The sequence below is a fragment of the Ostrinia nubilalis genome, chromosome 17 (genome assembly GCF_963855985.1).
Source record: "Ostrinia nubilalis chromosome 17, ilOstNubi1.1, whole genome shotgun sequence".
Classification (NCBI taxonomy): Eukaryota; Metazoa; Arthropoda; class Insecta; order Lepidoptera; family Crambidae; genus Ostrinia; species Ostrinia nubilalis.
Genome location: NC_087104.1, coordinates 5,769,688 through 5,829,700, shown reverse-complemented (window position 1 = coordinate 5,829,700; position 60,013 = coordinate 5,769,688). Strand labels below are relative to the sequence as shown.

The window sequence follows — 60,013 nt, the reverse complement described above, 5'->3', positions numbered from 1 at the left end:
AAGACAACATAGAGTTTTTCTTCTTAATTTCTCTAGAGGTTTTCCGCGAAGGTTGGCTCCTGCGAAGGTGCTGGCCCCGAATCCGATAAACAGATTAGTGGGAAACCATCTCATGCAGCTAGATAATTTTGAGAGTTGGAGCCACCGAAGAAACGGAAGATAAGAAAGTTGGACATAGGCCCAACCACTATGTTTAATGAGAATGAGACTATAGTTTTCCATATTAAGTGTAAATAATCTTCCCTATAAAATACAGCCTACTTTAAATATCGGCAATTAAAAAGTATCATCTAACTTCGAACATAATATAACCTCCTCCTTTTTTTAAGTCGGTTAAAAAGTAGCATTGTTCACCTAGATGAATTAATTCCTAAGTGAACAAAGGCAAGGTGATATCACCCAGGTGAAATGGTTCCGAGGGAAATGAGGACACTATAAAAAATCTACTTTGTTCAGTCAGGTGATATCACCCAGGTGAACAAAGTGGAAAAATCCGTTCACAACGACAGGTCCTGCGCTGCCCGCATCCAGATGCTTCCCGCGGCCTTCAATAGATCGTCGGTCTACAAAGTGGGAGGCCTGCCTAGCTGCTAACACTAGATACCGTATTCCGATCCACCTTTATATGTATATCCGCCTAAATTTTGTATTTATTGAAGAACGATTTTAACTCCCTTTAGGTACCGATAGATGTCTTTCCCGAAAACTATAATCCGGGCCTCTTCAAGGCGAGAGTGAATAAGCACTTACAGGGCAGATATGTACCATCCTAGACTGCATCCCACTTAACATCAGGTGCGATTGTGGTCAAATACCTGCCTTGTTATGCATAAAAAAAAAAAAAAAAAAAGATTGTTGATAGTTCCCTAACCCGTCTTGGCAAAGATGATGATGATGACATTAAGAAGTTTTTCTAAAGGGGCAAAATGCATAACTAATTATGTGACAGGAAAATACTACATAGCATAAAGTGCGGTCGTCTGACTGACATGTTTTCATAGCAAATGCGCGTTTAAGTGACATGGCTAGTAATATAAACAAAGTAAAAAAGAACAGAACTTAGCTTTCTTTAATTTAAACTAGCTTTTGTCCGCGGCTTCGCCCGCGTGAAATTTTGTCTGTCACAGAAAACCTTTGTCGCGCGCATCCCTGTTTCAAAAACCAAGGTTGTCCTTTCCGTAATTTAAACTGTATCTATGCCAAATTTCATCAAAATCGGGATAAGCGTAAAAGCGCGGCAGAATAGAAAGATAGAGTTACTTTCGCATTTGTAATATTAGTAGGGATAGAAGGGGGTTGGGGATTAATAATAAAATAAATAAATAAGTTTATTTGAACAAATTAATACATCTGTTATTATCACAAGGTACAAGTTGTTGGCCACATAATGATGAGATACGGTTTAACGTTAACGCCTGTACTAGTTTTATTGAAAAACTGTATGACAATCGTTAGCGCCCTCTACCGGACTTACAGGACTCAGGTAAGGTATTGCCATTTTTGTATACACAGACATAGGTGTTTTTACATTATTCTACAGAAAAGGTATGTTTTTTTTTTGGTGTGCATCTGACTTTATGGAAATTGATGAGCGCTAGTAGAAGCGAGCCTTTGGTAATTTTCCCTTTTAAGTTTAACGTAACAAAATGTATTAGTATAAACTTCTTAATGATTAGTAAAAAATTAAGCTCTTTTAGGTTAGAAAGCTTTATAAACTCAACTGTTAATATCAGTCCATACATCTCTTCAATATATAACAGTATTTTGTTACTTATGTATGACACCACACTACCGTAACCGTAACGGTTTAAAATTTCGACAGCTTACTAAAGTCATAAGGTCAAAGTTTACGGTCGCGATATTATAAGAACCTACAAGTATGTAAAAACCGGTAACGTGCTTACCGGATCTAAACAGAATACAATATTGTTTTTTTTATAAAAAGTAGACGATCAAGAGACAGATACAGGGAAGAAGAAGATGAACAATATAATCATGCAAAGAATGTTCAAAAATCTGTGCCTTTTGACAAAAAGGCATCTCAGCATACCCACATAATTATTATTATAGTCTCGACTGACTAGATTTTCACCAACGGACCCCAGCAGGGGTCCGTTGGTGTCCGTTGTGTGTGACCATAATAATCAAGAATAAAAATTTTCTTTTTCTTTGATATTCGGATATATTGGTCCGGCACGCGAACCCTCATGCCAGGTAGGTACCCGTTTTTACAGATGTAACTTTTTTTTGTACACAATCAAATACCTACAAATCTAGTGAATATCGCACGATAATGACCATGACGTAATTATATGATGGTTTTATATAAAAAGTATTATAAGTCGACAAAATAAAATTAATTGTGCGGTTGAACATCGCTGTTTAGGTTGTTCAAGGATGAGCTTGAAGATTGTATTATAATTAGAAGGAACTTGTTTTTATTTGGAGGCAGCCAAAAGATACGTCTCTCAGTCGCAACTTGTTATAGCTGAGAAATATACATGCGATTTACCATTTGTGATAAAAAACGGAAAAATGGAAAGTGAAACAAATAGTGATGTGAACAAAACAAATGCTGCCCAAATTAAAAGTGCTAACGGTAACGAACAAAAAAGTGACGGAAAGAAGGAACCCTTCAGATTATTGAAACGAATGAAATCTCTTATCCTATTGTTGACTGTGGAGCCATTTTTGTTTTGCTACATCATACCAACAGTCCTTTCATCGACGGCTATGCAGAAATTTAATTTGGAAAAAGCATGCCGAGTTGACTTAAATCAGACAGAGGAGGTTTGTAGGAAGGTAGTGGAAGGCATTCAGGATGACAATACTACCATAGAGGCCCTGACGAATGCCTCAGTTCTTGTAGCAGACATGACAGCATGGAGGGATCCTATAACATTCGGAATACCAGCTCTAGTGATATTGTTTGTTGGAGCATGGAGTGATAAAACAGGAAACAGGAAATACTTATTACTTATACCTGTCATTGGAGAAATCGGATCATTAGTAGGAATTCTTGCCGGCACGTACTTCTTTCTGGAGTGGCCCTTGTGGGTGATGGCACTAATAGAAGCAAGCTCATCCACGTTTACTGGAGGTCTGTCTGTAATTTTGATGGGGTCATATAGTTATTTGGCTGACGTCACCACCCCCGAGTCGCGTACCTTCAGAATGGGTGTAGCGGGTGTTTTAGTGTCATTGGGTATACCTTTGGGAACTGCAATAAGTGGCATACTAACTGTAAATCTCGGCTACTTTGGAATATTCGGAATTTCACTGGCTATGTATATGTTTTGTTTCTTCTACGCACTGATAAGAATTCAAGATGTCAGAAGAGTGGAAATTGAAGGAAGTTTCTTTCATAAACTGATAAGCTTTTTTCACCCGAAGAATGTTTGGGACACACTATCGTTAGTGTTCACAAGTCGTGGGAAGCAGCTATTGAAGATTACTTTAGTAATTTGGGCCCACATTGTTATACAAGGTCCTGTTTCAGGTAAGACCTATAGTTAAGCAAACAAAAGTACCAACAATTTAAACTACTTTTAAAAACGCAGTAGGTTCCTAATTCGATTCTATATCTTCATATTAATATTTATCACCTCCTTCGTCAATTATGAAACTGACTTGAATGAACGTTTGAACTAAAGAACACTAGACATGAATGTCATATAGACATATTTTTTTTTTATTATATTTAATCGTCTATTAATTTAAACAATAACAAACCATATTATTTACTTTCATTGGAAACGAAGCCTGTCAAGATTAGTCATAAGAGACGTTATACATAATTATGTATTAACAAAGTTACTAATCATGCAAGTAACATCATACAATTAATTACATTTTTTTATTTTGTTTGTAAATTGTATATACTCAATACTTACTTAATCCTAAGAATAGTGAAATGGTAAAGCTTCTCGTGTATACATACCCATTATTTCTAACATAAACCCACTTATGCACTTTTCAGGTGAATCAGCATGCCTGTACCTCTACACATTGAATAGGTACCAGATGGATCTAGTGGATCTAACTCTGTATATAACGTTTGCTTTGATCATGGGAATCGTCGGTAAGATTTTATATTTAATTAAAAAAATAGAAATAAATATTTATATTCACAAAGTTCATTTCTACGGTTCCTTACTTTAAAAGGTAAAAACGAACCTTCACCTTCTGTCTGTCCAACCAATTTGCTGACCAAAAAAAATATATTGATCACAAAATCTAAAAACTGTTTGTATGCGATTTCCGGTATTACAAAAGTAATACGATAGAGAATAATACAAAGTAATAAAAATCACCTGTTTTATAGGGGCATTTTTGGAGAAATTTATCAAATAACAAAAAAAAAAACTTTTTTTTTTCTGACGAATTGTTACTGTTTTTATAATATCAGAATATACCTCTTAGTTTAAAAGTTATTACGTTTTCTTTACAATAAGTAATGGAAAAAAACATCTGTATTTTTTTTAAATCTCAGATGTTTTTTTACCTTTTTTTGTCGATAAAAATAGGTCTAGTGTCACCTATTTTTTATATGTGCACTTTATCAAGACTCACACTGTATATTAAAGGCAACAATACTCTCGGGTCACTGGATAATAAATAATAATACTCCTCGTAGTTCGTGAAACCAGTTTTCAACATAAGATCATCGCGTCTTTTTAAGATAAATAAAATTGAAATATTTCTACATGGTGAATTTTAGTTTCCAAATGAAAACAGACTTGAAATATTTATTCAATTGTATTCTAGTATTACCACATTTTTTCTTGTTAAACAGTAAAACCAATCTGGCTGTAGAATGGCAACTTTTTGCTTTTGTCAAATGTTTTCATGATAATTTTCTATTACCATTTATTGTATTACCGTTGCTATTTTCCAGGTACTACATTGGCAATGGGCATATTTGTGAAGTGGCTCAAGGTGCACGACGGTTTACTTGGTATCATCGCCACCACCAGTAACCTGCTATCTGCTTTGACCTCTGGTCTCGCTCCAACAAGAGATTACTTCTTTGCTGGACCCGTCCTTGGTATATTTGGAGGGCCTGCGTCTACTGCGGTACGATCGCTCGGAACCAAAATTGTGCAACCAGATCAAGTTGGTATGTTTCTGTTATGATAGCTACAGAGTTACACAAAGATTTGCTCCCTGAGGACGTTTATATTTATCAGTCACTCATAACATTAATATATGTTGTCAAAGTTACAAAGGTAATGCAATTGATAATAACACAAAATAATAAAAACTATCTGTTATGAGGCATTATTTGGAGAAATTTATCAAATAACCAAAAAAACACGAATTAAAATGCAGATGTTTATCAAAATGTATTTTTTTTATTATTTGTTGCTATTTTTCTGGATATTTTATGTATTTTTAGTATAACCTGTTATTTAGCATTATTATTACTGTTTTATTTTATCACGATATATCTCTTAGTATTAAAGTTATTACGTTTTCTTTACAATAAGTAATTGAAAGAAAAAAAAATTCTATATTATATTTTTTTTTAAATCTCAGAAATTTTTCTACTTTTTTTTCGTCAGTAAAAAAAAAATAGGTCTAGTTTCTCCTATTTTCATATGTGAACTTTATCAAGACTCACACTGTATAATTGTATATTGATTAATTAGAATATTCAAGCCCAGTTTTCCATACATAAACATACTTTTAACATCATAATGTGCCATGTAGTTCCAGCAGAACATAATAAGATTATCCCATTCTTCCCTACTACAAGTATGGAAACATAATGCCCCATTTTTAATTTTGTCCTTTAGTCGCCAGATCCCAATCTCGCCAATCCGTCTAGAGATTGAGAGGTAGGTAGGCCTAGGTCAAATCCTCCAATTTTGCTTTTGGGAAACAAAACAGGGTATAAAGCTCCTGCAGTGGAGACTAATATGACTTGATGATGAAATGGTGATGAATATTGTATTACATTTGATATAAATTAATATAATATTATCATTTGTGTTTGTAAAATATAATGATCATTTCTTTACAGGTAAAATGTGTTCCCTTATCGGCTTTGTTGAGGCGCTACTTCCTGTGATATACACGCCTTTGTATACAAAGATATATTCAAACACAATCAACACATTTCCAGGGGCGATTTATATTGTAGGGGCGATCATGACGGCCCCAGATATTATAATATTTGGGTAAGTTGTTGCTATTATAGCCTAAGCTAAGATACCTTATAGCCTAAGTCAAATGACGTACATCTTTTTAAACAATAAATAAAGCTGAAGATGTTGCTCTTTTTCTAAACTAAAAATGAATTAAGGTACAGCTCATTTCCTCGATAGCGATAGGTCATAATAACTAATAGTTAATAATTGTAAATAATTGCATCAGTTTTTTATTTTCAGTTCTTTCTACATTATGCATCGAAGACAGCAAAGAGATGCTGTTACACACCCAGAGGTGAAAGAGATGCATGTGTATGAAAACGACGTCACTGCTTTATAAAGTATTTTACATATTTTAAAATTTGATTTATAAAATAATCATTATTTCAGTTGCCATAAAATACAATACATGCTACAGAATTTACTGTAGCATGTATTGTACCTAAGTTACCTAGTTTTAAGTTTTGTCAATGTATTTTATTGCAATAAATAAATAATAAATTGAACCTCATCGACAGTACGCCAATACCGCTGGGTGACCGTCGTTGAAGTCAGGGATGTTCCCTGGACCCAGGTCGTCCCTGAGGATATTCACAACACAACGGATTACCTATTCCACTTTGTTCACCTGGGTGACATCACAATGCAAAAAGTCGCATCTATTCACATGGGTGAAATAATTCCTAGGTGAACAAAGGCAACTGCTTTAGCCAACCAATTCACCTGGGTGATATCACCCGGGTGTGAAATAGTTCCGAGGGAAATGAGGACACTAAACAATCTACTTTGTTCACCCGGGTGATATCACCCAGATGGACAAAGTGGAATAATTCGTTCACAACGATCGGTGCTGCGTTTCCCGCATCCAGATGCTTTCCGCGACTTTCAATATATCATCGCACATACGTAGATTTCAATGATTTAGGCGACCAAAACCCTGTTTTCCAAAAACAATCTATTGAAAAATAAACCATGTACGCGGGTAGTACACACTGCAAGCAATACCAAGGTACCTTTTTCAATGTTCAATGAGCGCAAATCTACCCTCTAGAGTAGTCTGAATGCGATAGTTCGCTTAACGTGTAGGTATGTATTTGTTTTCGGTCGCTCTTAAACTTACAACTTTTGTAAATTGCATATTTATTTTCAAAACCATTGTTTTCGAGTGACAGTGGTGGATTGCGATAATTAAGGATAGATCCTATGTTTTTCAACAGTAATTTACTTAGTTTTTGTTTTCCTAAATAATATTTAAAAATTGTCAAAGATATCTGTATCAGAAATGAGAGTTTTTTTGTATTTTTTATTTTAAAGTGGTCGTTTAACTAACTTCAGGGTCCGTCCGAGCAATAATTTCTTTATTTTTTAATACTTTACATATTGTTCTTTAAATCTTCAAAAAAGACTGCCGCGGAAACCCGCGCTTTTTTAAATTAACGGCATTTGAAGACTTTGAGAAAAAATTGAGCAAAATATCATTTTATTGCTACTTTGTATTAAATCCATTTACTTTTTATTTTAGGCCTGTCTGGTGCCTCGGGTACTAAACTCGGAAATACTTATTTGACCAGATACAAAGGCAAAATTTACCAAGTTTCAGTGAAAAACTTGATTTTTATGAAGATTTTCTTTTGAGTCGTTATGAAGACACAGAAAATGCTAAAAAAAGTTTGAAGCAGTTCTTCTTCTGTGAAAAGCTAATTCAAGTAGAGGCCAATAAATATGAATAAGTGTTTTTAAAAACAAACAAGCAATTACTTCATCTAAAGTCACTTTTAATATTTTCTTCTAAGGATTTTTTATTAAGTATGAAATTTTACACGAGTTAAACGACTATTACTCTTGAACTAACTGATCTATCTTAACCGTCATAGTTTTCCTTAAAAGTTCATGAAAAGCACTATTAATATAATATGAAAAAATAGTCTTAGAAACCACTAACTCATTTTAAATGACCTATCCAACGATACCACACACGATGGGGTATCAATAATAATAATGAAACTTTTTAATATATATTTTTTTAAATTGCTATATTTAATTGAAAAAATGTTTTATTATCAATAATAATAATATAAATCAGTCAAAATAGTTTATTTTAATTTCAATTTGTACTTATAACTCATTTCAAGCAAAAAATATTTTTGGCCGCCTAAATCATTGAAATCTACGTATGTGGGTCGGTCTACCAATCGGTCGGTATTCCAATCCACCTTTATATTTCCGCCTAAATTTTGTATTTACTGAAGAACGATTTTAACTCCCTATAGGTACTGATAGATTGTTGATAGTTCCCTAAACCGTCTTGGCAAAGATGATGATGATGACATTTAGAGGATTTTCTCATAAAAAACTCATGAAACTCATTTATTTTTGCAAATAGGCTTTTAAAAAGCACTTTTACACGTCCTAGTATCCCTACCACTGCTTCGGGACAATAAATGGGCCAGTGCTGAGAAGAAGCAGCACAAGAAACTCAGTCACTATTATCAGCCTCCTTTTCAAGAGTTTACAGTCTTTAAAATATACAAATTATAGTCATAAGTATTGATGCGAGCTAGGTAGTTAATCATTCCAAACATTTTTATCTTTTACTAGCTTTCCGCCCGCGGCTTCGCCCGAGTGGAATTTTGTCTGTCACAGAAAAACAATATCGCGCGCGTATTTGCTCACTGTTTAGACCTACCCTGGACTACGACAAACATTTTAAAACCAAAATCAGCTCAATCGGCCCAGCCGTTCTCGAGTTTTAATCAGACTAACGAACATTAATTCATTTTTATTTATATAGATAGATAGATAATAGATAATATAATCATCAACTTTATAGTAGCCCTTTTTCATTAAGGTGCTTTTAAATGTGCTTTAAATTTATGAATGCGCAATTCTACAACAGTTTGTGGTAATTTATTGAAAAGTTTAATCCATTTCCCCATAAATTAATTACCAATCTTATACAGTCTGAAAGGAACGGCAAGTTTATTTTTGTTTCTTGTATTGAACTTATGTAAATCACTCTTTCTAGTAAATTGCTCTATATTTTTGCAAACATATAAAAGGTTTTCATAAATGAACTGTGAAGCTACTGTCGCCTACTGTCAGTATAGGTATTAATCTCCTAAAGAATTCTCTCAAGGAAAATCGGGGTCCAAGGTTATAAATGGCCCGCACTGCTCTCTTCTGTCTCAAATGTGGTTGCAACATCTGTATCAGAATTTATAACTTCATTAACACCAAATAATAAATAACTAAAGGGGCAAAATCTCAGATCATAGAAAGAGAATAGATATGAAGTCGCGCGTAACTACAACGAGAACCAGTGTCCCCACATTTCCCCCACCACAGCTCCCACACACACATTCAACTGTGTAAAAACAAAGCGACTGAGAGTCTACGACAACATGTGCAACCGGCTTAAAAGTGCTGTGATTGGCCAGAAGGCGTGCCTTATGGCCAATCAATGGCCGCGTGACGTGACGCACACTTTGAAAAAAGCAATTAGAGAGAAGAAAGATAAAATGGAGTCGATAAGATATCGATACTTTAAATCCTGGGGGCAAGGCTCGAAATTGGTTTAAAAAATGCTTGTATGAAAACCTTTTTATTATTATACGTTATTATTATGTTCTTTAACGATTTTTGCATAAAGGAGTCAGTTCCATTTTGTATGGACGAAAAACTCAGAATCAATTATAATCTGTGTGAAATTGTCCAAAGATTTAAAAAAAAAAAAAAAAAAAAAAAAAAAAATATTGGGACTAAATGAAGTTACCTTATAATAATATTAATTTACCCCAACCAAAGCTCAATGTCGTTATCGATGGAGTATAGAAGTTATAGACTGACAAAGTTTGTATGAAAAGTCATGGGTTAAGTAGGTACTTGCGATTTTTACCAGTATTTACAATATTGGTAATATATTATTATTTACTTTAATAATAATAACAGGATCACTGTAATTATTATTAACTACTATCGCGCATTAACTTTTTAATTATGGCGAAATTCGTACCGCCTATGTTTATCAAAAATAATGCCTATATTAGGCTTTCAACTAGCTCTTATAGTAATTACATAGTTGACAGTTACTAATCCCTTCTACTATTGTTATTGTTTTTGTAAAAACTTAAAAATCCCAAGCAACTCATGATTTTTTCATTCAAAATTAGAAAATAGAAAATAATAATTTACTTCTATTTATCGATAATAGGAAACCGTATTAGAACACGAGCCCTGCACTATGTTACGACCGGCACATGCGGCCGTACTGTGTATTTTCACGCGTCAGTGGATATCGGAAGAAATAAAATACATTGCGCAGTAGTTACGCATGACATAAAGTGGTTGCTAACTAAATCGTCAATGTACAACGTGTTTGAATTTTTATCACCATTAATTTCGATATCGCAGTAAATGTCACGGCACTGAATTCGTTCGTAAAAATGTTTAGTTTTTTTTATTTATAAGCAAAATACCAATGGATTTGCAATACTTACATGTGGTAAATGACTTCATTGTTCCTGTAGTTCTTCGTTTCACTTATGTTATTGCACGTTACGACGCATTATCCAACAATATCGGAGAACATTTCCTCAGTACGACTGAATCGCGACTAACCTGGCGTCGCGGGCGATGTTCGTTTCTGGGCATATCGCGGAGACACGCGCCACGCCCCCGTTTCACATCTATTCCCTTCTATGATCTGAGGGCAAAATGTATAACTTATTATGTGACAGGAAAATACTACACAACACAAAATGCGGGTGCGATCGTGTGACTGACATTTTTCATAGCAAATGCGCGTTTATGTAACATAGCTAGTAATATCAAAGAAGTAAAAAGGATCATTTAATTAAAACTAGCTTTTGCCCGCTTGATCAACCATTTGTTGACAATCGTGTTCAATCAAGGTTGTTGTTGATTGATCTACTTAAAGAAATCTCGCCATCTCACCAAGCCTATTGGAAGTTGACGAGAGCCTTTAAGTCTGACACCGTAGCGTCCACGCCACCGCTTTTACGTCCCGATCAAACGCTTGCGTTTGACGACGACGCCAAAGCCGAATGTCTAGCCGACAGTCTAGAAGCACAGTGCTCCCCCAGTACCCTCCCAGTAGACTCTGCCCACCTCCGCATGGTGGACAGCGAAGTCGAACGTAGAGCCGCCCTCCCTCCGACCACAACCCTAGACCCGACCAACGTCGACGAGGTGCGAACGATAATCAAAGGTTTCCGTCCCAACAAAGCCCCCGGCCCGGACCGTATCTCTAATAGAGTCTTACGCGCCCTGCCCGCCCCCCTAGTATACCTCTTGGTTGCTATTTTCAACGCGGCCATGTCTCACTGCATCTTTCCCGACGCGTGGAAAGAGGCAGAAGTCATTGGCATCCCGAAGCCCGGTAAGAAACTGGCTGACCCCACAAGCTACAGACCCATCAGTCTCTTAAATACCATGGGTAAGTTATACGAACGTATAATTGTCTCTCGATTAAGAGATTATGTTTTTTCTAATAATCTCTTAATAAACGAACAGTTTGGCTTTCGCGCCTCACATTCCTGCGTACAACAGGTGCACCGCTTAACGGAGCACATACTTAGCGGCCTCACTGCTAAGCCACCCGTAGGGACAGGAGTGCTATTCTTCGACGTAGCGAAGGCATTCGATAAAGTCTGGCACAACGGCTTGATTTACAAGCTTTACGAACTCGGTGTGCCGGACAGTCTCGTGCACATCTTACGTGACTTTTTATCGAATCGCACCTTTCGTTACCGAGTAGATGGCTCCCTCTCCTCCCCCCGCCCCATAAGAGCCGGAGTCCCCCAGGGCTCCGTGCTCTCGCCCATCCTCTTTTCATTGTACGTCAATGACATCCCCAAACATCCGCATACGGATTTAGCCCTCTTTGCGGACGACACCGCACTCTACAAGTCCGGACGTAATCGGAATTACGTCATCCTGGCGCTCCAACGCGCAGTCACACAATTAGGCGAATGGTTCAGGAAGTGGCGTATCGAGGTAAATCCCGACAAAAGTGCAGCAGTGTACTTTTCTAGGGCTTTGTCTGCGAAACGTCCTCCGGTTCGCACTCGTCCTAATGTCCCCACCCATCTCACCTTATTTGACCAAACTATTCCTTGGAAAAGTGAGGCCAAGTACTTAGGTGTCACCCTCGACCAGAGATTATCGTTCGCTCCGCACCTCAGACGCGTCTTGAGCCGTGCGAACCACTACATCCACCGACTCTACCACCTAGTTGGAAGGAAAAGTAAATTGTCACTTAGAAATAAGTTGACAATTTACAAAACCTGCATCCGTCCAGTGTTGACTTACGCCAGTCCGGTGTTTGCTCACACTTCCTGCACAGACCTTAAGAAATTCCAGACCCTCCAAAACAAATTCTTACGCCGAGCCGCGGATGCCCCGTGGTTCGTGCGTAACACGAATCTCCATAGAGATTTCGAGATCCCATCGATTGATCACTTTATGAAAGAAGCCTCTCGCCGCTACTTTGATAAAGCGATCAACCACAAGAACCCTCTTATCGTTAGCGCCGCCACGTATACACCCCAGAAAGATGTCGCTGCCCAATACCGACGACCTAGGCATGTCCTAGACGACCCGGACGATCCTATTACCGAATTTCTTAACACAGACATCACTGCCTTAAGCACGCCAACTACTCCACAACACAGTAGCTCGTTACACCGTACTCGCCGGCGAGTACGAGGCCCTGCTTTCCATTTCGGACGGTACAGACATGTACCGGGCCGGTTCTCCCCTATCCGTCCCCCGGACACGGCCTGAGCCGAGGTCCGAGCCTACCGTGGCGCCCTCAGGCCGCGTCCGTAGTCCCCTCGATCGGGCCCACTTAGAGTGAGCCCGCCGTAGGCTGGACTTTGGTCCAACACCGCGGTGGGCAACCCTCTAATTGGGTTCGCCACTGATCGGGCGCCTTATGCGCTCGATACGGCCCGATCGCGAACGTCGGTCTGCGACCGACGCGGACGAGCCTGGGCTTCGCTTTGCGAAGCCCACACTCGGCCTCGTCGGCACGCGCACCGACTATCGCCAAACGGCTAGAGTACCTTCTGTACTCGCCACTCTGCCCGGTGAAGCTGGAAAAGCTCCTCAAGCTACCAGCGCGCGTCCCTTCAAAAAAAAAAAAAAAAAGCCCCGCACCCCGCTCACGTGCATTATACTCGTAGGTAAATGGCAATGTCGCATCGCTGCGCACGTCAACGTTGATGACGTCTTATTATCTCTTAATTAATTACAAATTAACGTTCTTTCGTTTAAAATTGCATATAAATTGGATACCTAAATAAATAAATTATTCGGTGGTAGTACAAGTCAAATTTTTAATTGACTGAATTTGACCGTTTTTGACCGGTCATTTATGGTATTTGACCATCGTGACCGGTCAGATTCAGTCAATTTACATCTCTATTTCTGACGTTTGACGTATTAAAAACACTCTCCCGTGCCCTTCTCATACCTCAGACACTGAGTTAAGCACTATACCTTTAACGTATAATCGACATGGCTCCTAAGCTATTTGGGACGATTATTACGTTAATACATTTTACGTTTTAACATTTGGATTATGAGCCAATGAAATAAAAAATGTGGCCGTTAGAAAGCAGGGGCCTTAGAGCTAGATTATTGAAACATAAAATGAGGTTGCTGACCTCCTTATCTTACGTCATGATGTGCGGCTTACATTTTTTCCTAAGAAGCACAACAGTGCACAGTGAAGCAGTAACTTAAGTATAAATAAACTCGTAAATTTTTAGTTGTAACTATTTGGAGCACCTGGAGTTAAGTTTTATTTATTGTAGAGTTACGATGGTTAATTTCGTTACGGACTTGAATGACTTGTTTTTCTCTTCATTAAGTGTTTTTTCTTGCATCATTGTTTCAGCCACAGGACGTCCACTGCTGAACATTAGCCTCCCCCAATGATTTCCATATTGCCCGGTTGGTAGCGGCCTGCATCCAGCGCCCTCCTGCTACCTTTATGAGGTCGTCAGTCCACCTTGTGGATGGACGTCCCATATTCATTATCATCAGGTTACTAACGCTCGTATTCACAAACATTATTATGTGGTCTCACTATGTGTGTGGACGCACAGGGTCACATACGAAACAATCACAGAGTTCTATTCAACGCTGTGCGTTTGATTTGCCACTTCACTTAAGCAAGCATCGTTTGTGAATACGGGTGTAAGTCTCCACTGCAGGAATACGATAATTTACCAGGGACAATTTTAGAGGTATTGGCTTACACTTCCCACACTGGCCAGACGAGTTGGGAAGACCTCATGTTCGCATAATTTTTGACGTCTTCTAAAACGAATAAATAACATGATGTACGGGAAAATTTAGATGGATTCTATTCTAATCTCTGGTCTCTGCTGGAACCACAAGACCAGTAATGTAAATGCGATCAATTACTGCTAGTTACTGTTGCATTATGCCACTTATACCGTAAAACGCAACGGCGGGAGGAGACGCTGGAATGCCACTCGAGCTGACGACTGTACTACACCTGTTCAGGCTTGCAACCACAATAAGCTATAATTTTTGTGTTCAAATTGTTATCAAGACACTGTTTGTATCAAAAAGATGTAGAACACACAAACTCGCAGCTATCGACAACAAATTCAAACAAACTATGAAGTAAAATTATCACTTCACGGGATTTATTGCAACAATATCTTTTTTAACGGTAAATAAGATATTTACCCTCCTGACGTCGGGAGGTAAAAAATGCAACATAATAGTTTAAAATATTAACTATGAAGTAATAAAAAAGTACGGCTTCGGAAGGCTCTAGCCTTTTGCGCTTCACAATCCTGTTGCCGGTTGCCTTTAGGAGTGCCAGAGCCGGCAGTCATTTTGACTGCCGGGAGCGTATCACGTGGTATCACCGCCGGTTCCCATTGGCCATATTTTTGGGCAGCGAAGGCTGTCCCTAATCTAATTATTACACAAAAAATCATTTTTTTAAATGACAGCGAGTTAACTAGCGAAAACAGCCCAACGGTGAAGGTGTGTGACAGGGATGTAATGGATATCCGTAACCATAACCAAAACTTTCGGATATCCGAAATTAAAAAAATATCCGAAACCGTAACCGATTCAAAAGTTTCGGATAGTTTCGGATGTAGATAGTATAAATTGATTTTTGTATAGCATTAATGTAAAGGCACAACAGCCTGATTTACCTTTATAATGCCATCTAGTATCAATTTTAAATTTTTTATTACTTTTTATTCGATGTAAAGTGTACACCATTTTTGCCTGTGAGATAATAAGCTCATTAACCCTTTTATAATGCGAACAGCTAGGGACTGGAATTCGCTGCCTGCTGCTGTCTTTGCCGAACACTATTATGCAGGCAACTTAAGGCGCGCGTGAATAGACACTTACAGGGCAGGGCAGGTATCCCACCAACCTGAACTGTATCTCGTTTAAAATCAAACACCTGCCTTGTTCTGCATAAAAAACATCGAATAGCTATCGCCTAGCACTGGAATGCTAGCATACGGGTCAAGTATTGTACTTACTATGTTTTTTGTCGAATCTGCTCGTTATACTTGGAGGGTTTTCTCGAAACTATGCATCGCCTTTTTGACGCTTACACTGATTTTCAAACTCCATAGCTAGGAACACTTATCTGAAACTATTAACTTTTTATCAGTTCATTACCATAGGTATGACGGACCCGTTAATCATTCTTTAACAGTCTACGAGTTCGGCGTTTAGGTAGTTGGTAGTTAAACTAATCCAAAATTCATTTTACTATAAGTTCTATACTATAAGAGCCGCTTTAGCTAGCTGAAATGGCTAAACTAGAGATCTATCACAAACATGCAACGAATTCATAATGTTCCATTACAGGTAAAAGTATAGTAGGTATATACAAGCAAAGAATCATTTATTAACCTGTGTAAATATTGGCATAGACGTTTTTATCCGCTTGTTTAAGATAGTCACTAACATGACAATGTGATAATGTGAAAGAAAGATGATGGTCGTAAAAAAGAATGTTACCTACAGGTTTATTTAAACAAGACTTTATAAACCTCTATTTTTACTGATGAAACGTCCATAATATTGCAGTCACATCTTTATGGTTTCCACCAAACCGTAAAGGAGTGGAGATTTTTTTGAATAGCTATCACATTTTGTTATTTCAATATCACCTCTTCCTTCAGCTTCGGTTAACAGCAAATCTGATAAGTAGACCTGGCCTACTTGGCGACAACGAGGCGAAGAAAATCGGCAAGACCTGCAGCGAGATCAAACGCGAAGTTCAAGACCGAACGCGATGGAGGACTGTTTTGTGGACGCCCTTTGCCTCACCTAGGGGACATATTATGACCTTAAGTAAAGTCAAGTCACCAGTAAGTATTAAACAAAACATTAGCAACCATTAGCATTAAAACATTAACGCCCGTATTCACAAACATTACTATGAGGTCTCAGAGTGCGCGTGCACTGGGTGACACACGAACTAATCACAGAGCTCTATTCAACGCTGTGCATTCGATTTGCTGCTTCACTTAAGCACTTCGACTCGGTGGTTGTGGGTTTGATTTCCTGCTATATTTTGTGTATTTGTTCTGATCATCATGAGATCAACGCGCTCAACCCATCTGGACAGCTAAGTCCTGATACCACCATTGTCCGTAGTGCATAATCTTTTCTTAAAGGTTTTAAACCTTTGTTTGTCACCTGTCATCCGCTTTGCAATGGAGGGAAGTCGAACCATAATTTCGAACTCCTCCTATGTTCTTCTGATTAATTTCGTTGCGAGTCCAATGACAGTTTAACTTTCCCTAGGGACAAACTTGACCTTCATTGGTTGGGTTTTTGTGGCGGTCAAGCTGTAGATCCTGGCTACACAGGAGTTGCAGTGGTGGGAACGAGAGGTGGGAATAGTCCCGTTAAGGCCTGATAAATGAGAGGGCCGTATTTCTGTTGTGGAGACATGACCTGATGATGAAGATGATGATTAAATTTGATATCATATTCTAGAACCCGATGTATTCTCAAGCGTAAATTGAGGCTACTTTTTGGTTGAATATATTCAACCATCAATATTTAGAGCAATAACAGGACAGAAGTAAAAAATAAATACATTTTGAACTTTTTTGATCAAGGTACTCGTAACATCGGTGAAATTGAATTGTGGAGTCATAATCAATCAACTATCAATTTTCAACTATAATTACCTTGTTATTCAGTTCAAAATGTATTGTTCTATTCCTTCGTTCGTTCGTTTCAGCCAAATTTAAGAACCTAGTAAGTGCAGCGGAGCAAATTTTACAGGAGAGCGAAAAAACGCATTTTCATTTGCCCTGCTAAGATGCTTAAAGATTTGGATAACTTCCGATGTTTATATTAAAGATTAGTTACTAAAGTATACTTTATGGAATAAAAGAATATATTTAGTTAAAAATTGCAAGTTTTATGCTCTTTACTAACACTAAAAAATATTTTTTTGACAAAAGTGCCTCGTAAAAATCAAAATGAAAATCGAATATGAATCAGTACTCATGTAGTCCCCAGATTTTGATATGGTTACCGAGTGTCAGCCAACAGAACTCGAAATAATATTTAAATTACAGTAGCATTTTACCTCTAGTAAGTCACATTGACCATTTTGAAACCTAGTAAGTCCATGCACTTACTAGGTTTTAAATGGTCATTGTAATTTGCTAGGTTTTGATAATGGTTTTTGCAGATTTGAATTGGACTTACTAGGTTTTTAGCAACGCGTTTCTCCGGTGTTAAGTGTAATAGAGCGATTTCTGTCTTCACATCCTGTGGAGACCTTAATTCTAAGGTGATTTATAACAAAAAACGAAAATCTGCAAAAGTGTCCCTTACTAGGTTCTTAAATGGTTCAGCCGTACTGTACAAAGGCCACTTCCAAGGTTTTCCACAATGCACGGTCCTGCGCTGCCCGCATCCAGGCTCTTCCCGCGACTTTTACCAGATCGTCAGTCCTTCTAGTAGGAGGCCTGCCCACGCTACGTCTTCCAGCCCGTGGTCGCCACTCGAGAACTTTTCTGCTCCAACGGCCATCGTCTTTACGAGCTATGTGCCCCGCCCACTGCCACTTGATTTTAGCAATTCTGCGATTGTTCTATTACGTATTCTAGATTCGCTAAACGGCATTTGGGTAAGCCTGGTACTAAAATCCGGATGCAAAGTATTGGGTTCAAGTGGAACATTAGTTGGTATTTGTACAGACGACGGCACTTCAGCGCAACGTTGTGGTACCTTATGTGGTTGGAATAAAGGCGATTTAGCAACAAAAATGTGAAGGCTGATGTGCTGTATGTACACCGGTCGAGCTACTTTACTTACATAATGATCGGAGCCTGCGCAACACATCAAAGCCACACTTCCAGTTCACCTCATTAAATGTAATTTTGTTTGCATAGGCAATTTTATTGTTGAAGCAATATCTATTAGTAAAGGATACCTACAAAGAATAAAGATGTTTCATAGGAGCCTAGTTTCCTAAAAAAAACTTTAAGTCCGTCAAAAAAAAAAATAGGACACGTAAATTTTTATTTGTCAATCAAACAAGTATCTACCAAGTTGTGGTGCATTGAAGTTTTGCATGACGTCACAAAGTGCTACATTTTTAAGCACTCCTTGACGTCACTAGCCTCTTCTTTTGAACTTTGGCGCGCTTTATCTTTTTTAATTTTTATTAGTTTGTAAAAGTAAAAATACGTATCGAGTAACGTATTTTTCACTTTATCAAATCAAAATCAAAAAATCAAAACAGGTACCAATAATTTTGCGAAATTACCAGTTTCTACTGGCGAGAATATAAGTTCATGTTTTTTTTTAAAACATAATTTTTAATAATTTACGCTTTTTTGTTTTAATGGCAATTTGGTGTCGAAGATTCAAAAATTCATGTGTGTGGAATTGTAATATGGCAATTAGGGAAATACGTTTTTAATAATTATGTTCATTAATAACGCTTTTTTATCAAAGCAATTATTCTTAGTCGTGCGGTCAATGGTGCGGCTATTTTTAAATAAAAATAAGAGAAACATATAAAAGGTTAATTATACCTACTCGTATGTCATACGATGCAAATATTATAAGGATCGAAGGTGAACGAATTTTTTAAGTTGTTATTTATTTAAATTCTCCCATAAGTGCCTAGATAAGTAAAGTTTTAAAAATAACAAAAATAATACCTACTCATTGTAATACAAATAAAATTAACCACCTTACAAGAGTGTGAACTCATAGAGCACCAATTTCAGTACCACAGTAACTTCTTTGCTATTGAATTTTCAGTCACGTTAAATTAAAGATTCAGTCATGATGATTCCACGGCTAAAGTGAAATAACAACTAAAGCCAAGCAAATATCATTGACAGTCTTACTTATTAACATAAAACCGGAATAATTATTCTTATCCAACGATAAAAAGACATTGGCCCACGCCACAGCCTTCATTATAACAATGGCAAGCTAACTCTGTTCACAGTAATTAGTGTAAAAATTTTATTCACGATTCGCAGCGTAAAAATGACTCCAGTAACACGAGGTGCAAGATAAATGAGATATTTATTTAAAAGTGGTGTCGTCGCCGGTAAGGCCCATGTTATCGCAACAGCGGCGATGCGAGCGACTCGTATGCACGCATAGCGCGCGACACCTACCTGAATTTTATAGCTCAAGATTTTGGACACATTCGGAAAGTCACAGCCCACTGGGCGGACACGGGGACGAAAAATAAAAAATGAACGCGAGCACTGAAAAAATATACAGCGTCTCAGAACTGACCAACTCGAAAATGCTGCTGACGAAAAACATCAAGAAAGGAACATGGATGGAGAAATCGAAAAGTATATTGAAAGGTCTGAAATGCTTCTTCCGCGAAACAACCGTGGAGCCGTGCTTGTTTGTTTACATGCTGTGCACTTCACTTTCATCGATGGCAGTGCAGAATATGCACTTGGAGAAATCGTGCCGAGTGCACTATGACTTCGGGGACGACGTGTGCGACCGGATAAGGGACCTCAACACGACCGGTCTGGAGGCGGAGCTGAATCAAGTGCAAGCGCTCGTAGCCACGGTGATGGCTTGGAAGTTCCCTCTGCAGACGGCGATACCGGCGGTTCTAGTTTTGTTCGTCGGCGCGTGGAGCGACAAGTACAAAAAACGGAAAATCTGCATACTCTTCCCGTTCGTCGGGGAGATTATAACGAACTCGGGACTACTTTTAGCGACGTACTACTTCAAGGAGCTGTCTCTACAGGCGACGGCTCTCATAGAAGCGCTGCCGGCCGCGCTGACTGGCAGCTACATAATTATTTTTATGGGAATGTACAGCTTCATGGCTGACCGGACTACAGTGGAAAACAGGACGTTTCGTTTGGGGATAGTGACGATATTTGTCAGTTTCGGGACTCCGACTGGAACGGCTTTGAGCGGTGTTCTGTTACGCGCACTGGGATACTACGGCGTGTTTTCGTTGTTATTGTGTTTACATGTTTTTTCTTTTGTTTACGGTATATTCAAACTCGAAGATGTGGTGACTGAGGATAGTAATGTGGTGCAAGATGAGACAAACAGAAACAAGTGTGTGAAACTATTCAGTGATGTGTTCGGGCTCGTGTGCAATACTGTTTTGGTTGCCCTGCGACCTAGAGCTATGAATGGACGTATGCAAATATTTTTGGTCATCGCTTTATACCTCATCATGGTGGGACCACTGTATGGTAAGTACCAAATAGCATGTTGGTTAATTAAATATTTTTTTAATAAATTAACTAAACATATTACTTTCAAATAATTCATGAAGTTGTTTCGCGAGTATGTAAAACCTAATCAGTGTTGGTTATCAAGCACAATAAAATAATGCACTAACATTATTGTTAAATAAAATACTATTTAATCAAGAAATGCTTATGAAAACGTACTTACTTTAATAATTTTGAGTTATCCAGATCGACAAAACAGAGTTCAAATATTTAGCGATGACTTTATGACGAATTGTATTAGGATTTTAACCGACTTAAAACATTATGTCATTCAATATCACAGGTTAAAGAGTTTCTAATTTGAATAAGGTATGAGAGCTTTGCTTAAAAAAAACATTTCTTTACTTTTAATCCACAACGAGGATGCTCTTGGTCTGAATCTCTCTCAACTTATGAAAAGTAATTTTTATTTCAGTAGTAGACAGTTTGACACCATACCCCAATAATTCGATACCACAACTTTTTTTAAAATACCCCTCATTCTGGTCTTAAAAACTTAATTAATTTTAAATTAACTGTAAATTACGATTTTTGGTCGCATTGTAATTGAAAAAAGTAGTTTAATTGAGTTGACAAAATAGTGACGTCACTTGCTTGTAGTGCCATACAAAATCTATGGGAGAGTTTCGTTTTGACAGTTTTAAAAAGTACGTCAATTGATTGGTGGTGTCAACATGTCTATTGTAAACAAACACTATTTATTTTTAACGCCCGTATACACAATCATTACTATGAGGTCTCAATGCTGTGCGTTCGATTTGCTGCTTCACTTGCAAGCATCGTTTGTGAATACAGGCGTAAGTTACTTTTTTAAGTTACGTATTATTTTAATGACTTTTAAATAACATGTATACTAGCAAAATTAAATATAGTACTCTCAAATCAGAGTCCATGTCGAAACGAGCATAGAACCTTGTGCTACTCAGTATTTAGGTGAGCTAGTCACTAATATGCAATTCAATTAGGTGCGCATGTGAATTTTAATAGGTAAATCTGCGAATGTAATGCCGAATGAAAATTGTCAGGCCTAAGTTTGCATATAAAGGATAATCTTTATTGCATAAATTATTATGGTGATTTTTACAATAAACGCTCTTGCAGTTTTCAAATCAAATCAAAAATATTTATTCAATTTAGGTCAATATTTTGGGCACGCACTACAAAAATAAGTAAAAAAGCCCAAGGGGCACTTTACATGTCTCCTTATTTTTGGACCCTACCAGCGCTTCGAGACAAAATTGGCAAGTGCAGAGAAGAAATGCCGGAACAAACTCATTTCAGTCGTAGATTCTGTAACAACGCTGAAATCTGGACCCAATTTCATAGGTTCTAAACAAATATTGAAATAAATTTAATTGTTGAAATTAAACCAATCAATTGAAATGATTACAGTCCATGTTTTCACTTGAATTGTGTTTTGAGTTTCTTTCTGTGAAAGATAATTATTTTTTGAAGTAGGTGAAAATGATGAAGTAGGTGACAACTGAAAATGATCAGCTGATAATCCGTTCTTAATTTTTTTGCAAAAATTGATTCTTAGATACTTAAGTTTTATTTATATTTTGTATAAGTAGGTTGGTAAAAAAAGGAAACTTTTTTTTCATTAAAAGGGTTTGATACTGCATTAAAAATAAGGTTTTCGCTTATACAGAATAGAAAATGTGCATACTTATACCCCCTTATTACAAAAAGTTAGTCTCAGTTTGAACCCCGGTTAAAATTGACAGGGTTTAACTTTTTTGTAATATATAGAGTTTAAACACCCAGAAACAACATCATTACAGTACATTGTCAGTATCATTGATTACGTCCTTAGAAAAGACTTAGGGTTTTTTTTATTATTAAAAAAAATATATTTTTACCTTATTTTCATAACTGTACATGTAAGATACCTACCTAGCGGATATACCAAAGGTAAACACGTACCTACAGGTGGTTGACTAGTTCACCTTGCCCATCATGCACTAGTGAAAGGTAATTCGCATTGCAATCGAATATTTGTTGGACAGCCTTGTGATTGCGGGTTCGAATCTCACTGGGAGCAAATGTTAGTGTCATGAGCATATCTAGTTTTGAGCTCTTCATAACTAAAAACTAGTTATAGTGTACTTAAGCTCAGTTGCACCACCTAACTTTGACCGTAACTAAACGATAACCGGTATTTTTTGTGTGAAGTTTGACAGATTTTTGACGTTTGTCAAAGTTAAAGTAAGATGGTGCAACACAGTCTTAATCTGCAAAAATTTCTAAGCAATTGTAAGTCAATAAATACTGACTTTGACATTGAATTTTTGCGGCCTTGTGTGTTTTTAAAGGAAGATTCTCGTATCTCGTTTATTATAAATACCTACTTACTTGTTAAAAACAAGTGCCATTGAAGATACCAACATTACCTGCTTATCTTCAAAAACGTTTACCTATTCTACCGAATTTAACGAGGAAGGAAGTTCATTGAATGCCATATACCTTCCAATGTCGACCAACTTGTTGTTGTAGAAAATACAAAGTAGGTAGATAGTAGACCTTCTTAACAAAAATAAAGATTTTAAGAAGAGACGGGTCGATGTATGCTGACTCATAAAAACGACGTATTATGTAGGGGAGACCTAGGAGAGTTGTGACAGAGGTGAGTTGTGACAAGGACGATTTCTCCTTACTTAATATAGTTAGGAAGCTGGAAAAAATGCTTGTTTGTCGCTTTTAAGACGCTCTTCTTGACTAAGTACCTGCGGCCGGCGCACGAGACACGGTTACTTAAATATGACGTATGTGTACAAAAAAATGCGAAAAGTAAGTTTTTCGTCAAAATTTTATTTCAATTTATATCATGTTTTAGTAAATGTGCACTGTTGTGTTATTTTTTCTCAAGTTGCATGGTTATTCAGGTCTCAAAATGTAGCACTGATATTTTGTATGCGCATCGTGTTTAGAAAATAAAAAATATTTTTCGAACCAAGTCGTCATTTTAAACACCTAGGAGAGTTGTGACAGCCTGTCACAACTCTCCTAGCTTACTTAATTTTTCTGATGGACCATTTCCACGATGTTTTTAGATGTTTTTTTGTGTGTTAGTAGGTTCATAATTTGTATAATTGCCTGCTGCTACTTTTTTGATTCTGAATGCCTAATAACTATACATGAATGCCATATAGAGGAACTGCTTACTGGAGTCGAAATATAGGACCTGGTTTATGAAGTGATTAGGTTAAAAAGGGTTAAAGTTTAAGATATGCTGCGACCTCTTACAATCTAAACTTGTCAAGATATATTAAAAAGAAAGAGGCTTATCAAGTAAACCCAGAAGGCGAAGCTCCGTCTATGGATTATACCACCGCGACTATTTTATTTTTACAGAAGAAGAAGAAAATATATTAAGTGACTAGGTATATTAGCTAAAAAATATAATTAAAAAAAATCCAGTGCCGTGGGAGAAAAATAAAAGCTGGAGAAATGTGGCTCAATCTGTGTAACAACATCCTATAACTATTTGTTTTAATTGTTACTAAAGGATGATTAAAGTACTTTTTTGCTAAAAAAACATATTTGATTGAGTATTATGGTATTTTTATATCTAATAGATGAAATACAATGCTGTCACAACTCACCTCGGTACCTGTCACAACTTACCTCGGTGGTAGGAGAGTTGTGACAGAGGGATTGGTCTAAGATTTTGGTGATTTTCTTAGAAACCCTAACACTTTAGTTAACTTTGGTGATTGTTTTAAAAACAGAAGGAACGGCGCTACATTAATTTGTATGATTCATAGCTGTCGAATGATTTTTGAGCGAGATATGGCCCCTAAAGTAAAAATTGTCACAACTCTCCTAGGTCTCCCCTATGCCCCAATGGTAATGCACAGTGCATACGCCCCTCTCAATTTTCCCGAACGCCACATAAGTAGAAGTAGTGTGAATATACCTTTAGTCTGAGGAAAATCACGTCTAGGATCGAATAATTATCGTTCGTTCGTTCGTTCGTTTCAGCCGAAAGACGTCCACTGCTGGACAAAGGCCTCCCCCAAGGATTTCCACGAATAATTATATTATATAATTATTCGATCTAATTATATTTAGGTATACAATCTCCAATTTACCTTAGAAGGTTAGTATGCATCCCAGTAGCTTCAACTTGACTTACTGCGATTAATATCTGACACAAAAAGTAAGTAATTTACGCTCGTATTCACTAACGATGCTTACTTAAAAGTGAAGCAGCAAAACGAACGCGCAGCGTTGAATAGAGCTCTGTGATTGGTGTATGTGTCATCCTGTGCGTCCACGCACACTTGGAGACCTCATAGTATGCTTTGTGAATACGGGCGTTAGTATAGGTACCTAATGCTTATACAGGGTGTTAGGTAAATGGGTATATAAGCCGACACTTGCCCATGTTAACATGGGCTTATAAATGGTATGATGAAGTCAGAAAGATATCATCATTTTAATTTTTTTAATTTTCAAACAAAATATTTTTTTTTAAATCCGATTTGTATGAAAATTAAAATAATTAAAATGAAGGTTATCAATTTTCTGACTTCGCCATACCATTTATATGCCCATGTTAACATGGGCTAGTGTCGGCTCATATACCCATTTACCTAACACCCTGTTTAATTTTGATGCAATATTGGACTGTCGAAAGAACGCTTGTTCGAACCCCATTTATCATCAGGCCATAACAGTCTCCACTATCAGGAGCGTGACCACCAGACCAATGTAGAATTTCCTACATGAAACATTTAATTTTATAGGTGACAAATTCTTTCAGTCTTCGATTTTCAGTCTTCGTTTTTCAGCTGCTGCTGCTGCTTCTTACCAATCTGTATCTCTGGTTAATTTATTATTCTGGCTGAGAACAAGCCTTATTGGGGTGGTTTTACATTTGGATTGTGATAATTTTTCTATTTTCATTTTTAGAGACAATATTAACTTAGTAAATCTTTAAGACTATCTTATCTTTACCCGCTATAAGGGGATTTACGAAAGAGATGTCATCAATATTATGCAAACAAGGCTCTTTTAAATATTTTGCTTTTCAAATGAAATTGCAATCTCCCATTTTAAGTTTCTCTGGACTTTTTAAGTGGGTAGGTACTAAGTCAAATAAAATAAAAACAGAAACGAATGTAAAAGTGTCAATAAGTACGGGTATTAAAGTAATTGTATTTGTCTCGTAGGCATTACAGAAAAAAACAACATACCTCGTAGTAGGTATTGGCAAACAAAGCATTCAACCGGATCATGCTGAAAACAACGATAGAGACATATTTTACAATTTAACAATGAGAAAAAAGGTGAACGAAACTTAAGACTGTAATAAAGGCACGCTGACGTCAGTCATTAACATTATGGCTGACTTTACATGCATACCTAATTAAAGTGAAATATCTACCTATGTCACAGTGTAAGTGTAACTTTTCTAAAAAGACAGCTATTATAATATTGATTTGAAGATTTATATGAATTTATATTAAAAAGTATTCTTCTCATTTTATTTTAACGTTGTTAAAAGCCCTGTTGTTTTGTTAGCATTGCATTACCAAAGTGAAAAATAAAATTGGAAGCTCATATTCTACGTAGATCTTTGAAAAATCCTTTATTTTTATTTTGTCAGCTACTTAAATTGTTTTAAAATACTATAAAACAAAGTTGTTTGTTTGTCAGTGTCAATAAGGTTTGTGGACCGACAGAGCTACAAACGAACCAAAGATTCGGGATTTTTATTAAAGTAACTGCTAAGCATAGAGCCTACTGCTTCCAATTCTCTTGTAGAGAGCCTTAATGTCATTAACCTTCCACAAAATAGAAGATTTCGCTCAAGTATGCCATTGGCATTTTCCTTAAACTTCTTTATAATTCTACTATCGAATGAACTGATTTACTGTCATTGGGACCCATAACGAATATTAATTGTACAGGAAATTGGAATTTTTTGCATTTTTAGTGTTAAGGCTTGGTATTTCTGCTAAAGTAGGTATTTCGCGCTGTCAAAATCTGCGCGCGCAATTCTTCGCCGAAGACAGCGCGCCAAAGAGCTCTCGCGGCTACACAGTATAGAAATATGCAGTTTAGAAATACGCAGTTGGTTAGGTTAGGTTGACTTCCTTACGGCGGAGGGGTCAGAGGAGGCGACAGTATGATCGCCTCCAGTTTCCTCTCCTCGGTGATGGCCAGCGGGCCGGGGGCGTGGGGGCGCCCTCGCCTGCATTGCACAGGCCACCACCACCGTCGGACGGGAACAGCTGTGTGCTCCTAGCTGCTCCCGTCGCCCCCCGTCCTGGGGGGCCTGTAGGGCCCGCCGTGTAGGCGGGCAATCGCCGGGAGGGACTGTGGTAGTGAAGGCTTTGTCCGGAATCCCACAGTTCCTTCCCACTTAAGGCGAATGACGGAGCACCGGGGTCTTTTTAGTGGGTATGCCTTTGTCCTTCTGACTTGGTGAGCCCCACATAACCTACCCTGTCCCCGCAGGATAGGTATGCAATTCAATGCATTTTTTCCCCGAAAAAAAAAAAAAAAAAAAAAAAAAAAGGTTGACTTCCTTCCGTTCAAGCGTCACACTCACAGCACTTTCTAATACAAATCATATCCAAGTGATACAAATTAAAACAACTTTCAAAATTTTTGGGAATATTATTTTAGAATCGAATAAATATAGAATATAACTGCCAAAGTAAACACGGTTCAAAGAGGCGTGGCGTCACCCGACCTTCCGGAAGTTCCGCGCCGGCTAAAAGAATTTCAAGATTACGTCACCCGACCTATCGGTAGATCCTCGGGAGCTTGAGCGATTGGAAAAACATTTTATGATCAGTTACTCGTAGTAGCGATTATTTAGAGCTTGGATAATAAATTATAGTTGTTGCAATTCACAAAGCTTTGCATGTGGTTAATTACATTAATCAGTACACGCATCAATTTTGTTCAGTCTTTTTGTTTATTAATAAATAAAAATATCATACTAAAATTGCATACATATTTGTTTGTATTGGTCTGGGTGTTTTTTTCCATAATTTATGTATAACGTATGTACGGGGCTCTGTATCGAAAATCACTATGAGCAATAAGCATCACACACGGTTACCTGGAGTGCATTACCGCAGCAAAATTTTTATAAATGTTGTGCTTTAGAGAGTCGAGAGTATAGCAGATAATTAGTTAGATCAAATTATAGTTTTAAAGTTATTAGGAAAAAACATGTTTTTGGCTAAAAGATTCTTCTATCTTGCAGTTTAGACTTTTATTACAGACCTCAGACAGTATTTTTGGAAACCTTTTACGCATGGTGGAGGAAGGGACGCTCTAGAGACTCAAGTCTAGAAGGAGTCACATGAACTCCAAGTTTTAAATCCGTTGACATCTGCTGCATCTGCCATCTTTTTGGCTAGAAGATTCTTCTATCTTGCAGCTTAGACCTTTAGCTACAGACCTTAGACAGTATTTTTGTGAAAATTCTTACGCATGGTGGAGGAAGGGATGCTCTAGACACTCAAGTCTACAAGGAGTCACATCAACTCCAGTTTTAAATCCGTTGACATCTGCTGCATCTGCCATCTTTTTGGTTAGAAGATTCTTCCATCTTGCAGCGTAGACCTTTAGCTACAGATCTTAGACAGTATTTTTGTGAAAATTCTTACGCATGGTGGAGGAAGGGACGCTCTAGACACTCAAGTCTACAAGGAGTCACATGAACTCCAGTTTTAAATCCGTTGACTTTTATTTTTTATTATTTATTTGTGTCAGTGTGCTCTTCTAAAGAGTGTAAGTCGATTGTATGTAGGTACTATTAAAATGTAATTTTAACTCATTGGTTTTGTCTCATATTTGAGGAATGTACTATGTATCATGAGTAGAGTCTTCGTTTAACAGGATGCGAACGATTTAAATTTCAATAGGTACACAAAATTGATAATTTTTAATTATCAAAATTTTTTAAGCTCTCTTCAGTAACACTGATATTATTATACTGTGACTCATCAAAGTCATCATTGTCAAAAATATTGACAAATCGCGAACTGTCACGGCCAAAAAACTGACACGCGTCCGTCCTCCGTAAGCGCCACCGCGCGACTGATTGAGATGTCCAAGCCGTCATGGACGATTTTTTCCACATTTTTTAACATAGTAACTAAATAAGACGCAATATAAAAATTTCATCCGTTAAAAGCCCTCAAGTTATTTCTGAACTTTAGTTTAGTAAAAGATTTAGAATCTCAAATCGCTTATTTTAAAAATAAAACCATAAATAGAAACCGAATAGAGGTAACTTTGGGAATTTATTCTATCGAGTCAACTTCATCAAATCGTGTTTCCATCCGTTAATAGCCCTAGAAAATATCCTCAACTATGCCCAATAAAAATCTTAGCCTTTAATTTTACTGTTTAGTACCTCAAAAATGAAAAATGAAAACCTCATTTTCGCCATTTTCTCTGCTACCCGGCCTTAAATGTGTCTAGACAAAAAAGTCGTTGGAACTTTTTTGGCAGTAAGTGTCTATAGGATTAAATTGATTTGTGTTAGTGGTTAAATCCACCAAGGAAATGAGAGGGGGGAGACATCTAAATAGGCCGGAAAATATTTTTTAGGTACTCTATGTGTTAATTTTCATCCACATATTCTAAGAAGAAGATTTAAACGAAAGTACAATGTATAAACAATAAACATAATGACTTTAATTTTTTTTTCCTCTGGTCTTCGCTGGGTGAATAAGTATTTTACATCAAGTCACATAGAAAAAATGAAGATTTGTAGAAAAATGTTACTGGAAAATTATATTTTTTTGTGAGAAAATCTTAAATTGAACTTTGAACTATAATCTGTCTAAGATACCACAGCTAGTAGGGTTAGCAAAACAAAAAGTAGGTAGATATACATCAAACAGGTGATTCTACTGACTCAATAAGCATCCGACTAGCAATCAAGGCTTTATAAATGCCGACTGTTCATCTCAAGTACAGTCGACGGCATATCAAGCCAAAACTCGACCATCTTTATGCATTTGTAATAGGTACTATTTTGCAGGGATGTTATGGATATCCGTAACCGAAACTATCGGATATCTGAAATCAAAAAATATCCGAAACCGTAACCGTAACCGATTCAAAAGTCTCGGATAGTTTCGGATGTTGGCAGTTCAAATAGTTTTTTTGATAGCATTATAAATGTAAATGCATAACAGTCTGATTTACCTTTATAATGCCATCTAGTTCCAATTTTTATTATTTTATTACTTTTTATTCGAAAGTGTGCGGCCATGAATGAACCGTGTTGGACAACTATTGCAATTAATGCGTTCTTAAGCACAGATATCCGTAAGCGTAACCGAAACCGAAATAAAAAAATATCCGTAACCGTAAATATCCGTAACCGTATCCATAACCGAAACTACATATCCATAACATCCCTACTTTGTTGGAAGTATTTTGCTGTCGACTGTACCTGGCCGCAGTAAACTTGAATGGGATATGCTATTAGCGTGTTCGTAGCAGTTTTGTATGAACATTTCAATGGAGATTCATCGAAATGTCATACGATTGAACTATGGATGGGGGTCAAGGAAAAAGTCTTTATTATGTAGCTTTTATCCCACACAATCAGCCGATTGGCATACCAGACTACATGTCAGAGCTTAGGTCGCGAGTTCGATTCCCGCTTAATACAAACATTTGAAAGAAAAAAGAACTCAAATAACATTACATAAATAAGAAATTTATCAAAGGTGACACATAAAAATAATTTGGTGCATGAACAAATATTATTATCTGAATTTGAATCTGTATTAGTTTGGATTAGGTCTGTATTAGTCTGGATCTGTATTAGTTTGGATCTAGCGGCATGACCCGGCTTTGCATGGGTAGGTATTTAACAACATGATAAAAATTATAAATTAAAAAATATCATAGTTAGGAAACAATTTGGATTTCTGGGAAATAATTTTCGAAATCGGTTCAAAAAAGTACCTGTTAGAAAGAGTTACATATAGAGATTGCAAATATTCGATAGTTTTCTATTTCGAATATTCGAATATTTTTTCAGTGATATTCGAATATTATTCGAATATTCGAATACTTTGAAAAAAAATAAAAAGTACTTAAATTATCAATGTTTTATTGCTGGTTTTATTGCTTTAGGAACTATATTTTAACTATTTAACAATATAGTTTTTAAAAGAGTTATAAAATTCTCATCATCATCATCATTTCAGCCATAGGAAGTCCACTGCTGAACATAGGCCTCTCCCAATGACCTCCACAATGACTGGTTGGCAGCGGCCTGTATCCAGCGCCTTCCCGCTACCTATATGAAGTCTTCGGTCCACCTTTGTGGGTGAACGTCCCACGCTGCGCTTTTTGGTACGTGGCCTCCACTTCAGAACCTTGCTACCCCATCGGCCATCATTTCAGCGTACTATGTGATCTGCCTATTGCCACTTCTGCTTGCTAATCCGTCGGGCTATGTCAGCGACTTTAGTTCGTTTACGGATCTCCTCATTTCTGATTCAATCTCGTAAAGAAACACTGAGCATAGCCCTCCCCATAGCACGCTGTGCAATTTTGAGCTTATTTATAAAGCCCATTGTAAGAGCACGTTTCCGAGCCGTGTGCCATCACTGGTAGAGGTAACTCACTGATTGAAGAATTTCGTCTTTAGGCACTGAGGTGTTTGGACGAAAAGATGTTGTATAGTTTCCTGAACGCTGCCCAGCCGAGTTGGATTCGACGATTGACCTTTTTCTCAAAATTTAATCTACCTAGCCGAATCGTTTGTCAGAGGAAGTACTTGTCAACACAGCACAACAGTCTCGAGAATCGAGCTCCAACCGAAACATGGACGTTGGACCTAAGATTCGTTTTGTCCATGTTCATCCGAAGGCCTGCCTGTTGAGACTCGATTAAGGTCTTCGAGTATTGTGCCGAGGTCTTCAAGCGATTCTGCCATGACCACAATATCGTCAGCAAACCGAAGCTGAGTGATGTATTCGCTATTGAAAGGTAATTATGCCTAATCCTTTCCATTCAAACAGCTTGAAAGCGTCTTCCAATGCAGCGGTAAATGGTTTCGGAGATATAACATCTCTCTGCCTCACGCCTCGCTGCAGAGGAATCGCCCTCGTGCTCTGCTCCTGTACTCGGCTCGACATGGTAGCGTTTCTGTACAGGCATTTCGGCATCTCGATATACCGATAGTCAATACGGCACCGCTAAAGAGACTGCAGCACTGCCTAAGTATCGATCGAATCAAAGGCCTTCTCATAGTCTAAGAAAAGCATCACCACGCTTCTATCACATGCCTCTGGCGTTGTTCCTTAGAGTAAGACGGAACGAGTTTCGGTATTCCACCCGCGTTCAGAAGCTCTCAGGTTATTCCGTCATCACTCGATGCCTTGCTGTTCTTTAGCTGTTTGAGAGCCTTCCTAATCAATCTCGTATAGGCTGATATACGGGATGTCTTTGGTATGGTGTCGCGTTAACCTAGCTCTTGCATCTGTTGCGGAGTTATTAACAGGTTTGGAGGTATGTAGCTGTCCATAAATCTTTTCGATCTCACCCAGAACCTCGGCTTTTGTTGACGTTACCGTCCGCCGTCTTCAGCATCGTTAGCTGACTTTGCACAATACTTGTCTCTTTCAGGTAATTTGGAACCTTGGTTTCGCAAGACAACTTTGTGTTCACCAATGAAGTCGGAAGCATCAATGACTAGTTCTTTTAGTTGGTGATATGTTTTTGATGCCTTCGACCACATTTACAAACACTAAGTCGTCTTCGTTCTATCTGTTCTGTTTATTTTTTTAATATTCGAATATTCGAATACATGTTAATTTACTATTCGAATATTAAATTCGGAATCTAAATTCGAATATTCGAATATTCGAATATTCGATTGCAACCCCTAGTTACATATCACTGAACGACCTGAAACTTTATCGGGCACCGTGATTCTGCTGGCCCTTAGTATGGTACAACGTACGAGTGTTATGATTTGAGAGATTATGTAACTTAAATAATATTATTATGGTCTCTATTTTTAGATGTGTGAAAAAACATAAAAAATTCGAGAACAAGACGAAATGAATTAAACAGTTTAAGTTTTTTATTTTCCTTGATAATACATGGAGACAGATCTTTTAATTTTCATGTGAAGATATAATCTTCCAAATTAATGAGTGATGGACAACAGAAATTAGCATAATTGTATTTAACTCCATTATTTATCTCTTAAGAAATTTTAAAATGGCTGTGCGATCCAAAAAGGTCCCCTTTAATATTATTTTCAAGGTTACTTTTTGTTTCTTCGTTTTTGATAACGACATAAATACGCGTAGTTATTTCATATTTTAAGTTATTCACATAATTTACGATGTAAATGAATGGAAAATACCAGATGTGAGAAACACTTACCTACACGAGTTTTATTTGTAAGACAATTTATTTCAAGAACTTGGTGTTTTTAAGTTACCTAAGTAGGTAGCTAGCATGTTGCTTGTAGAAAGAAGGTTCCGTAATTTTTTGCATAGTGGTAGGCATTTGTTTTATTCCTATGTACGCACTTTATAAATTAGATAACCCCTTGTCTAACTTTAAAAAATATTAACTCGCAACAAACTTATATTATTTACCTTCCTTTTCTACCCTGCTACATAACTGCTCGTTCCCACCGCCAACTATTGTGTAGCTAGGATCTACCTACAGAATGACCGCCAATAAAAACCCAACCAGTGATAGTCAAGTTCGTCCGGGGGAAAGTTAAACGTTATTGGACCCGCAACAAACATAATCGGAAGAGTTCGAAGTTAAGAAAAGGAGGGTAATGTTACCATGTATGCCATTTTTACCAATTTTCTTTATTTTGTCCTACAGGTGACTCTCAAGTGAGCTACTTATACGCCCGTCGCAAGTTCCAGCTCAACGAGGTCGAGTACAGCATCTATGGAACTGTGAACATCCTCCTTGGATTAGTAGGTGAGTGGAGGCAACATTTAAACACACAGGGTGATTTTGTTATTAGTGTCCATATTTTTAGGAGAGCGTCTCGGAATCATTAACTTACCTACTCGATTTACGTAAAAAAAAAACAAGCATTTCTTTTTTTTCATATTTCATTATTTTTATCCGCTGCACGCGGTTTCAAAATTGGCTCACGTAATTCTAGTTTCGAACTTCTGGAATCGGCAGTTCGACACTGGAACCGTTAGAGCCAGCTAGTAGGGTTTCTCAAACTTTACAAACCCCTGTAAAAGTTCCAGGTGACAGCGAACCATTTGACTAGCTAATTAACCGAAAATAATAAAAGTGACTATTGAAGAAAATAAGGTTTCAATTTAAATAAAAGGTACCAAATACTTGCACCGAATAATTTTATACTTTTTCTTTCTTTCTTTCAAATAAAGTGCAATGAAATGACGTCTTTTTAATATTGATGCTGTTTCTGATGGTGTGCTTGTTTCTTGTCGCAAAATGGAGTCAATTTTAGGAGTAATTTTAGACAATATTAATTCTACCACCATCACGTAAATCTTGTCGTGAACTGCCGTGTACAATGGCGAACCTCTAGGGGTCTGCGAACCCCACTTTGAGAAACCCTGCGTTAGACTATCGTCACCTTTTAAGCTCAGTTTCCATAGAGCTTTCAGTTTTTATGACACTCAATTAAGTAGCCAAATGAATACTTCTTTACTCATGTGCTGTGGCGCCGGTTAACTGTCTTTACCTAATTTAGGGTACATTAGGTAGGTGACAGTACGTTTACAATAAAGATCTTAAAAATTCAGAGCAAAAGTTTCGGTGATTAGTGAAACTTCGATCTCATAAGAGTATATTAAATTTTTGTTCGATCGCAGAGTTTCGATACATTGTAAATTGATGTGACGTCTCAGAATCTTTATCCATTGTAAGAAAAATGAAACATTTTATTAGCATCTTTTAAATAAAATGTCACTTTACGACCAAACACACAAATTGCACATTTTAAAACCTGATGCACTTTTTTCCTTATCCAAATCTGGGTTTTTTGGCAGAAATTTTAAAGGCTTTTAGCAAATCGGTGCTATATTCCTTTTTATTTCATTTGATGATTCAGTTCGGATACCAATTGAAAATATTTTAAGAATTAGTAAGATGTTTTTGTCTTTAAAAAGTTCGAAGAAACGAATGAATGAGACGGCTTTAAGCTTTAACTTCTAAACACGATGGCAGACTCTCGCAATACAATTCAACGATGATTCTCACCAAAACTACGTAGAGACTCTTTATTGCACACTAGAGCAAAACTAACACTTTGATTACAGGAAGAACATTGAATTTAATAAGTTTACTTATTACTACATATCATACGAGCAAACAAAGTCGCTTTCCTGTCTGCCTGTCCCTACGTATGCTTAGATCCTTAAAACTACGCAACGGATTTTGATGCGGTTTTTTTTTATTAAATAGAGTGATTCGAGATCAAGTTTTTAAGTATAATACATTGTACCTGAGCGAAGCAGGGGCGGTCGCTAATTTCCATACAAATTAGCACTCTACCTTGGTGACAATTTATGAACCAATGAATTATATTATTACCACAATTCAAAATATACTCGTAGTTCTTGTATAGTAAAATAGCAAAGTGAAAGTTCTTAAATTGTAGGCAATTTAAGAACGTCGTAGGCAACGTAAGCAATAAACATATTATTATTAGACTTTTTCTTGTAAAATAGCGTCTACTTCAACCACGTCTTTGACTTTTTTTACTGTTTAAGATTTTTTTATTATACTCCAAATGTATGTAAGTGCCAATCACACTAACCTTTATGAATCTTACACATTTGCCCCCAGCGAGAATCGAACCCAAGACCTTAAACATTTTATTCTGATCCCACACAGATGAACTGGACAAAAAGTTGATCTTTAAGGTACAAGCATTTACCACATTTATGCCCTGAAGTAATTAATTGTCGTTCCTTCAATGATTCTCACCTCCCCGGCTTTTAGCGAAGGCATTGATGTAAAACGATATAAATGAAGAAATATTAATTTTTATTCCTTAAATAATACACTGGTTGGGAAACAAAAAACGAAGACGCACACCAAAGGTTTTTCGTTTTTTGACTCGTTAAACTTTTTCAACTGAACATTTTATGACTCTCGAATTTAAATTGATCCTCTTAATAATATTTTATTAGGTCTTTAAATTTAGTAAGATATCTTCTGGCTTCCTTCATTTGCATTTGAGTCACTTTTATACGGGTACGAAATTGTTTTTTGCGGTAAGTATTTTTTTCTTAATTCCGAGTTTCAAGTTTCTTGCCGCTCACTTTTTTTTTTAAATATGAGGAAGTTTCTTTTGGTAGCTCTTGTAGAAGACGAATACAGCTGTATCTATTTGTAACATCTTGTAAATGTCTATAAAAATGTTACTATATACTTACGAACGAATACGAATTTCAAGCTCAACTCCGCGACTAGTAACAATGGATACTTACTTGCTACTTTTTGCATTTGCATTGTCTTTCAAGTTTACATTTTATGGACCTTGTCTCTATTAAGTTAATTGTTTTAATACCCTAAAATACCTACATCGTTAACATCCTCAATTAAGACGAGTAAACACAAACCAATATAATAAATGTTTAATTTTGTTCAAGTTCATGACTTTGGCTGAGTTGCACCACCTAACTTTAACGGTAACTATGACGATAACCGGTACTTTTTGTATGGAGTTTGACAGATTTTTGACGTTTGTCAAAGTTAAAGTAAGATGGTGCAACTCAGCCTTGCGTTTTTTATCATCGCACGGATTTATCTTAATTTTTAATTACTGTACAGTATTTCAAATTTTATTTTATTCTGCTAATATTGAAGTAAATGTTAAGAGCGTTTACGCGAAGCGCGGCGTTTCAAGGGGCATCATTGGAAATGATTCGCGCGCGGCGTTTTCTAATAGTTTTCAAATGTTTATAGCAAAACAATAACAATGAATTAAATATAGTTTCAAAGTAAATATTTTAAAGAAGATGTTGTTTTATTATATTAAGCTATTTTTATGTTGAATAAAGGAAGAATATTGGTGAAAAAATTGGTGATAACTATTTGCCCAAGGATCTATGCTATAGGATATAAATGTTTTTTAAATCGTTTTCACAGTATTTTTATAAAAATTTCAGCTTGTAAACTGACGCTAAAGTGGAAATTTACAAAACCTGTGTGGACTTATCTTGATAGAATTCTTAAATACTAAACTAATCGCAATATTTTCTCAATTAACTATTTAGACGACGAAATTGCCTAACTATTTATGCCTATAACATATTTGTAGTATTACTGGTTAATGATTGTAACGAGTTGAAAAAGTACTGTTTTTGCGCCAAACGGCGTAAACGCTCTTAAAACTTATATAAAGTAAATTAGTGTCATTGTTATTACAGTGTGACATTTTATTTTTAAAGGAAAGTAGGTTACACTACATTGCATAATCCTCGAAGAAGATAACTTTGGAAATTAAGAGTTGTAACACTTTATAAATTACTGGAGATATTGTAAGGAAATGATAACGCTTGGACTGATGGCATTTCTTATGTTACTTTTACAATTTATTGTACATCAAGTATTGTAATGTAGGTACCACATATTTTATTTGTAAAGACATTGTAAGTATTTTTATTGGAAGTAATCCCAAGTGAAATCAAATAAGTTGCTTATATTGAGTTATAGACTTACAGGAAAGCATTAGTTACAGATACATTTAAAACCAGAAATTGACTACTCGTGCGGTTAGGTACTGAAATTCTTTAATTAAGCGTAAAAAGCAACCTACCTAGCGCAATGTACCTACGCTGGTGCATTACGTGTTTTTTTTCATATGAGCTTGTTATGCCTTGTAAAAGGTCCTATTGGATTACTCCAGTTGCAAGACGGTGTGCTATTTTAGAAATCAAAATTAAACGGAAAAATTTAAGTGACGATTTCAGCAAGGTCATCTCAAAATGTTACGTAATAAGCTTCAGCAGTACATGTCTTATAACTGAAATGATAATGATGTTGATCAGTTACTAACTAAAGTTAAAATACCTCTACATATTGCCAAACTTACAGTTGATGCTCAAGTAGTAACTAAATTGAATAAAATCTTATCTTACAGATACTTCAAACCGGTTCCACAAAGTCGATGTAATTGAAAGGCCATCTTTGAGCGAATCGACATAAAATTGCATTATTAAAATCATCGCTTCATCTTTAATGCGTAAGATAATAATTACACTCATGCCTATGAGATAACCCACATTAATTATCTCTGCTTAGCCGATTCGTGTCATTTGCTGAAGTTTTCGTATCTAAGGTTAAGGTCGTCTTCGATAAGAACTGCATAATGTGTGTCACGAATACAGCAAATTGTGCTGTACCAACCAAAAATTAAAGTCGGTTTTTGAGGTAGAGAAAGCTTTCCGAGAAATCTGTAGCATGCCTACTTGAGATTCGTTCGTGAAATAATCTGTATTGATATACGCAGTTTAATTTGTGTTGCAACATTGACCAATGTCACACTAATTACGCGTTCGTTCGTTCGTTTCAGACAAATGACTTCCACTGCTGGACAAAGGCCTCCCCCAAGGTTTTCCATTACGACAGGTTATGTCCTGCGCTGCCCGCATTCAGTGGCTTCCCACGACCTTCACCAGATCATCGGTCCACCTAGTGGGGAGTAAATTACGCCTTAAGAAACTTGGGGGTTGTATCTGAATAATATCCCACCAAAAACAATTTATTGTAAAATGTTGCTAAGACAAGACCGTACTTGCACTATCAAAAACTTATCAAGTTTCATGTAGAGCCAATCATCTAACTCTACACGCCCTAAATTTACACCATAGTCAAAATATGTGGCATCATCACCATCATTTCAGCTACAAGACGTCCACTGCTGAACATAGGCCTCCCCGAAATGTGGTATGGCAGATACAAAGAAGAACGGTCACGCCCCATACAAAAAAAACCCAGACCCGACAGAAACGAGACATACCTCAGTTTTTTTGTCATGTCTTAATTAGTTAAATTATATATTTTTTATATTCGAATTCTATGTATAACACCAAAATATTACCCTTTGTTTTTGTTTAGGCGTTATACAAAAACTAATACTAAATGCTTATTTATCACCAAAATTGGTAAATGTATGTACCTAAATGTCTATTACAGCTGCTATGGAATGTATCTAGGTGACCTGGAGATACAACCGGATTATACAGGGTGGTTATACATATGGAACGATAAGTGATCTCACTCGATTATTTCTAAACTATACAAGATATCGAAAAACTAGTTACTGATTCTGAAAGTGCTTCACGAGCTCTTTCAAATGGTACCAATAATAGGGTACAGATTATGGAAGCTGGTAACATTGAATTTTTGGATTTTGTAACTTATTATTTTTTCCACTCTGTATAATCCGGGTCACCTAGATACATTCCATAGCAGCTGTAATAGACATTTAGGTACATACATTTACCAATTTTGGTGATAAATAGGCATTTTGTATTAGTTTTTGTATAACGCCTAAACAAAAACAAAGAGTAATATTTTGGTGTTATACATAGATTTCGAATATAAAAAATATATCGCACACCTAGATCTAAACTGAGACAACTCAAAAAAGGGCATTTTTCAGGAGGCGAAAAAAACGTATTACTACATTTTTTGTTAGGGAAGTTATGAAACTCAGTTTTATTTTGGATTATTGATAGGCTGTGAAAGGACCCTGTATATAAACTGGGTCAAAAAATCTATTCTTTTTACCTTCAATCGCAGTTTTTTTAGTTGTTACATTTTAGGAGAATGACTTTGTATAAATATTAAAGTACATTTAGACTTGAATCAGTTTTTTTTGGACATTTTGAGATTTGAGTTCTCCTTTTCCACTCTTAAAATTTGTATATCGTGCCATTTAACTTGATTCCGATTTTCGTCTAAAACCAAATTAGTTGCCCACATTTTTTGCAAGATTTTAGTGTCATAAAGCTTTTCAAATGTCATCTCTTCCACGTTCTTTTGTCCTCTGTATTTCAAAATTTCAAGATGTGACTGAGTCCTCTTCCTGCACTATTAAAGTGGTTTTCATTGAATGTTTCGATATCCTAAATGATCAATTTAGGAATTGTTTGAGAAAACAGTTCATTTTGAACACGATCTGGATCAGCATAAGAGATATAAATGAAGATTTCATGACATGGTGAACATGATAGGTGTTTGAGTTTCTTCAGCCACCTTTTCTTAGCATCAGCCGATCGATATGTTTATTTATTAATTTATTTACTTATTATAGACCTTTTTTCTACATTATTTTATATTTCTACATTATAAAGAAGGTTTTATCTCTTGTGCAGACAACAGAATATCAGACTATACACTTGTATTACAACTACATAAGTTACTACAGTGTTTAACTTGAAGTGCTGTCGTCTGTACATTGCCTTTTAATTATCTTTACACTGCTCTCTTAAAATATTTACAAGAAAACGACCCAGCATAATTTTTTTCGGAAAATAACAATAATATCCACTGTAAGTTTTGCTTATCCAACAATAGTAAGTTAACTCAAAACACTCTTCTCAAACAAAACAGGAGATAGTTTGAATAAAACTAACACTATTTAGAAACAGGGATTATCATACTGTACCTGATTTTAGGTGAAATATGCAAAACTACACGTTGTGTATAGAAAAACATTGAAATGAAATTTGTTCCAACAAAACTACGCCAACTTGAAATTCACAAGTTGATTCATGAAAACCAACTCAACTCAAAATAGTAACAAAATATAAGTTGCTTTATCAAACAAAACTGGAACAAGTCAAAATGTTTTGGTTAACTATTGCAGAACAATTCATTTATACTGTTACTACTCAAATTAACTCATTATATATTTTCTGCTTTACTGTAACAAATCTAAATATCCGCGTTTTCGTTTATTTTAATACGTGCACTCTCTGATACTAGCGAAGGTCAACTGACAAAACGCTTGTTTAGGTGGAAGGGGTTGACAAGCGTTGATTCAACAAAAGTAAGTTATCGCCATCTAGCGGCAAATGGATTAAGGCTTTATTAAACCTGTTATGTTGGAAAGATGCGTATGATAACCGAGTATTTAAATACAAGTATAAGTCAAAATTGACAATTTTTGAGTTGTTTCAGTTTAGATCTAGGTGTGCGATATAATTTAACTAATTAAGACATGACAAAAAAACTGAGGTATGTCTCGTTTCTGTCGGGCCTGGGTCACAGATGACCGTTCTTCTTACAATGACAATAAAATAAATTAATGAATGACAATCGCCTGTATTATAAATGTGTTTACAACTGATGTAATGACATAAACTTTGATCCGAATAGGTACACAGTTAGACACAACATTTAGGTTACATAACAATGTCATATTGGCACAGGGCAAATGACATCAAATTCAAATACATAACGTACAATTGCATCATAAATGCATACTATTACGTGATAGTATCACATACTTTACATTAATCTAGTCCGTGGTATAGGCATCTCCTTTTTAAATAGTTTTAGTACTTTTTCAGTAAGGAAGGGGTTTGTATTACTTTTAAAAAATTGTCTACATTCTTCGTATTAAATTCAATCCAAGTAGCTGGTACTATTCAACCTTCAATCAGCAATCGACTATTTGTCAACGAAGCACACGACTGTCGTGCTCTGCGTGCCCAAACAACTGCACGCAGGAAGATTTAATGAATGCTACTGACAACGCCACTCTTGTAGCGGAGTTTTGGGCTGAAACTGTGTAGGTTTGTTGTCGACACGACCAAGAAGAGGAAGAACCTTCAATGGTTGGGATTCACAGGCCGCCACGCTGCATAATATTCTAGTACAGCTACAGGATTTGCAGTCGGGTTCCTTCTTTGGGTCAGTTAACCCATCATGCATCGTGCATGTGATGTTTTATTGCATCACATGCACGTTGGCCAGTCTTTGTCATTTCTTCATCATCATCATCATCTCAGCCATAGGACGACGTCTACTGCGGAACATAGGCCTCCCCCAATGATTTTCACGTCGCCTGGTTGATAGCTGTCTGCATGCATTACTTATTTATTAATAGGGGCTTCCTTTTCGAATCCATTTTGGATGGGGGCTCTACGATAAAGACCTGTTTTTTTTGCTTTCTAAGAATAGCACAGAGTCAATCTACGAGGTGAGGACTTTAGACTAATGCTTTCATTTCTTCTCCAGGAACGGTCTTCTGCATATCAGTCCTCAGCAAGCAGATGAAAGTGCAGGACAGCGCTATCGGCGGCCTCGCTGGTATGAGCAGGATAGCCTCATGCTTCGTGTTTGCGTTTGCGCCGAACCGTTCTTGGTACTACTCGGCGCCAGTGTTCAACATCTTCAGCCATACTGGCCTGACTGCTGTAAGATCTATCGCCACGAAGAGTGTTCCTACTGAGGAGATCGGTAAGATTTAGTTATTCAAATTTTCAATAATATATTTCTTCACAAATCCTTCTTTCCTTCAGTCAATGCTATTCCATCATCAGCCTTAAACAGTCCCCTGCTGGTCAAACTCCTCTCCCAATAAATGCCATATTACCGTGTCTTCGGCTTGTTATTGGTATGTTTTTTGAAAAACGTGTTTTTCTTTTTCAAAAACTGTGATCAACACCATTCTGTCCTTTCCCGAGACTCAAACTATCTCTATACCAAAGAAGAAGACAAACTATCTTTATACTAATGTCCCACTTCCGACGATATATAAAAGGCTCAATAGTTTCATGAAAAGGATTCATTCTTAATGTAATATTTACTTGCAGCAAAACTGAGCGCATTGCTTGGAGTGACAGAAGCGCTGGCGCCTTCCATCTACATGCCAACTTCTAGTTACATCTACATCTCGACTATAGACAACTTTCCTGGGGCATTCTACCTGTTTGACGCTGCACTTACAATTCTAGCTCTGGGATTTTTCGCGTAAGTGAAGTTCGAAAATTGCAAAGACCATAAATAATTACGATTAAAAGTTTGGAAAATAAGAAAGGGTTGAATAGACCAGTTGTATTCAGCTCAAAAGCAAAAAAGTTCTGCTCCACTTTAATCGTATAGAGCTATCATAATACAGAGTTAGGCCCGGTTTTTTGATTCGTAGTTAAAATAACCAATGGTCAAATTTGACAGATGTCAAATGACAAGTGGTTAAATATCAGAGAAAAATGTTTTTCGAACAATGGTTAGCTTGAGTTTTAGTACATTTTTTAACTATTTGTTTACATTTTGTTAATATTTAACCATTAGTAGCAAAATTTAACAATTAGTTATTTTAACTAAGAATCAAAAAACTGGGCCTTAATGCAACTATATTGGTTACTAGCGGCCGCCCGCAACTTCGTAGGGTAAACCGTATAGCTATTGCCCACTTAAAGATTTCAAACACATTGAGATGAAAAATTAAAGAAAGTATTTTAATTATAGACCATTTATGACTTTTTTCTTATAACTCAATAAACTGTTAAACAGAATATTAACAGTTTTTAGTTAAAACTTACGTAACTTAGAAAATATTGAAATAAATTTAAAATCCTCCAAAAAGTACAGTCATTGCCCATTACTTACACTAATTGCCCACATCAAAGCACAGTAATTGCCCAGTATCTTAAAACAAAATAATCAATTTTAAAATGACAAAATAGGCTTTAAATAAACAAAACAAAACATTAAACTTAAATTCTAGTAGTACAGTCTTCAAAATTTCAAAATAAATTGCGTTTGGCCTTATTAACATAAATATTATCAAATATTTCTTGAGCTGATGTTGATGAGTCAGAATCGGTAGGTAGAGACAGAATCATCTACTTCAAAACATAGATGACGCAAAAATTTGAATTTTATATGTAAATTTTATATGTATTTTTTTTTTATCTTCTTTGATATCAGTTCAAGTGGTTCCTCAGAATGTTCAATTAGCTGTTGGTTATTCTTCCCTAAAGTTGTATCTATTTCCTTACAATTAACATTTTCAGTAGTAGATTTAACGTAGGTTTTTCATTTTTTGTATTTGCGTTTGAATTTTTATCAATTTTTTCAAGCCAAACCATATTTTTCAGCAATTTATCTTGAAGATAAATTATTGGATACATCTTGTACAGCTTCGATCGCTTTTTGCAAATTTTCTATGCTATATTGGACTTTTGGAGTCTTTGGCATACTGAAAATGAAACATTAAAAGCCATTTCAATATTGATGCCTGTAAATTGCAAAACAAGTCTAGCAATGAGCAACTTAAACACTGCTACTGCATGGTGGCAACACTCTAATAATAATTGCCCTGGGCAATAACTATACATTAACATATGGCAATAACTGAAATGATGGTGGGCAATAACTAAAAATATACAGATTTACGTGCAGTGATTACCCACCGTTAAAATGACCGTTAGAAATCAAATTTTATCAGTTATTTTCATTGATAATGAAGAAAACACTTATAATTTCATCATGACTATACACCATTAGTTGAATATTAAATAACTTGGAAAAAAAATTAACCTCTAAGCAAGTAATTCCTTAGTAAAATTGTTAAATTCTTTACCTGTTTGAGTAACATTTTCACCCGTCTTGACAAAATCCGCCATAACTGTTTTTTTTTAGTGTTTCCTATTGTAAATTTTAAATCTACTGTACATTGATCACGGAGCCATCTACTTAGTAAATTCAAATCTAACTAGAGTGATTCAAAGTCAGCACCTGACAATATTATTCTTAAAGCGGGCAATCACTACCAGTGGGCAATCACTCTCTGGTTTACCCTACGCGTTAATCCCGTTTTACCCCCTTATGGGGTGGAGTTTTGTGAAATCATTTCTTAGCGGATGCCTACCTACGTCATATCATCTACCTGCATGCCAAATTTCAGCCCGATCCGTCCAGTGGTTTGGGCTGTGCGTCTATAGATCACTATGTCAGTCAGTCAGTCAGTCACCTTTGAGTTATATTATATTTAGATGTGCACTTGTGGTGCAATAAGGACAGACACTTATTATGCCCCGTTTTTACCATTTTAATTTTATTTTACGAGTCACAAAAATAATGGTGAAAACGGGCATTCAACTTATGTTTATTTGTCTGGGCCTTAAACTGCTATACCTGCTTACATATTTTGTAAATATGCAACTGACGCACATCACCATTTAAATAGTTATAAACACCAAATAAATGATTGCACAATCTCGATAACAATTTATGGGAAATATTATTATTTTTGTATCACAAGTAGGTATAACAAAATTAAATAACAGATAATGTAACTGATACATAGGTACGAGTAAATAAATCATCAATGAGTTTCAGATAGCATTGTGAAAGTAAACATTTTCATAGCAATTCGTATATTTACCAACACTAGACCCTGTGTTGCACCATCTTAGATAACTCCATACAAAAACACCGGTTATAATAATACATAGTTACGGTTAAAATTCAGTTGGTGGAACTGAAGCTAAGTTTTTATGTGTACAAAATAATATTTTATGTTCTTCTTTTTCCAGAATGATCTTCGTGCTGGTAAGAAGAAGGAACAAAGATACAGTTACTGATCCAAAGAAGAAAGAAGAGTTTGCCAGAACTAACGAAGTTTCGAGGTTTTAGTTGTTCCCAGTGTCATAAAAACTGTAGATTTTGCAACAGTCAAGTCTTAAGTATGTAAATACTAAATACAATATGATAGAGTGAGATAACTACGTATATTATTATGATCTCGAATTATTTTGTCTGGTGGGAATTTTTTGCTTAGTTCTCGACATTTTCAAAGAAAAAAATAGGTGTTAGTTTTAAATGATCAACTTTACCATTAATGAATCTGCCACAATATTTAGACTAAGAATTAACATAGAAAAAGTCGAATCTTTTACAGGACGACAAAACCTTTAATAACGAAAATACGATAATAAGCTCCAAATATGATTCAGGCCTTTAAAATGTTCAAGTGGGTCGTGGTGTGGGTCTGTCTACATCCCGTACAGACAGGTCACGGTTGGCCACCAGATCCATCTGGAGATAGGATGATGATGCCATCACCCTACGTGCTATATTTTCTTTACTTTTATGGAAGAATAATAGGTAACTTTATATTCCAACTTTACACAAATATAATGTAAATAATATTAGCTAGCTATATTAAATTACTTAGTATAAGTTTATGTAGGTACTTAGTCTGCTTCTTTTCTTTTTAGCCTCTCCCATAACATCACAGAACACCATCTCATTAACGTATAAATATTTTATTTTACCGACTTTTTGGCTAAGACAAACATAAAAGAGACTTAATTACTTAATTATTTATTTACTTCCAAAGAATGTATCCAAATTAATGTTATAAACAAGTACTGAGAACAAAATTTTGTATAAAATGAAAGTTGGTTGCACTCGTGAATAAATTTGCGGCGCCAGCGCATGAACAAAGTCGCAATTATTTTTATTGTTTTTAAACTTTATACCGAAAGTAATAAAATTGATATTCCTTTTGTAGGTTGCACACTTTCACTGAGATTTCACCTACCAAGTGACAAATACAATGACAGGGTCTGCTTAAATTGTATTAAATTTTAATGTAAACATTAAATTAAATTAAGGATGTCAGTACTTTGTCGATAAGGTCAATTTAAAGCAAAAGATCACTAGTTTTAAATAGAAAAGAGAAGGTCCATAATGTATAGACCAAAAACCCAAAATCGATTCTGTTTTTTTTTTACCATCTCCTTTGATTATTAGTTTTTAGGTAAGATAAAACCTCCGCCATACGATTGCTGGTCTACCAATATTATTGTTGTTAATTAATTTTATCTAAGTTTTAATAATATACATAATATAATAAAGTGATGTGAGTGACTACAGATCGTCGTGTTTATTTATTTACTAAAGTTCATTGGCCCTTTATCTCTGTAAATAATGAGTATTTGTAGTTGATTAAGAACATTCCGAGTGTTTTCACTTGTGTTTTAACGGTTATGCTATCATAAAATAAGCACTTCTCAAAAACAAACGAAAATCAAAGATAGTACAAATTATAATAAACATGTTAAAAAGATCTCAGACCGTTTCAGCCAAATGACGTCTACTGCTGGAGAAAGACCTCCTCCAAGGATTTCTTTAACGACCGGTCCTGTGCTGCCTGTATCCAGATACTTCCCGCGACCTTCACCAGATCGTCGGTCTACCTGGTGGGAATCTTATATGGGAGAAGGTTTTAGAGTTTATGCATTATTGGTACTCGTATAATTTGTCTACTGTTCAAGCTGCCGAAGCTGGTTCTTTTCTGAACATAAGATGCAATCTGAGTACCGATACAGATGTGCATCGCAAAACTGGCCAAGATCGAATTTGCAAATTTTGCGACACAAACGAATATCGAATTATTCAGAAGCTGTCAAAGCCAGAACAATACAGTTTGAGAGTGGCATAAAACTAAATCTTATAACATCGTTCATTTTGATGCAGAAGTTATTTATATTCTATGTAGGCTTTGCTTGTGACTTCGCCCGCGTTAGTTTCGGTCTGTCAAAAGATTTCATCGCGCGCACCCCCTTTGATAAACTGGAATAAACCTATCCTATGTTTTACCCTGGGCCCCAAACTATCTTTCAACCTAATTTCATTTGAATGGATTCAGTAGTTCAAGCGAAAAGGTTACAGACAGAGCTACTTTCGTATTGGAAATATTAGTTGGGATTTATACAAAAAGGCTTACTACTAAAATCGCCACTGGTTTTACGACGGTACAAATTCAAGCCAAACATACAAAATATTGACAGCTTCAATTTTGCGAAGTCTTCACAGAGGTAAGCAAGCCATGACGATAGAATTACTCATAAAGGAAACCACATACCGTGAGATTTGGAACGCGATTCAAACAGGTTTTAATCTCATTGTTAAATTAATAACTTGTTCTACTTAATTCCAGTATTATTCATTAAAACTTCGATTATACAAAGTTTTGCGACTATGCTCTAAGCTTATTCTTAAAATATTACTTCTATTACAAATAACTCAGACCAGCTCGCAACAAAAGGCTAAAACTTTAGATATCCCTGTTATACAAAACTAGCGTTTCAGTCAGATCCTAGCGTTTCAAAATGTGACGTACAGTCCTAATTCCAGGATTAAGTGAAATTTACGGGATCCCTTTGAACAACAGTACGTAATGAACACTAGATTAGATACAATTTCAGGGTCATTAAAATTTAATTCGACGGGTAGGATAGTTATTGTAACTAGGAATCCTAGGTACGTGTAGATTTTCCCTTAAATCTTGGGTACTTGGATATTCTGAGTGAATGATTAAAGTTGGGTAGTTGACACCAACAATAAATTTAAATTACTAATGAATTTGGTCCAATAGCAATTCCTGTATTTGGTTAGAGAATGGAAACAATATGTTTGATAACTGGAACTCATTTTATTAACTTCAAACCAAAATTCATTTGTTTTCAGGCCAACAAAGATAAAAGGTGTTAAACAGAACCTTAGGACGCTTTAATAACAAATCTAATTCACTTTAATGAGTGATGATCACTGTGCCATTTAATTGTTTGCCGACCCTGTAAAAGAAAAAGATTTGGAGGTAGCTTGTGCGGGTGTTGGTACATTACAAACAAGGGTTTCTCTTTTTTCTCAGCATCAATATACTGATTGACGAAAGTACAATTTTATTGCTTCCTGGAAATTATATGTAGTTTTGGGTTATCTACATGACTGTGGTAATAGACAGTTTGACACCATACGGTTTCGAATTATTGGGGTATGGTCCATACCCCAATAATTCGAAACCACAACTTTTTTAAAAATACCCATTATTCTGGTCTTAAAAACTTAATTAATTTTAAATTACCTGTAAATTGCGATTTTTGTTCGCATTGTAATTGAAAAAAGTAGTTTGATTGAGTTGACAAAATAGTGACGTCGCTTGCTTGGAGTGCCATACAAAATCTATGGGAGTTTCGTTTTGACAGTTTAAAAAAGTACAGTCGCAGAATGAAAAGGTTCGTCACCTTAGTGTCGGTTTTCGCTTGCACTAGGTACTGTAAGAGTCAAACCTGCCAACATAACAGTGCAAGAAACAGTGCTGCTAACATTTAAATAAATATGACGTTTGCTAACAAATAAGGTTTTGCTTGTTTATTTTTCTATCCCATCAGTGCAATGCAATGATGACATTGACCAATTGACAATAGTTTTTTTTATTTCATAGAAATAATAATGGCAGGTTGAACCAACAAGAAGGTTTTAGTTTATCAATCATAATAATCTTCTTGACAAGATAAATCGTCAAACAACTTTGATCTGAATAATTTTGAACTTTACTGACGAACAGTTAAAGATTATTTTCTCTAACTCGAGATTATTCTGTAACATAGTTTCAAAAGGTAATATGTGCTCGCGATTCGTTGAAGGAATCAATTTGAAAACTGACGAACCTTTTCATTCCGTGACTGTACGTCAATTGATTGGTGGTGTCAACATGTCTATTGCCGATGTTCGTCAAGTGAGTGACAACCGCTAAGTATTCTGCAAAAATAATAGGAAGAAAAATTGTGCCTTCGAGAGTGATCATCGTGATTCATCAATTATGAATGTAAATACGTAGGTACCTAAGTAGTAAGTATCATTATAGTCTACCTACTAAAGATTCCAAGCATGAGACGCCTACTCGAGGATCAAATACAATAACATAAGAGCAGATAGGATATGACGTCATAAGTTTGAGGATTGCTCTATTATATGCTCATTGCCCTATTATAGGCATTCACTTGCCATGATTGTTGTAAACTGCAACTGTTCTTGCAACTCACGAAGGCGAGTGAGCTTGACTTGTGTGTGTAAGCACTTTTTAACGATAGTGTAAGACCACACATGTAAAGCTCACTCTCCTTCGTGAATTGCGACAACTACACACAAATACGAATGTCCTGTGATGTTCCATATGTTGTACATCAATCTAATACCCGCCGACAGGCTAGCAGCTTGATGTCGGCGGCTTTATTTCAAAACTTGTACTTACTTTTTATGACTTTTGACATGTCAAAAGTCGTCGACTCATATTAGTCCAGTCAATAAAGCATTATAGATGGAAAACTGTAGAACACAATTTCTGACTTCAGGACTTTATTTAGACTAGTTAGGAGGTGAACATAGCAAAAGTCCCCGTCCTTAGCCCTTGAGCCGGCGAGGAGAGGGGGTTTTAAAGGTGCCACTTTTCGGTTTTTCGCTTAATCCTCGGAAACTATGCGTCCTAGTGACATGACTACTATGAACCAAAAAAAGCATATTCAATTTGCTACAGGTGAGATAGTCAACTTTTTTGATAAATTGTATAGTTTTCGCGGCATCTGCTCTAGAAGGTCTGTAATATTGGAAATTTTATTTTTGTCTTACATGTTCCCATCAGGAGAAAATCGACTAAATCAATATTGAGCAATCATTCTAGACATGCGGGAGCATGTTAAGCCTAGTTCCAGGGAGGGGACAGCACCGTGCGTATATTTAGAAGAACCACTTTGAGCCACTATTGACTCCTCATCACTCAAAAACTACTGTGCATTAACACTTCAAATTTGGCTCATGTGTTGAGACTTGCAAGATATACATCAGCTTCAAATTTCATAAATATGCCTCAAACGGTTCTTTAGGTATTGACGTCCAAAAATCTACATGTCTGACCTATATACCAAATTCTAACCACTTCCAGATGACCTCGAAGGTTCAAATTTGGCATCCAGAAAGGTAGTTATGTAAATACAAAGGAACAAATAAAAAACCAGTAAATTTTAACATTTCACAGGTGATAGATAGATTTTAGGGTTCTAAATGTCGATTTTTGAACGTCAATACCTAAATAACCGTTTGAGGTATATTTATGAAATTTAAAGCTGATGTATATCTTGCAAGTCTCAATACATGAGCCAAATTTGAAGAGTTAATGCACAGTAGTTTTTGAATGATGAGGAGTCAAAAGTGGCTCCAATTGGTTCGTATAAATATACGCACGGTGCAGTCCCCTCCCTGGAACTAGGCTTAACATGCTCCCGCATCTCTATAGTGTTTGCTCAATGTTGATTTAGTCGATTTTCTCCTGATAGGAACATGTAAGACAAAAATTAAATTTACAATTTTACAGACCTTCTAGAGCAGATGCCGCAAAAACTATACAAGATATAGAAAAACTTGACGGTCTCGCCTGTAGCAAATTGAATAAGCTTTTTTTGGTTCATAGTAGTCATGTCACTAGGACGCATAGTTTCCGAGGATTAAGCGAAAAACCGAAAAGTGGTACCTTTAAACCCCCCTCTCCCTGCCGGCTCAAGGGCTAAGGGCGGGGACTTTTGCTATGTTCACCACCTAACTAGGCTAAATAAAGTCCCGAGGTCAGAAATTGTGTTCCACGGATTTCTCTCTACACCGTCGTTAAGGCATTCATTGACTGGACTATATCGGCGGGTCGGCGGTGGTAGATCGTAATGCCCATGAACGTGAAAGCAACTAGAAGTTTTAGAAGAAACCCTATCAAACACAGGGAGGTATTTGAACTCGGTGAGTGCACATGCCACGATGATGGATCGTAGAAACTACGAACAAGTTACGAAATATGAGTTGTATGACCTTCCAGCTTTGTTGGGTGGGAATAATAAACACAATTTATTATTTTTTGGAGTGGCTTATTTGGCACCTAACATTTGTACCTACACCAAAGTCACCAGTCACGAGATGGACAGATGACCTCATAAAGTAGGAGCTGGATACAGGCCGGCCAATCAGAAATCATTGGGGAAAGCCTATATTCAGGACGTCCTCTGAAAATAAATGATGATGATGATGAAAATCAGAGTCAAAATTTTTATGAGCGTATCCAGGGAATTGAAAAGTTTGCTAGATATTTGATAATTAAGAATAAATTGAAGTTGATGTGCAATTAAAAATGAAATCAACTAAATATTGTAAAGCATAGCATGAACAGTCAATTATCTGTATAGAAACAAACTGTTTTAAAATGTTTACCAATGCAATTTCAAAATCTTTTTCAGTCTATCAACTTAACATTACTATTTTCATAGTAAAATGGAGTCAGTCTGCACCTATCGCTAGCAGTGCAGCAGTTCTTCTAATTTTCGTTTTAAATTCTATCTCTTGGCAGAGATCGCCAAAGGGGTAGTTGGAACGACCGGCCCCGACACAGATGTAGAGTAATGAATACGTTAGTAAGATTTAAATTATCTACCCTGAAAAACGGTTTTGGTGCTATTTTACAGGGATTTTAAGGATATGAAGTTTCGGTTATGGATACGGTTGCATATATTAAAATAATATTATACCGGTTTCGGTTACGGTTACGGATATCAAATCATTTCGGATTATCCGAAAATTTCGAATAATTTCGGTCACGGATAAGTATTAGAATTTTAAAAATGTAAAATTCAAATAGCAAGATGCTGCGCGACCCACATAGCCACTTTTATGTAATACAACGACACCTATGATAAGGGTAAAACAGGCAGGGATAAGTATTAGATGGTTCCAGGGAATGCCAGACAAGTAACAAATATTAAAAAATATTAAGATTTAGACTCCACCTTTATCCGAAACTATCCGAAACTTTTGAATCGGTTTCGATTACGGATGATTTTTTATTTCAGATATCCGATAGTTTCGGTTACGGTTACGGATATCCATAACATCCCTGCTATTTAACTTGACATGGAGGAAGTGCTACACAATTATTTCAAAGTTAGGTACGTGTTTCTACTAATGCTAAAGGTACCTATAATGCATAATATAAGTCGGGTCCTGCACCTTAGGCACGAATGACTCTCGTGAGCTAGCTACCAATGTTAACAGCATTTTTGTTTTCCGGCAGTTAGAGGTAAGATAGCCAGTTCCTCCGTGGTTGAGGATTCCGGGTGAAGCTCGCTTCCACCTTCGGCCTGATCATTACTTACCATCAGATGAGATTTAGGCTAAGAGCTACCTCGTTGTGGATAAAAAAAATGTTCCCGCGGCACTCTGACTGAAGCAGATCTTTTCGTTTAAAGTAAAAAAAAAACACCCTCCAGTAGTCCAAATTAGAACGCGTGTCTTGAAAAGAGCCTACAGTCTAAGTTGGCCTAATGAAGACAAGGTAGTTATTTTATGTAATTTTTGACGTTTTAGTTATTAATCATCATTATCATCATCTCAGCCATAGTACGTCCACTGCTGAACATAGGCCTCCCCCAATGCTTTCCATGTTACCCGTTAAGCTGAAGTGGCAATGGGCAGGGTACATAGTATGCAGAACTGACGGCCGATGGAGTAGCAAGGTTCTGGAGTGGAGGCCGCGTACCGGAAAACGCAGCATGGGACGTCCACCCACAAGGTTGACCGACGACATCATAAAGGTAGCAGGAAAGCGCTGGACGCAGGCCGCTACCAACCGGGTTAGTTATTAATAGCTAGTTATTATTATTATCATCTCTTCCAGTTCATCATACTTTAAATCTTAAGTTGCCGTGTATCAGAGCTGGCGTCTGCCTCTGACAATTGCAGAAGTTCGGCATTCGGCAAAGCCCGCCACATTTTAGGGACGAGCAACTTGCAGCTCTCTTTGCCAAATCTGGGATGACATCAGGTTTGTGATAATAACTTAACGTTAAATTATGGATTGGATGAGTCATAGTTAGTCTTGGGGACAGGCCAAAATTTGTTTTACTGTGATCGAACCTCGATACTTTTATTAAACTTCGAATTAATCCAAACATAGTTAGGATCGGCACGGGAGGGTGTTTTAGGAACGTCAAACGTCAGCGAGACTTCAAAATAATGTGATTTAGATTTGTATGCTTTGTCACGTCATTATGTCAACGTCACCCAGTCAGGCACTGATTGAGTTAAGCGCTAGACCTATTAATAGTAGTTAAAAGAGTTGGATTCTTGCGATCCAGTCGAGATGTCTTGGATTTTATTTCTCGTATCGTATCGTTTCAGCCGAAAGACGTCCACTGCTGGACAAAGGCCTCCCCCAAGGATTTCCACAAAGACCGGTCCTGCGCCGCTTGCATCCAGGTACCTCCCGCGACCTTCACCAGATCGTCGGTCCACCTAGTGGGAGGCCTGCCCACGCTACGTCTTCCAGCTCGTGGTCGCCACTCAAGAACTTTCCTGCCCCAGCGGCCATCAGCTCTTCGAGCTATGTGCCCCGCCCACTGCCACTTGATTTTAGCGATTCTGCGGGCTATGTCAGTCACTCTGGTTCTCCTACGGATCTCCTCATTTCTGATTCGATCACGCAGGGAAACTCCGAGCATAGCACGCTCCATCGCTCTTTGGGTGACCTTGAGCCTTCTTATGAGGCCCATAGTAAGCGACGGACAACAAGTAAGGACGGATTTTATTTCTAGGAAAAACAAAACAAAAACTTATTTAATTTATGTAAGTGTTTTTAGTTTTAATTTATGTAGTGTGGGCGGGGCACATAGCTAGTAGAGACGATGGCCATTGGGGCAGAAAAGTTCTCGAGCGGCGACTACGGGCTGGAAGACGTAGCGTGGGCACTGCTCTGGGCAGGCCTCCTACTAGGTGGACCGACGATCTGGTGAAGGTCGCGGAAAGTGCCTGGATGCGGGCAGCGCAGGACCGTTCATTATGGAAAACCTTGGGGGAGGCCTTTGTCCAGCAGTGGACGTCATTTGGCTGAAACGACGAGTGTTTTTAAATGCATTGCAACCATCAGTGATTTTATGTGTTCTCTACCTTTTATTTTTGGAGCATCGTGTTTAAACAAGACGCCATAAATGTATTTGTAAGGAAATATATCTACCAATATGGTTATAAATCACAACAAGTTTTCAAGGTAGGTTAGGTAGGTCCCTGTATCCATTGGTCATTGATAGATTTTCTTCCAGCGCAAAGTTTGCGCTGTAATCTGTAGCTAGCTCATTCTCCTTATCTACTCCCATAACACTTCAGTAACCAACCTGAAAGTTCCATGAAAAGTGGCTAGTCCGTGCAAACTGGTTATCGAGGCACTCATATCGCAAAAGAGATTTGAAATTGCGTTTCCGACCAATTTGCAGTGTCCATTAGCACCCTTTTGCTTCCGTGCTACATTCACCTGTATCACAGAGTGGATGTTTCAGTACAACCCTTCATTTTCATATCTGTATTAGTCACCATCTGCTTAGTCCCGAAATGTGCAATAGATAATACCGAACGGTGAAGGGGTTGGACTGGCCGACTCGTCGTCGCTTGCCTCTCTGACGTATCTGAATTTTTTTCGAAACTGAGTTGTCTACACCATCTTAATCAATTTCGCAAAATGAAACGATCTGTCTAATCGCCTGAAAATTTTGCAAAATGTCAGTTACGTCAGTTAGAGAGGCAAGCGACGTCGTGATCGGGAACGCGCGTTCGGTCCACGTCAGGTAGCCGTTTATTTCTAATAAGGCTAGAAAAAAATATAAAATGTCAATTTCATGCCCAAGTAGTGACTGAATCTAAGTAAAGTAGATCTACGAACAAGGAAACAGGGAAAATAAATTAGGCAAGTAGTTACTACTGAACTTAATAAGTTTACTAATTTCATATTACATTACATAGACACTTCTCAAAACTTGTTAACAACTTATCTAAATGAAGACTTGGTGATAACTCCAAAAACCTAATTAACGCGATTTATCTCAAAACTTTTATCTCAGTAATGACTTTACTTCCATTTTCTCATTCCCAGATTGTCGGCTACTTAATTTTCTACTCTGTGACGTTACAGCTGAATGCTGAACGCCTATGGAAATAACGTTAGCAACGTGCTGACTGAAGTTCATTTTGCCGCAATATTAAATATAGGCGCAAATTTCTGAATGATATTTTTTCTCGTGAGAGATGACTATGTATTTCTTGAATAGAAATGTGATGATGAATGTATTAGTTCGGAATTGAGTCGTGGAAATACTTTTGATGTTTGCTTGATGTTTTGTGAATATTTTTCTCTATCAGTTGATTACCGTAGTCGGCTTGCTATGCGGAATACCTACGTATTATTTTACCAAAACAATTTATTTGATGAACTTAGAAAATTATAAAATGACGTATTTAAGACACGTTATTTTATAATTTGTTGTTGATTTACGAGTATTTTACTAAGATAGAAATCAATATTTTAATCATTTGTATAGAATCGACTCCGAAGAAGCCGTGTGGTGACGGCAGAGTAGAATACATTTGTCACCAACCCCTACTCTTCCCGCGGGTGTCGTAAGAGGCGACTTAGGGACTACACATCAAACAGAGAATGGGCAGCAGCGCTCTCTGAAAAACATCAATCTTTTAAACTGCGATCTCCAACCCGCCTGCCAAGCGTGGAGATTATGGCAAAACCCTCTACTATAGTGGAGGAGGCTCATAGTCCAGCAGTGGACTGTAAAGGGCTGTTGATGATGATGATGATAGAATCGACTCAATCATGCCATTATTGTCAATACAATATAAAGTACTTACCTATCTATACGATCGATTCGGCAGTAGCTCGTCCAATACCTTACCTACTTGAGTGGTCTCACACAAAGTTTCGCCGCCCTAATAACTTTGAATCACAAACTTCAGCTATACAGGGTGTAAATATTTTTCACTAGCTGTTCAACAATAACAGACGTTTTACTGTCCAGTACAATGTTATTGTAGTCATTTCAAATAAAAGTTACACATAACTGCTTTTACCTACCTGCTTTTGCCTACTTGTAGAGTCCAAATTAATCAAGAGTGGGCGGAAGCTTGCATCCTGCGGTACACACAGCTTCTGACCGCAGTCTGTGGAGGAACACTATAATATGTAGTCGCGATCCTCATCAGTGAGGAACCGAGGAAGAAGAAGAAGAACAGTCCAAATTATTTTATCTAATTTAACATTTTACTATTTCATGCTAAGCTAAGAAATAAAAGTAATACATGCCTACACATAGTAAAACCTTATTAATAAACATTCCGTAAGATAATAAAACTAGGTTTATTAGGAAAAGATTAGAGAACTAGGCTCAAACCTCTTGCAGATTTTAATTGTTTCGATTTTAAAATATAAAACAATTTACAGGCATTGGCGTATCTAGGGTAGTTTTAAAAAGACCTGGCTCCTGATGTGCTATGTGACGATGTACGATTAATAGTAGTAAGTTTGTACTTCATCAATTATCATCTTTAATTCGGTAGCCTCCAACGTCCTGGGGGACAGCACCAGACCAGACCATTCTGGGGGATTTATATCCCCTTTGACTAAATGACTCTTTGACCAAAATAACGTCGAGTTTTGAGCGCCAGTTTGTAATATGGACCAATTTTTTCCTGACATGCTTTTACACCCTGTATGCATGCCATAGGTATTCGTATGTAGCGTTCATTGAAAGCCAGCTGTCCCTCCTGATTCGAGTTAATGCATCAATAGTCCAGTAGACCAACTGTTAAATCCCCAATTCCCAGATTACGTGCTTGGCTAGTGATGTACCAATTCGTAAAATACGTGGATATCTGGAGAAAATTTATGTAGAATTTATAGTACGCGTCATTTAAAAAAATCTATTGTAGCAGGGATTGAAAACGAAACAAACGAACGGACATTTGGTTGAAGCCAATCGTTCTTTTGTTACAGCCAAATGACGTCCACTGCTGGACAAAGGTCACTCAAGGATTTCCACCATGACCGATCCAGTGCTGTCCAGATGGTTTCAGTAATTTGTATAACTCGTGATTTTCAATTTCAGACAAAATATATAATTGGAGGACCATCTCTAAGTACATTATTTTCATTTTGCAGTTGCATACTGACAATAAACAGGCTGAGTTGCACCATCTAACTTTGTCGGCAACTATGACGTTATCCGGTGCATTTTGTATGGAGTTTGACAGATTTTTGACGTTTATCAAAGCTAAAGTAAGACGGTGCAACCCAGCCGTAGTCTGTGTTATTGTTTGGCAAAATTACCAATTTTCGGGTGTGAAACTCTAGACTTTTCACACGTCGTTCTCAAATGGAAACTATATTAATTTTGGCGCTGAAATTTTACAGCTAATTGAATTTAACTTGACCTGAAATCTAAGCAACTTAACCTTCCACATCACTACTTGTAATCCGGTATAAACAGAAACTTCGTGGAACATAATCGGATAACCCGACTAACCTCGTAGGCCCAACTAAGTTATAGCTCAATGGAAAAATTCCAGTCTAATTTAATGGCGGACGGAGTCTCGAAGCCAATTTAGAGCGAGTTTACTATAAAATACTTTTTAATACTGTTGTGAGACTCACGAGTGGAACTCTTTTTACTTTTGATACGTTTGCGTTTTATTAACTTTTGTACCTACCTATGATCGCCATGATGACATCAGAAAGCAGTTTTTTTTTATCGAAAAACAACTTGATGTACGAGTATCATTGACCTTCTATAACCTGTTGACTTAAAGTTATTAATGAAATAAAAATTTCCTTAGACAGTTTCAAGTCTGGATTTTAAAGAATAAAAAACAAAACTATGGGAACAACACCTCTGAGTTTTGATAAAATTATCTTCAATCTTATAAGATATTCTTGATTGATTCTAGTTTATAATAATAATATTCTAATCAATCGAACAGGGAAACACAAACACCCTTACTAATACAAAGTTACACACGCATTGAACAGTAGTATAAAGAGGCGTGTACATTCCATACTAAAATTCACTTTACATGTTTTCGTATAATACTACGTTTCAACCTGTTTCAACAACAACCAAACAATATTTTTAACAAACTTCCAGTAAAGAGATGTTCTCTTCCTCATTGAATAATACACAAATGACATCATTTCCAAATAAAATCCATTTTCCAAAAGGCAGTAATAACCTCTCATTTCAGTTCATAAGATTTCCTCGCAATCGCAGATAAAAACCCGCCCGTGTGCGCCGGCCGCGGTGGCTGCAATATCCGATCGGCAACTAAGTTACCGCATCGATTGTACAGAGAAAGCATAACAAGCTTTACATTTTTGTCGCAAAATAGCACGTATTGCAATAACATAAGATGTACCTAGCAATATTTTTCTTGGTGTGCTGTCTGTGAACTTACTGTGCCTGTATTTACGCATGTCGACACTACGTTTTTAAGATTCCGTAGTCCTGACAAGGAATCTTTATAGTTTCGATATGTCTGTCTGTCTGTTTGTCCGAGGTTTTGCTAGGGAGCTGTAATTTTGTAGAGGTATGTATATTAATCACGCCGACAAAACGGTAGAATAAAATTTTGAAATAATTTGTTTATTGGCTTGAAAAATCTGGAAAAATTCGTAATACTGCTTTTCATGAACTTTCAAGGAACACTATAATGGTTAAGATACATCAGTTAGTTTAAGAGTAAAAGTCATTTAACTCATGTAGGTATTATAAAATTTCTAAACTAGTAAAAATTATTTGGAAGAAAATATTAACCTTCGGAAGGCAACAGGGGTGACTGGTCACCCCACCAGTTCAAAAAAGTCTTGATACGTTTAGTTGCTGATGTTGTGCCTTTCTGTTGTTTGGTCTATTCTCTAATTGGAGAGAAAGCTATCAGTCGCATTCGTCAACATATAGCGTTAGGCTCCTGTTTTTGATATTTTGACACTGCTGGGGTGACTCATCACCCCTGTTGCCTTTTACGTATACTTTATTTTTTCGTGTTGCTAAAGTAAATAATTGGTTTTGGAGTAAAAATGGCTTTGTTTTCGAATGGTCAAATCGAAAAATATATTTATAGACTTGCTGATGTCAATTTCTATGATAAACGCTGCTCAAATGATAATAAGATTTCCAAAATTGAAGACAATATCTAAGTTCAGTCGGAGGAGGAAGACTTTATTTCCAATAGCGAGAAATTGTTACGACGATGACGTTCTACTAGCACAATTCGAACATAACGTGCTACTATGTAAGAACGGACATGTTTGGTCTTCTTGGTTCCATCACCCTGGAGTCAAACATCACGACTAAATATAGTAACTGCTGCGAGAGATACGAGAATTATAGAGCAATTACACATGACATTCTA

General features: G+C 36.7%; 2 protein-coding genes and 1 long non-coding RNA gene across 3 annotated transcripts; all 3 read left to right on the top strand.

The window, feature by feature from the left end:
- The first annotated feature begins 2,356 nt into the window (after positions 1-2,356).
- On the top strand, positions 2,357-6,663 carry LOC135079682 (proton-coupled folate transporter-like). Its single transcript, XM_063974294.1, has 5 exons — positions 2,357-3,499; positions 3,980-4,081; positions 4,898-5,119; positions 6,026-6,182; positions 6,393-6,663. The coding sequence occupies exons 1-5, from the start codon at positions 2,536-2,538 to the stop codon at positions 6,490-6,492; spliced, it is 1,545 nt and encodes a 514-aa protein (XP_063830364.1). The 5' UTR covers positions 2,357-2,535; the 3' UTR covers positions 6,493-6,663.
- A 12,989-nt stretch (positions 6,664-19,652) lies between these two features.
- LOC135079937 (proton-coupled folate transporter-like) lies at positions 19,653-46,785 on the top strand. Its single transcript, XM_063974580.1, has 5 exons — positions 19,653-20,920; positions 33,818-33,919; positions 42,185-42,406; positions 42,763-42,919; positions 45,490-46,785. The coding sequence occupies exons 1-5, from the start codon at positions 19,939-19,941 to the stop codon at positions 45,587-45,589; spliced, it is 1,563 nt and encodes a 520-aa protein (XP_063830650.1). The 5' UTR covers positions 19,653-19,938; the 3' UTR covers positions 45,590-46,785.
- On the top strand, positions 26,912-27,933 carry LOC135079955 (uncharacterized). The gene is made up of 2 exons (XR_010258925.1): positions 26,912-27,057; positions 27,492-27,933. It is a non-coding gene; the product is annotated as an uncharacterized LOC135079955 (long non-coding RNA).
- Positions 46,786-60,013: the final 13,228 nt, after the last annotated feature.

What these genes read in the sequence shown, in the direction of transcription:
- LOC135079682 (XM_063974294.1), top strand. Translation starts at nt 2,536, where the DNA reads ATGGAAAGTGAAACAAATAGTGATGTGAACAAAACAAATGCTGCCCAA. An exon ending in TATACAAGGTCCTGTTTCAG is followed by an intron (nt 3,500 to 3,979) that starts GTAAGACCTATA and finishes TGCACTTTTCAG; the next exon opens with GTGAATCAGCATGCCTGTAC. An exon ending in TGTGCAACCAGATCAAGTTG is followed by an intron (nt 5,120 to 6,025) that starts GTATGTTTCTGT and finishes ATTTCTTTACAG; the next exon opens with GTAAAATGTGTTCCCTTATC.
- LOC135079937 (XM_063974580.1), top strand. Translation starts at nt 19,939, where the DNA reads ATGAACGCGAGCACTGAAAAAATATACAGCGTCTCAGAACTGACCAAC. An exon ending in CATGGTGGGACCACTGTATG is followed by an intron (nt 20,921 to 33,817) that starts GTAAGTACCAAA and finishes TTTGTCCTACAG; the next exon opens with GTGACTCTCAAGTGAGCTAC. An exon ending in CATCCTCCTTGGATTAGTAG is followed by an intron (nt 33,920 to 42,184) that starts GTGAGTGGAGGC and finishes TTTCTTCTCCAG; the next exon opens with GAACGGTCTTCTGCATATCA.